The following is a 72,089-nucleotide window of genomic DNA, read 5'->3' on the forward strand; positions in this document are numbered from 1 at the left end:
TGAACAAAGCAGTGTTTGAACTAAGGAAGTTGACTCAAGGAGTAGCCATTTAATAGACAGGAGAATCTGAATACCTAATAGCTGTGCAGAGGGTTTCTGCATAACATAGCTACCATTTAGATGAGGTATATGGAAAGTAGCATTGCTGTGCTCAAGTTTAAGTACTATGGTGCAAGTGCATAAAGGGAATTGTTTGGGATTTTTTAATAATACATTGTTTTTGTGTAATTATAGCCATCACTTGGGCACTTTATATTCTCAATTCTGTAGATATATTCATATATTCAGAATAAAGATTTCATCAGAAATAGCCAATGCCTTGTACAGACATGTCTCTATTGTGGAATGAATGAGGCTCAGCCCAGAGATTCCCTGAGCTAACACTAATGTGGGCCTGGCAGTCCTCACTGCTGGCTCCATCTTGCACAGCTCAGCATCACCAACTCTTACTCAGGTTCAGTTGCTGCTGTCAAAATTCTCAAGGTGTTTCAAGTCAATGCATTGTGTGAGAGAACAGGACATAAATAAGCTGTTGTTTAATGCTCAGGGACCTTTGCTGCTTCTCATTTCTGCATGCAGACTTTCCAAGCCCTGGTTCATCCCTCCCCAAGATAAATGTATATTGGTATATTTCTGAGAGCCATCCTTACAGAATTTTCATTACTTTTGCATCCTACCTATTTAACATTTCCCTTTTTGTACTGTGAGGCCTTAAAGAAATTGCCTGCAGCTCTACTACTTTGTCTTACTTAAGCCTGCCTGCTGCCTCTCCATTCCCTAATTATACAGAGCTAGCAAAAGGAGGATTTAAAGATCACCCAAATTTTGGAGATAAGATCATCACTAACAGGTGTTTTATTTCCAGTACATTGGAAAATTCCCCAGCAGGGGAAAGTTTGTGTACATGGAAGCAGTGAATCCTCACTAATCTCAAAGTATGGAAAAAGCTCTTCAGAACGCTAAATTAAATCACTACTTACTGTTGTCTCCTTCAATTATGAGTTGTGTTTTCCTTTTTTCTAATGTTAATGTATAATTGTATGAATAGCTTAAAATGACACAAAATTGATTCAGAAGTTCCTAGATTTTTTTATTAATCAAATGGTGGGGCTTTTACACCAACACGAATAGAAAAATCATACCCTTACAATGCATTTTAGGAGAGTTCAAATGGTGAAGTGTGACAGTAATGACTAAAAATATTTCATGAAAACATTTGTAAGATGAAGGCTGTGAATCACAGAGCATCATTCAAATTCAGTATTTGGCCTATTTTTGGTGCCTACAGTTGTTATTTTTCATCCTGCCCTTGGAGAATGGTGTCAGTATAACTGGCACAAGGAGCTAAAAACCATGGGCTGTTCTGTTGTTTCTCAGCTCACAGGCTGGAGCTGCATTTGCACAAATTCAAAGTCAACCATAGCTACAAATAGTTTCCCATATGAGTTAGGACTATGTCTCCAGGAAAGTAGTTTTTTCAGAATTAGCTTTTATGGCTGTTTGGTTTTGTCCCTCAAGCTGTGGCTCCTGAACAAGGGTCAGAGGGCAGAGTATTTGTACTGCTTTATAAGCATCTGGAGTGAGCTTTTCCCTCTGCTGAAAGTGCAGCAAAAGACCCTGCACTTCAATTTGCAAGTTGTCAGGCCATAGGTACAGTGCTGTGTTTAAAATCATAGCATATTCAGACACCTTAAAAAAACTTTGAGAATTACTTATAATGTGTCTAGAAGGCAATTTTTAATATTTGTGTTAAAGCACAGTGTAACAAAGTAGTGTATGCTAAGTAGGTGTTGGCTTAATGTTAACTATAAGTTGTATTACACATAAAGATATTGTAAATGTGTAAAAACATAGTGACAGAAAATCCCTTGAAATTCTTTAGATCAATTCACCTGCATATTTTTTTCCCCATGGAAATGTTCAAGTGCTCTTTCTATGGCAGTGAAGCAAGAGTCATAGAGCAGATAAAAAATGTAAATATAATTGCCTACATTACAGCAGTTGTATTAGCTGGGTGAAAAAAAATCTAATAGTGGTACCTCAATTGCAGAGCAAAGGGGAGAAAGGAGGTGGCTGTAAATTGGCAATTGCTATGAAAGAACAAAGGAGAACACTGCTGATAGTGCTAAGCCTTGAAACGTAAGCACAGTTTAAAAGGACTTGGACATCTGAATTTAAAATAAAAACCAAAAAACTTTTTAAAATAAGTGTCTTAAACTATCTTAACAGTACAGAAAGATTCTCAGAAAAGAAAACTATGGAGCTAAGTGTGCACTATAGTGTGCACCAAGTCTGCAGATGGTTTCTGACTTGACAATCAGTCAGGATCTGGAAATGTGATGCAAACACTGCCCTTCATCCAGGCCCATGTGGCTCAGGGGACTGGCAGTGTCATACAGGAACTCCATAGGCCAAGAGGTGAAACTGGAGTAGATAAAAGGAAAATATTCTTCTGTGTGAGGGGGTGAGGCACAGGTTAGCCAGGGAAGCTGCGGCTGCCCCGTCCCTGGGAGTGTCCATGGCCAGGCTGGATGGGTTATCCTGGGCCACTGGAAGGTGTCCCTGCCTTGGGATTGGGAAGAGATGATCTTTAAGATCCCATCCAACCCAAACTGCTCTGTGATAATCATTAATGAGTGAGAATGGCTTAGCAAGAATTAACAGACTGATTTTGCTTGGTCCAAGACTCCAAAACTTTCCCCAGGGAAAGCCAAGGAATCTGAGGGCTCCCTGTGCTTGGGATGTGAACTGCCCTCAACCACAGCACCAAGAGCCTGTGTTCATTACCCTTTATTAATAGGAAAGCCAAAATAAATTAAAATTTGTGTATGAAGAGCAATTTCCTTGTCTCCCTTAATGCTTTATTATCATTCTACGAATTCTACTCTTCAAGCATCACAGGGGGACTCAGGATATGACAAATTTGGGAACCTGCAGTGAGTAGTATTATTTCTGAGTATCTGCATGGCAGCTGTTATTCCTATCAATATTCACATTGCTTTTCAGCTCTAAGACAAGTATGAATAATGGTGTCAGCAGCTTCAGCTCATAAGTAGTTTTTGTTTTCTCTATGAGTATTTATTTCAGTTAAAAATGTAAGTTTTTATTTTAAATTTGTTCTCCAAATAATGAACTCCTAGGTAATAAGCTGTCATAAAAGACAATGTACATTTTATCTTGTGTCTGTTGTTCTGCTTTCATAGTGGTGTGCATGCATTATCTGTCAAGTTAAACAAAGTCTTCAAAGCAGAAATGTACAATTTGATAGAATTCAAGAAAACAATGGTTGTGCTTTGTCAGTACTCCAGACTTTATTTGTTGATAGTATGTATGTTTTATTTCTCGTTAAATTCTAGTTTTAGTTAATTTTCTTTGCACGAGTGTTGTGTAATGCTACCAAACCTGATGTTAAAAATCCATGAGAATGAGCTCCATCTCCCAGACAGCCCCTCTGGAAAGGCAGGATCCAATTTATTGTCCTTCCCTGCTGCTCCCTGGGGAGAGTTCTTGCAAGCACTAATCTCTGACATGTCTGATGGTACAGAGAGAGCTGGAGGTTAAGGAGCAGGAGCAGGTCAGAGCTGGGAAATCACCCTTCCCTTTACTCTCAGTATTTAAAGATGGAGCTGTTTCTGTTGTTTGTACATTTGCCAGACCTCTCACCCCTTTGTGCCTCTCAGCCCTGGGCGCTCAGCTGGGCTGTGTGCCACAGAAGGGCTCAGGCATTGTTGTCACTGCACTTTGTCAGCCTGGCCATTCAGTGACAAGGCTGTGCTGCTACTCCTGCTCCTCTTCTGCTGCCCTAATTGCATCATCTATACACTGATGCCTTAAATCAGCAATATCTTACCAAAAAGACTAAGAACATCATGTGTTAAATGAGGTCCCTCTGCTATTGGGGAAACCCATGCTGATCACCAAAGGAATTGAGCTTCTGGAACAAATAAATGATAAATGATTGGCTAGAACATGCCTTTTTAACTTTCAGTTTTATAGGCTTCATATAGCCTCTAATCTCCCCGAAATTTAGACAATGCCATCCAGCAGATACGTTGTAATGGATGCTAGTAATCTTATATGAAAATTTTTGAATTAAAATCTTTGTGATTCTAATGTAAGAGTAATTCTTAAAATTAGGATTACAAAGCTGCTTTGTAATTTGCCTAATGTCCCAATTCACATTTCTTTTTCTTGCAGTCAATTTGAGCAGTTTCTATTATCTTCCAGTTTCAAATGAATCAATCAGCACCTGACACAGCCTTGTGGGTCCTCAGCCATGTTCGCCCAAGGCAATAAAACTGAAATCAAAAGCCACCTCTATGAGTAGGGGGTTATAACTCAACATAGAAAAATAATGTTCTACTCTGTTGAATACAATAAAATAAACCATGAATAAATTAGACTAGCTCCATTTTCTGCTGGTTGTGAATTGGGATTTTTAAACTTATGCAAGGATTTAATCTATCTAGTCCTTTAGGATCTGATTTTTGAAGATGCCTTCCATTCTGGTCTGAAGGGATGTTTGTCCCTTTCAGTTCTATAGCCTGAAGTTTATACTCTTAATTGAAATTTAATAGGTTCCCTCAGGTTATGATAACTCCTTATTACTGTTTCTGTGCACTAGCTTTGTTCATTTCTGAGGCCAAAAGCAAAATAAAAATCATCTTTCATTCTATTTCCTCCATTTGGAGGTAAACATTGTATACCACCTATGAACATTTTAGAAAATGCTAATGCTTTTTCAAGTGCCTTGTGTCCATAATACATTTTACATTTATTTACGGTCAAAATAATCAGTGACAACAGCTTCTGACCAGGGTATCTTGCTTGGTACCTGATTTGCCCTTGATTAAAACAAGTACTGAAAGGATGTATGTTTTGACCTAATTAAATAGAGGAAGGCAAAGGGGATTTAAGATTTAAGTCCTAGCTTCAGTGATAGTACTCTGGGGAATTACTGCCCAGGTTTTTGGGCTGTCAAGGAAAGCTAAAATGTTGAGAGCTTGCAGAATTGACTGATGGACAGGTTAACTTGCTGGAATAAAAATGGCAGGGCCTTCCTGAACAGGGGAAATAGAATGGGTCATAGAATGGTTTGGGTTGGGAAGGAGATCAGTTAGCTTGAAGATCAGCTAGCTCCAACATTGCTGCCATGGGCACACGTTGTTCAGAGCCTCATCCAACCTGGCCTTGAGCACTTGTAAGGATGGGACAGCCACAGCTCCTCTGAATTGGCAGTGTAAATGCTGGGGACTTTGTTTGGTGCAGGTGGCTCTGGGTGAAGCTGCAGTGGGAGCTGCAGGTTTAGCCTGGGGTGGCGAAAGCCCCAGAGAAGAGGCTGTGACCTGCTGACCTTTGCACAACAAAGGGCCCAGGGACCTGTGTGCTGTGCAGGTGAGGGACACCTGGAGGTGTAGGATTCATGGTAGGGTACAAGGATACAGACTCTGCCATGCTTAGACTGGGAGGGTATGAAAGCCCAGGGGTTCCTTTGTTCTGGGTCCCTCCTCAGAGGCACCGCCTTGAGCTGTTATTTTGTTGTTGCACCATGATGAAATGATTTTAAGGATCTGAGACTCTCTTATGGGACATGTGGTCTGAAACATGATCTGGGTGTGTGAGTGGGGCATGCAGGGAGGGGGAGCAGGGCATCTTTGGCCTCACTGGGGCTGCCCCTGCACAGGGCCCTCAAGCCCAGCTCAGGGGGTGTGGATGGGATGGCAGCAGCGGCTCCTGCATGGTCAGACAGGAAACTCCCCATAACATCAAAGGTAGCAGGCCTTGCATGGTTCATCAAAACACTCCTGTGATGCTGGAGGGAGCAGGGGGAGCAAGGGCCCTGCAGCAAAGTGCAGCAAAGTGCACTGGCTCAGCAGCAGAGCCACTGTGAGCTCTGTTAAACACAGCCCTGAGGGATAAAAATGTTCTGTGCCAGGATGTCACAGGCAGGAACAGGCAAGTCCAGCAGCAACTATCTTGGTAAAACTCCAAACCCAGGGCACCAAAGAGGGAAGTGCTGACAGTGACACTGTGGTATGTTTCTGTCCTTTTCAAGAATGTAAATTCTTAGTGGCGTTTGAACCACAGTCCTATTCGTACCCATGGTGCAGCTGAAATGGCAATGTGGAGTTTGCAAGGCTATTATCAATACTGCACCAGTAGTGGGAGTAGTGGAAAACCTGAATTAATTTAGGTTCTGAGCAAGGTGTGTAAAGAATGAAAGGTCTGATGATGTATGTGAAAACTTAAGTTTGTCTCAATTAACTTAAAAAGCCTCTCCAAGAGTCACACAAGGATGCAGCTGTTCCTTGGTGTCTAGGCAGAGCACATCTTTTGTTTAATATTATCGCTTTATAAGAGCTATAGTGCTAAGAAATCAGTAGTGAGACACATGCTATGCTTACAGCATAATCATTTAACAAGGCTTTCCTTTTACTGTGGCTACTTGACAGACAAGAAAAGCTGGTGGCTTATACCTGAGGGAACCCATGTTTTCTTCATTTCAAACATTTAATTCAAGACTTAAAGGGTAATACTGAAGATAGGCATGCTAACTTGACTTTCTTGTAGACTGGCTGTGTCTTTTTGTGAATAAACTGAAAAGAAATCTTCAGATTTAATTAGCATTTTAAATTCAGAAATACTTCAAAGCAGTGCAGAGTAATGGGATTCATTTGATAATATTAAATGAATTAATTTGTTATTTTCCTGAATATTTGAAAATGTGAGGAATATTCTGTGGGAAAAACCCTGCAGTGCAGTAATGGCAGCAATGAGGTTTCTAAATCCTGTGTTTCATTGCTTTTGAGTCTGTGCTGGAATGAGTAAAGCATCATCTGGGCCAGAAATGGAAGCTATGAGCTATATCCTAGCTAGAGTCTTTTTGGATCAGTTCTGGTGTTTCTGTAGTCAGAGTTAGAATGTCTGGTTTGAGGTTTTGTTCTCTTGGGGTGCTCTGGCTGGTGAAGAGCCCGGTCCTGTGTGAGCTGGCCCCCAGTGCCCTGCTGGGCTCTTGCCAGGCTAATCTCAGCCCCCAGGTTCTACCTTCCCCCAGTTCTGCCCCCATCCCACCAGGGAGGGAGGGAGTGGCTGCAGGGGTTAAACCTCAACACCCTGCTGAAATTCATGTCACAGGCAAATGGGAAGGTTCTACACGTTCTATCCTCTGTTCCTGATCACGTCCTTCAGAGATTAACCATATCAATTGATGCTCTTTCCTTAATATTTAGGGGCTGTGTGTTCTGCAGGTCCAATTACAAGTTTGTACATGGTTACAATAGTTAAATACCTTCTGTAAGAACAGGATGGGGGTGTGAAGTGAGGGAGATAAGCTGTCAGAAAGAGGTATTTTAGAGATGCTGTCAAACTTTGCACAGAGGGTATGACCAGGGTGCTGCTTCTTGTCATAAATCAGCAGTTGTCCGATGGCCATAACAGATTAAGGTCACTTAATGGTGGGTAAATATTTAAAGGACTGCTTTAGCTATTGTGTGCACTCACCAAGGAAATCAATCTTATAAATGGGAGGGAGATTCCACTGACTTGCTTGGTTGTATGTTTACTAAGATATATTTAATTCATATAAATTCTTTTTTTTCAGTCAACCAGAATTTTGATTTTTAATTTTAATTAAGTGCTCTATAACTTGAATGCATATTAAATTGCATCCCAAGGTATTGGTGACCTAGGCTTATAGTTTTACAATAAACTGAAATCAGATGCTAATTGGTAAAAGCGTACCAGACAGCATGGAACTGCAAGATTGATAAATGGCAGAATTGTTGATGGTTCACCAACCACTGCATTTCCTGCCCCTGCTTTGGAGGACATCTGGAATCTGCTCTGTATTCTGTTGTGTTTCAGAGGGTGTGCTGAGACAGGGTCTCTCCCTGTGCACTCTGCTGGGGCCCTGCCCTGTGCCAGCAGCAGCACAGCTGGGAACAAAGAGCTGGGGAAGCACAGCACTGAAATCCTTAGAAATATATTTCTGGGAGCAGTGCTGTCGTACTTGGTGGAGGATGGGCTACACAATCCTGCCGACTTATCCACCGTGCAAGTGACAAAAATGGGACCACTGTAAACATGACAGACAAAGAAAGCTGGTGGCAGGAACTGCTGAAAAGTTCAGCACCAATATTTTCTTTTCACCAAAGTTAGAAATAGTCAAAATCATAACAAAAACCAGTAGCCATCAAAAGCTACACCAACTCCTTTTGCAGCTGAGTGGTGGCTCATACAGCAATATGGGCTCTTTTAGCCCTGTTACCTCTCAAAGTTTGTTGTTCTTCAGGTTTTGGGTTGGTTCTTTTTAAACTTAAAAACTTACAGGATCTATGTACATTGAGATACAAGGTAGTTGACAAATAAAAAACCTGACAATTAGACCCCAAAACAAGTCAAGTGTCTTATGAGAATCAGAAAGTACTCTGCTGTAGCAAAACTACTTGTTTGTATGTGATACTGCCACAATACTTGGTGCATTTGACTTTTTTGAGAACATGTGCTTATACCATTTCCCTCTGTGCATCCACTCAGCCCCTGCCAGGCAACATTTTACCCTTTTTTCCTTTACAATTAGCAGAGGGGGTGTGCAGATGATGGTGGGAAAGGGGAACAAGTTGTCTCTTTATATAGCAAAACAATTTAGATTTTAAGCTGTTATGAACATTGAAAAGTTGAATTTTAAAAATTTCAAGAGAAAACATTTTTATCAAATCTGGAAGTCTTTTTTATTTTCCTTTTAAAAATATTTGCATAAGTTACATATGTAAAAGAGGATTAAAGGAGATTTTAATGCTAAATAAAATATCTTTTCTAAACCAGGATGAAATTCTTTTCAGTGTAGAGGAGTCATAAAACTTATTTGCTGTATTTGCTTTGTGTAAGCCTCCAAAATACCCTCCTTATATTTCATTGTCACTAAGTGTGTTGGAAGCTATTCATTTCGGACGAGAGGTAATTCCATGTCCCGTGAAACTGCTGCAATGGAAATAAATAGATCCCAATTTTAGAATGCTTATTTTGTCAATGCTTACATCAGTGAGTGCTGTCACTATTGCAGAGGCAGATTGGTGCCTGCTGTGTTATTCTGCCTTGGATAATGCACATCCTCAAAGCCAGCCTGGACACAATTTAGGGGAATGCACCAATGACCTTGGGGCACAACTTTGGCTTTGGAAGCCCTTGCCTATAAATGTGTCCCTTTGTGACTGATGTTTGCCTTCAGTAGTGTCCTAGTCTGACACAAGTTTTTGTTTGCTGTTGCTTTGTATTAGTATTTTTAGAAAATATTTTAGAAGTAAAAAAAATTAAACTTTGGCGTTGTGTTTTGAAATACTTATTTCATCAGTTAAGGGGTAACAGCAACCTCAGAGGAAGTCACTATAGGCAAGGACACAGCAGATATCTAGGGTTTGTACAGCCTATCCACATGTAGAGAGGATGAGTTTATCAAGCCAAGGCTGCTAACAGTGAACTCAGCTCTAGCAGAGGATGTCTAGTGAGACTATCCTTTACTAAAATGCTTGATCCTCCTGAATAGCAAGGATATTAACTTAACTAATGATCCTTTAAATGGGTATGTAAAATATAATTTAAGCTACTTGCAACATGCAAAAGAGGGGCATCATTTGTTACTGCCAAGCTCACTGGCATGTGGAAATCAGAAAATCATTAGCCTTGATAGAAATAGTTTAATACAGCAGGGAAGAGAACACATTATTTAGGGCAGTTAAATGACAATTGATGCAACTGCTGGCAAAACGCAGAAAAATGAATGTGATTTAGCAAATGATAAATACTGCACTTAAGACTTAGGCATGCATGCAAAACCTGAAAATCTTTCCTCATTATAACACCTATTTTACCTGGGAGACAAACTTCCCTTAAATGCAGCATTTACCCACCCTGATTTTTGCAACTTTATCTCTTGACACAAGCCTCATTCTTTTTGTCCATTGCATGCCATATATCTACATAAGCAGTAATGTACAGTTCCAGCTCTCATTCCATAACCACAGAAACACATCAAGAAAGGAGATTTTCACCCAGGTTTAACATTTACCAGGAGCAGCCTTCAGCCTTGTTCCAGGTGACATCAGCACGAGGCTCCCCCCTGAACACACCAGCCCTCCTTCTTACACATGTGAAAGGTATTTTAGCCATCTCTGGAAGACATTTTATGAAGACCATGAATGTAATTGCAGCTTTCTCAAAGGCCTCTTTTTACAGTGATGATAGTGAAAAGTGACATTAAGATAACTGAGGAGCAACTGGAGTCTGCTCCCCAGAGCAAAGCTGGGTATACTGCTCAGGGCAAGCTGAAGCAACAAACACTTTGTTCACCTTGGGGGAATGCAGCTGCATAGAAGTTGAGCTTAGAAAGGGAGAAATTACATCAGTATACACTCATCCCCTCTCTACCTATTTATCTTTCTGGAATTATAAAGGAAAAAGCATCCCCCTCAAGAAAGAAATAAACCCAGACCAGACCCCACACAGGCACACACAGAGCTACACATTTCTTAGCAGAACTCACCGTGTACTTGTCAAATGCACTTTTCTGTGTCACTGGATTTCCTCACAAAGGCAGGTGGTAATGTCAGCTTTGGTGATGTGCCTGTCTGCTTTGGAAGCTGTAATGGACATGGCTGTGTGGCTTTAGGGACATCCAGCTGACCTTGTAAGAGCTTTCTCTGCCCTCTTGGTTTGGAGTGGCATTCCTGCATCACCCTGGCACAGGGGACCAACACCTGGCCTGCTGCTTTCAATCTCTGCTTTTATCTTTAATTATGTAGTGATGAATTTTCTCACAACAAGAAAAAAAATATTATGAACATGTGAGTTTTTTCCTGGGTGTCTATAGAGATTTGTGCATTTTATGTCAGCTCTGATAGTGGATGAAATATGACAGTAGATTTTTGACTGGCAGGTTTGCACATCTAAAATCCCTCTCATATGTAATAGTTAGACTGTTTTATTGCACTAATACAGATGGTGACGTCAAATTGACACCAGATTTCCACTTGCTGGGATGGTGGTTTGCATCAATGATCAAAATATTGCTTATGGCTGAAAGTACCTTGCTCTCTCTGAAATCACTTGAAGGAAGATTGGTGAATATAAGCACAAGTTAATAAAGCCAATTAAAAACCTTTCATCAGTGAGTAATTTTTCTGGTCAGCTATACGCAATATCTTCTGAGTTGTTTGTTTGTTTTTATTTAGTCTTTTTTCCTCCCTCTTATTGCATGTATTTGTGATCTTGGAAATCCTCAGACAAAATAATTTGAAGTTTCTTTAGAGCTACTATGCAAGTGTGTAAGTGAGCCCAGTTTTTGCTCCACACCCCCTGTACCCTCTCCTTCTCTCTCAATTATTTTTTATAAGTATAATGAATAAATTTTTTTCACTTGTGGGGGTTTTGCAAGCAAGAGACCATGAAAAATCTGATTTTAAGGGTTTTGCTGGAAATCAAGGAACAGAAAAATCAATAGGAATAATGGACAAAAGCACTGTGCTGTTTCCTTGATATTTTGAGGCATTTAAGTAAATCCAAATCAAGCACATGTAAAGGATCCAATGATTTTCATATATGCAGAAGAATATATGGCTCATTCTAGATATGAAATCTGTTTAATGGATGGAATCAGAAAAGAGCAAAAAAGGCTCTTGATCTCTCCATATTTAACCTTTACATTCTTGCTATTGCAATGGGCTGCAGTTCTTAGGGTGTGCCAGTAAGATTTTTGTTCCTGTGTCTGCAGTTTAGTGGGTGTAACTGAGGTGCACATCATTGTGTTTGGACATCTGACTGCTCATCACAATTTGGAAGCTCTGGGTAAGAGCCCATAAATCAGGTGGCTCACACTCAAGATGTTTTTCTAAACACGTGAGTAGTTTGGACCTTAAGGATTACCAGCCAGAATTTTGTGCAGCCTCTGTGGTTTGGGATTGACAATATCCAGGACATGTGTCACTTTATGTTCTAAATTATCTGTCTGTCTAAGTTTTTGGAAAATGGAATGCTGGAAAAAAGAGCAGTGCTCTGGTTCAAAATGTGCTGATCATCAAGTGCTTGATCTGAGCAACCAAAGCAATATGAAACTGAACACATTTGTTTCAGGCACAGTAGAAGTAAAGATACACCAAGGTTTCAGAACTTTTTTTAGCAGTGAAATTACAGATGTAGAAATATATTTTCATTGCTCCAGTACATAGTGTCATTTACTTTTCAAGTCCAGCTTAAAAAAGCCTGAAGTATAAGGTTTTATGTGCATGTATATTCATCTGCAGAGACAGGGCTGTGCTGCTGAATTTGTCAGGATGTTGCCTGTAGCTTTCATCTAAATTGGATCAGACCAAAATAAAGTGAGGGTGATTGTACCAGAGTGTAAATCTGCGAGACAGAGCAGTATCCAGGAATCATAACACTCATGTTTTAATCTCTCCTCCTGTAAGTACTAGAGTTGATCACAGTGTTTTCAATATAAGTGCCTGAATGACTCCTGCTTCTTCTGTTTTTAAGCCCTCCCAGTAATTTGGAATTTGTTCTTGCAAACCTGAAAATAAATGCCAGCCAGGAGAAGTCTGTGTGCCAGAGTGGAGGGGAGACAGCATTTAAACCTTGCACATCAGCTGCCATTGGAACATCCCCAGCTGGGTGGCTCTGTCTTGGGTAATAATGATCAGGTGGTGTAGAGTGAAAAGAATGGATAAGGGGAAAGAGATGGGAAGAAAACTGCAAGAATGTGTGTGATCCTACAGTTCATGCTCATGCTTATTCTTATTCTTTTGTTTTCTTCTGTTCCTTGAAGGCTTTTTGTACCTCAGAAGGATTTTGACCCAGAGTTTGAAAAAAAAAAAATTGTCAAATGCTTTTATCATTATTACTCCTTTCTATTCATAACAGTGTTTTTATCAAAATATCCCTGCTAGAAGCTTGGAGTGCATTAATTCCCATTGTTGTACAGGAATGACATTGACATTTGAGTTTTTTTCTTTAAAATGGAATAGAGTGAAAATCATTTAGAAGTCATAACCAGTATAAACATTACAATTAAAACTATATTTACACTGAGGTTGTTTTGTTTGTCAGATTCTAGTACTGTCTCCCTTATTTTACTTTTCAAGTGTACAGCTGGAAAGTGTTAGAAAATGGCTAGAAAAGTGCTAGAGAAACCTGCACAGCTTATTTAAAATTGTTGCTTAATGGAAAATAATAAGTTAGGTTAATTCTAGGTTAATTTTTTTAATCCTCTCTTGTACTTTACTACAAAATGTGTCATATGTTGTTCCCATAAGTTCATGGTTAAGTTATATGAAGAGTCAAGTAGAACTTTTGAGTGTTTCTGTAGCAGCAGATAAAAGCATCAACAGATAATTCAGGCTAAAACAGAACTGCAGTAGCAGAGAGTTCTTGTGTTTAAGCACTTGTACTCTCCATTGTCATCTGGGTTTCTCTCACATCTAAACAAAAACTATGGGTTTTGTTATGGAAAAAAACATTTGTTTTTTCAACTTTCTTTTGACAATGGTAGTGAATGCTCAAAAAACTGGGTCCATTTTAGGAAAGTACATACTCTCATAACCACTACAAGGTTTTTAATAAATAAAAAAATAAGTATCTTGCTTTGAATAAAATTAAGGGTCTGTTGGTCTTTAAGTAAATCATAGGTATAATGGGCCTAAAAATACAGAAATTCAGTTCTCTTTTAATACAACAATTGATGGTTCAAAGTCTTTTGGGTGGGAAGGAAGCTGACTGTCTTTAGTTTCTGAGGAGCACGAGGGGAACTCTTGAGCTTGTCTTGGATTAGCTTCTGGCACAACATGGCACACCTTTGTGCAACAGGAGTGCATCCCATCAGAGCTGCTTGCTTGAAACAGGTTCATCCTGTTAGAACACTCTGAAGTTGAGTTGAAATGAATATTTTCCTGACCAGGCTGAGGAAGGTGACAGAGCACAGGGAGGGACGTGGTGGCTGTCAGGGAAGAATCCTTCTCTGGAAATAGGGCTTCACATTTTTTCATGGAAATATTTTAGGCACTCCAATTTCCCCTACAGTTAAGATAATTAGCAAGTGAATGCTGCTTTTAGCCTCTCCATTTCTGTGTAGGTTGCTGAATAATTGGAGACTGGACAAGACAATAACTGGAGAGATGATAAAAAGGAGAAGTACCTTGACACTTGATCTGTGTGGTAGATGGTCAGGCACAAGTACAGTTGCAGTGACAGCAGGCAATACCTGCTGGCTGTGAAAATGTAAGGATTTACTTTGGAATGTATCTAGTACTGGTTCCCAAAGTACCTATTCCATCCTCTGCAGAAGTACTGATGAGTCATTATTTACTTTTTAAGTAATATCCCTGCTTACTGTACAAAGAGTTCCTTGCAAAATATCATCTTTATAGGACCAGATTCTGAATACATGGAAGTCCTGGCTTTTCTACTTGTGTTGTCTTTTCCATTTCCATCTATTTTTATGTGAAGATGTTCATTTATTGCACCAACAATTGTGAGAAGTTACTACAATGGCAAAGAATAAGAACAGTTTCAGTGTGAGTACCTATAGTAATAGAATAATAATTTTTGTAGATAGTTGCAAGTCAAGTGAAGTTCTTTTTTTCCCCTACTTTCTCTCAGTTAGTTGTATATTTCACATTTCCTTTTCCATAAATTGCAGAGTGAACCAGCTTAGTGAATTCTCTTTCCTCTGAAGATAAATAGAATATACTTTCACATTACTTGCAATTAAAAAGACAAGTGAGGATGTTCTGTGTGGAAAAGTTTATTTAGATCATACACTATGACACACATTATCTACAAAATGGGTCTTTTTTCTTTCTGGTGCTCATGGAACTGTTCTTAAGAGTAGGCAATATGGGTTACTAAATCAAAGCATATTAGCTAATGGTGAATAAAGAACGATAAAGAGAATGGTGAAAAAATTGCATATGCTCAATCAAAAGAGAAAATTTAACTGCCAATGACACATGGTCTTAAAATATTATGTGTGTGATGCTTGAAACTTCATTAGGTTAGAAATTCCTGATTTTTATATTGTGTTTAAAAGTGCTTAGGATTTTTTTCTATTTCTGTGAGTACTGAAAGCATGTATTTGCATCAATCAAATCATGACTCATTAGAGTTTAAGGTATGGCACAGTACACATAAATTCTTTTAGTATCGTATAGAAAATTCTCTGAAGCAACTTTCCAAAAAATGCTACATAATTATCATAATAATTTTGTCATAAAAACCCGGTTGTGAAAGCTGAATTTTCCCAGGACAATAAAAATGAACCCCTCTAAATTTGTCAGAAGCACCTCACAGTGGGAAATTAAAGCATTTTGCTTCTTATGTAAGAAAGGAGAAAAATAAACTGTGATTCTTCTCATTTTCTCTTTCTTCTGATGCCTTAGAATATTTATTTTTTGTGGTCCTTCACTGGCATGAATAGGATTTGCCATAAAATATGAAAACTAAGTACAAAGTTCAAATATTTGCAGTAGTTAATAAACAATGCTGCTGTTTAAAAGTTTTGTTGGAAAACCATTTCCTGTCATGATGGCCATAAAAAAGCCCCGTTGGACTGACCCTGTGGTGAAATAAAAGCAGAAGTGTGGTTAAATTAATTTGAACTGCCGTGTCTGAAAGTCTGAATTCAATGAGCAACCCTCAAAAAAAAAAAGCAAAGGAAGTCTAGTTCAGAGTTGGAGAAAGGGTGAAAATAAGCAAACTGTTGGTAAAACTGGAGCTGCTGCTGCAGGGAGCTGTTCAGCTTTTCTGTTTCTGAGATTCCCAGTAGGATTCTGCCGACATCCAGCTGGAGACTGGAAGGCAACACAGGATGACAGTACAGGAATATAAAAAATTACCACTGAATTTCTCAGAACATCTTTAAACCACACAACCCATCTTAGGGTCTTGAGTTTTTGTTCCTTTTTTTTTTTTTTTTATTTTCATCAGTAGGTGACATTTTGTTTTATAGGAAAGGTTTGAAATATACTCGTCAGGTCAATTAAATTTTGAAGTGCCTTTTCACATGGGTAGTGTGAAATCTCAGCTCTCACAGCTGAAGAGCTGATCACATAGCTTTTGTGTAGGCAGGAAAATTAAAACAAAACATATTCCTATCACCCCAGCAGAGAGTTATTGTTTAGTTAAGGATTAAAAAACAGACACATTGAATCTGTCCCTGGAGTCTGGCTTTAGAAATCTGCAGTTGCTTTAGTGCCATTTTTATTCTAATCAAAATTGTCTGCTTTAAGGGAGATCAGTTAAGAGTCACCTTCCTCCGAGGGTCTGGAGGCAGTTTTTGTAAATTAATCAAGTTTGCAAATACTGCTGTGAAATAGGTAGAATAATACCTCTTTTACAAATGAGGGAAGTGACACACTTCAGTCACATGCCTAGCTCAAGGTCATGTAAATTGTTAAATTGGTGGCATAGCTCATTAAAAAAAAATTCCAATACCTTTTTACTGCATCCATTGGATTATAGTCTCCAACGAATTGCTCAGCACCTAGGCCAAGTCAAATATGCTTTATTTGAAGACTCTTCTTTTAGTAGGTGGCCAGTACTTCCAATAATGTCAGTAGCTCTGGTTTTTGACTGTTTTGGTGTTTCTCTGTTGACTCTTTGAGCCTGACTATTTGCTGTCTTAAAGTTCTGCTTTGAGAATTTCCCCAAGCACTCTCCCCAAGTTCTGGAAAACATTCTTTTCTTTGAATGACACCAAGTTAGTAACTTGCCTGTCAAATCTTTCAGAGGGTTTCCCCAGAAAACCAGTTCAAGTTAAAAGACCTCCTTGTCCTTTAAATATTCTTTTAAATTTTAATGCCTAACAATAGTCTGGCCATTGCATTTTCTCCTATAGAAGAGAGAATTCCAGGCCACACTTGTTTTCTGCTGCTGACAGTTAATGCTACCCTCATTTTGGCAGTATTTATTAGTGGTGCTTTTTTTGCTTTTCCTTATTTTTGTCATGCTTTGACCTCTTTGCTTGATGCTTTTTCAAAGCTGTGACACCCTGTCTCTGGCTGACAGGACAGGTGAGTTTGAGTCCTTGAGGAATTCTCCCTCCTGCCTCAACAGTGGAGCATGGATAGAAATGCCCCTCTGGAGAGACTGAACATTTCATGTCTGTGCCGTGCTTAGCCTTGGCTGCCAGACAGGCACCCAGGTGTGTGTGGGTGACAGTGCATTCCCTCTCTCAGCTCCCTTGTCCCTCTTCTGGAATAAGCACAGGTTTACTTCCATGTGTGACAAATCAGCAATCATCTCTTAGATGATTTTACTGCAAAATTTAATTATTTAAAATATCATTTGAGTTCCATTTGAGCAGTTTTTTTTTCTAAATTCCACAGTATCATCTATTGTAGCTGCAATTGTTGCATTAGGATTTATGGAGACCCAGCTCAGTCCCTGCCCGAGTGTACTTGCACTGGAGATTGATTGGCCATATTGTTATTTAGCATCTGACAGAGCACGGAAGAATATTAGGGATGAAACATTAATCAGGAAATTATGCATTGCTTTCACAATTAATGTGCAACTGGACTTTACTTTGTAATATTGTATTAGCTCTTAACATGCAAATTATTGTAGGTAATTACCTCATTTTTCAGTGGCCATTTGATGGATTGAAGTTTCATGCAGAATGTTCAATGTAATTTAATGCCTTGCAATGATTTCCTTCTTTACGTTTTTGTAAGAATCTTAGTTTTTCTTTATCATACATCAGGCATGAAGAGCCTACAGCACTGGAAAACCTAAATTATAAAGTTCAGTTTTTCAATCCTTTTAATTCTAGAGCTGGCAGTTTGGTCAAGTGTTCCAGTAAAAAAGCTTCTTGCTGCAGTGTGTTAAACAAAAAAATAATTGCATGTGTTTCTATTAATAACTTCACACAAGTGAAGCTGCCTTTGAACACCTGCTTAAAACAAGTGAAACAGTAGTGTACCAGATTATCCTTTTTATTCCCTAATATGTGAATGTATTGTATTCAATAATCTGTGAACAGTCAAGTAACAATGCTTCAAGAGGAATAATAGAATTATACAATTAATTGTTAAAATGCTTCAGCAGTTTTAAATGTAACAGTGCTGGTTGCTTGGTTTTTTTGTGTGTCTCTAAGGTGTATACAGTTTCACATTATATATCAGGAAGGCATTAGCATAACAAATAAAATCTATTAGGAGGTCCCTGGCCTATGGAAATACTTTCATGTATGTGAATAACTCTGAAAATTAAGGTAATTCTTTCTTCATGTTTTCAGATCTTACATGTCAAAGTCACAAGTATTTATTATGATCTTTTCAAAATCCTGCTTTAGTAAAACAGCTCCTCTATAAAAGTCAAGCAATATAAAGTTGAATGCTTATATTTAAATAGATTTTAACAGATAATAAAGCCCTTGAGATTAAAATGGTTTCATTCACCAAGACAGACAGTTTTCTCCGCAGTGTGCAATTTGTGTCACATTGTGTAAAATTCCAGGAAAAAAAAAAAGATTTAAAATAAAAGCACAAATAAAAAGTATCTTATAAAATGAAACCAGAGATGTGCTTTTAGTCCTGAGTCAAGTAGAGAATGAAAGCAGGATATGAGATCCTGTGGGTACACACTGAGTTTTTATGACTTGATTTGTGGTCTTTCCTGCCTATGTGGCTTTGAAACTTCAATTTCCAGCTGTACTATCAGAATTTCCTCTCCCTGACATCTTCTAATAGGTTTCTTCATTGTTTTGGGGCTTGTTTTTATTTTAATTTTAAGAAAAGACCTCAAGAGTTAGACTATGTCAAACATGAGAGAGCTGCTTTTGCACTTGTAGCTCACAGTTTGGTGTTGCAGAATATGGAGTTTACATCCCATAATTGGCTCACCAGCACACAGGTTTGTATCATGTCTCTTGTGATAAGAGCTACTGTCATTTTCTCAGAAAAGAATATTTAAATGGGTATGTGAAATAGTGCATCTGAAAAATGTATTTCTCCCATCTATTCCAATGTCAAACATTCTGTTACATGAAATTTAGTACCTAGAAAAGAGTTTTTGTACACAAGTTATGAGCTAGTGGACTGATGACAATAAAATTTCTTAATAAGTGATGATAGGAGAATAGATGAGTTGTGATCCCTGAATGCCACACTAATTAACAGTGCCTGGATGATCCTGGTTCATGCCTCTGTCAGGCAAGGCTGGTTGATTTTTGGAGATGGATGTACCTGGTTTGGAAGGCTTCTCTTTAGGATGATGTTTCTGAGAGAATTTGGCATGTATTTGCCAACTAGAACCATGTTTGTATTCTGAGAAGGGCAGGAGCACACTCCACGTGTCACTCTGTGCATGCTGCAGTGCAACTACTGAAAAAAAATTGAGAAAGTTCTCATTAAAGTCAACTTTTTCTCCCTCCCTGCTTTTCCCAGCCCAAAGGTACACTGTGTACAGATAATACTAATGGCATTGCACTCTTCACCTAAATAAAAATGGAATTAATTTTTAATAACAAAAGAGCAGCACCCATAAAGAAGTTCTGACTCTGTAGTCTCGAGGATGAGTTAAATATGTAGGTGGCCATTCAAAATACTGTGCTTTGCTCTCATTAACAATCCACTGCCATGTATGTGAGCTATTAATATTTCAGGCTTAAATGGAAAATGAGCGGTACAGAGCAGTAGGAATTGGTTTAAATATCTCTGCCAATCCCATCTGAAGGCTGGAAATGGAAGTGGGAAGTGAGTTGAGCTGTGCCATGCAGAGATGCATGACATTGCATATGCTGACATCCATGAACTCTGCTGTCAAGTGCCAGGGAGAGGCATTTTCTGGGTCCAGCAAGGGACACTGAGTGGTAATTCCTGCTGTTTCTCATCTGGGCAAACCTCCACAGCATTTGCTAGTGTGATGTAAGGTACCTTAAACACTGACTGAAATCAGCAAGAACTTATTCCAGTTTTTGCTTTTACTTTCTGCTTCAGGAATATGACTTGGTAATTTTGCTGTTCATATGCTCATGGTGGTAAGAGAGTGGTGCTGGAGTAAGGATGAAGATGGTGGCTGCATCACCAAGCACTGGCACCCTCAGAGGAGGCACGTGCATATTGGAACTCCTATTTAAATAATTAACTGGGAGCAACCACTGAGAGAAAATAGAAACTGAGCTCCTTGATGGGTGTTGGGCCTGCTTCTGCATTTTCTTCAGGTTGTTAGGAGGCATCTGCAACTTTAGGTAGCAGTGCTATGTTCTTCTTCCTGTTGGAAAATGATGTCATTATCAAATTGTGGAGGACCTGCCTGAGCTCTCTGTTGCTTTTTTTTTTTTCCTTTGGCTGCTTTTTTTCCTCTACTAAGTTCTTTTCTCCCTGGTCTTATATTGCATGGATGGTAAAACCATAAGTCATGTCCCCATGTTGGGGAAATGGTATTTTTACCAATTATTAGTTATCACCATAGATAATAGTTCAGGAACAAGCTCTGGGGAAAATAAGAAAAAAGGAAAAAACACATCTGACATAGATGTAAGAATAACCCATATGTTTTCTTTAAAAACTATGTGACTTAGTTGTTTTCCCTGCTCTGATCCCACAAGTTCTTTATGATATTTACTTCAGCTTTACTTTAGTTCTTATCCTGCTTTCTCTTTACTGCAAATAAAATTGCCATAATAATTGCTAAGTTTGTAAAAATTGTTTCACTCAGATTGTCTTTAATTTGTTTAAAAATAGAATTTTGGAATAAAATATGCTTTGAAGCTTTGATGTTGACTTGACGTAATTCCATGAATTCATGTACCAAACCAATTTCAGCCAATAGCTGTTCCATTTTGTCAATACTAGAAATCTTTTTCAACTCAGAATCATTCAAACCAACTTGAATTATTGCCTCTTGCTGAAGTCATTAAAGACCAAGTACATCAATTGTCGTATAGATGCCAATGATGCAATATTATTGCATAAATCTGTTTTCTATCAGATAGCAAAATAATCTACACAGATCCATGGAACACTGAAAGTCTAACAAAAAACAGATTTCACTCCAGCACGGTGCTAAAGTGTGTCTTCCAAAATATTACAGTAGATTGATATCACATGGATGTTAGAAGAGCAATACAGGGATTAACTGGGATTTAAAAGTTTGTCCCAGAACAATTACCATAGTCTCCATTGCAAGTAAAAGGTATCTACAACAGAAGTTATTGCGTTCAGTCACAGAGCAGTTTTTAGGATCATGGCAGTTTTTTACTTGTAGTATCAAAAATAATTCAATCAAGTTTTGGGTTGTTTGGTGAAGTAAGGAAGGTTATTATGCAACCTTCATTGTATCTTCTACCAAGCCACAATTTCTTTTTGGATTACTGACATTTCTCTATCTCCTGCAATGTTCAGAACTGCCAAAATCAAACAAAGTGATTGCTATAGCAATGCTGTGAGAGAATAGTTGAGTCTTTTATGCTCAGCAGGAGCTCTTCCCTGGAAAGGCTGTGTGAGATCATACAATACAACAGAGATGATATTGCAGTGAGGAAGGCCGACCCCATACTGTGCCACATTACCAAGAGTGCAGCCAGCAACTTCAGAGGAGTGATCTTCCCCCTCTATTTTGCACTTTTGAGATCCCAATTTGAGGGCTGTATCTACTTTGGGCTCCCTAGGACAAGGAAGACGTGGACACACTGGAGAGAAGAGAGCCTGTGGCAGGCTGGTGGGTAATTGGGCTGTAGCAGGGCTTCAGCGTGGATCTCCTCCATCCAGCCTAGTCAATTCAGAGAGGGGCAGACTGCTCAAGTGGATGCAAAGGATGGGTGGAAAACTGCCTGGGCCCACAGGGTTGTGATGAGAAGACTGGTGGCCAGCTGTGCCCAGTGATCCCAGTGTCATGCAGGGATCAATAATGTTAAATCTCTTTAATGTGAGCTGGAGCACACATAGGAGAGACTGAGAGAGCTGAGTTTAAGGCTGAAGAACTTAAAAGGGGAAGGGGAGATATTGATGATGTCTGTCGTGTTTGATGGGAGAACATGAAATTGTAGCCTTACAGTGAGAGCATGAGAGGCCATGGTCACAAGCTGCACCATGATTCTGGTTAGATCTAAGAAAGTTTTCCTCATGAGTGTGGTTAAAATTAGAAAATTTGTTCGACTGCATTGCAGTGTCTTCAAGCTTGCTGATTTTCAAAGCTTGGCTGGACTATGGCCTGGTCAATCTGATCTACTTGAGAGCAGAGAAGAAGGTACCTTTCAACCCAAATTAGTCTATGATTCTGTCAAATTAAATACAGTATCTTAATTTATAAAGATGGATTCAAATGCATTGTCAATATGAAATTCTTTAAATGCAAAATCATACAGAAATATTTCTATCTGTTTTTAAACAAAACATTGGAGAGCCTGCTGATCTCAGTGTATGGTCAGTGAAGCAGAATTCAATTCCTTCTGTTCAAAAGAGAAGAGCTAAAACATGCAAGTAACATCCTTCATTCAGACTCTATTAATTTTCTGCCAAATGAAAAAAAAAAAACCAAGAAAATTAAATCTAAAGGCAATTAACTGAATTTCTCTGCATCAGGATTCTTCACCCTCTGGTCTCCCTTATTGCTCTGCTTGACCCTCTGTCCAAGCCACTCTCATAACTGCCCAGGGGATTGCCAAATTTATTTGGTTCAAGTTAGTCGAGTTTAGTTCAAGTCTCCTGGCACCTTTCCCTCCTCACCAGGTGCCCCAGGGAGCTCTGCACTGCCAGGCAGGTGCCCAGGAGCACTGGGGACATGCAGAAGGATCTTAGCCCAACAGAAACATCTGTTCAAGTGACTTAAGTGATGACATGAGCAAGAGAATATTCTATGTTAAACCCCTACAGAAATATAAGTTTTTTGGTAGCTAATGTCAGGAGCTAAAGCAAGAAGGATGGTTCAACAAATTTGTAGAAGTCACTAAGGAAGAGAGTGAATGCAGGAGAGAATATAGTAGGAAGTTAAAAGAAATTATATAATCAATAAAGGATAATTAGAGTCTCTGTCTAAGGATCCATGAAATGGTATTACATTGCTGCATGTTTTTGAGCTGATACAAAATGAAATTCCATTTAAAGGAAACACAGAACTGGGAAGCAATTTTTACACTCTGTAAAAGTTTTCAAGATTTAGTTTTGTGTGTGATTATTCTAATTTAGGATAAAAAATCTCTGAAAAACACATGCTAACATGTTGGTAGCTAACAGTCAATATCTTTTGTTCCTATTGTAATTTTTTAAAATTGTAAATAGTGAATATTCAAATTCACTATATAATATTCAACATACACTGACTTCCCCACCAATCATGATGACAGCTCTCTTCTAGCACTTGTTGAATTTCCAACCAGGCACCTTCATGCACAGAAGATTTGCATTAGTATCAAAAAATACATTCTTTTAGAAAAATAGAGATAACCTAACTTTTCTGAGCTTTTGAAAGCTTGAGATTCAAGGCCATCTCTGAACAAAACTTTTCAATTTCAAATGCCCCAACTCAGTTCTCTCTTTTGTGCTCAGGGTTCTCTGGGTCATGGAAGAGAACTGTTCCATTTTTCTGCTCAAGTGTGCTGCTTACAGGAGTATTTCATGTACTTATGGTGATTGGTGCTCAGGTTCATAGTTTGAATTCTCTGATTGTTTTCTCTCTTTATCCAAGCTGCCTGCACTTGTTTTGACTTCTCTCCATGATGTCAGGGTTACATGGAGGATGTCAGTGAAATGAAGCACAGCAGCTCACACAGGGCTGTCAGCCTGAGTGCTGCCATTCCTTGCAGGTCCTGTGGTCCCTGTGTGGATAATAAATCTCTGCTTTTAGAGACTCCTGGATGCTGCTTTGCCATGCAACAGAGAGCTCAGGTAGATCTTCCACAATTTGATAATGAATTTTGCTTTACCTGTGAGCTGGGGGCACAGGCAATACCCCATGGAGTGCTGGCCAGTTATCCTAAAGTGTCACTGGCAGATGCCCCAGAAGTTATAGCAGTAAAATGGTGGTCTGGAAAAGCCAACTCTTAGGGATTATTTGTTTGAAAAATATTTTTTTATATTTTTGTTGGAGAAGAGATCAGCTTTAATTCATTAAGAAAGAGATCAGCTTTAATTCATTGGTCGGTGATATTCTCTCTAAACTGCTCAAAGCACTAAGTAGTCAACACTCATGTAAATGCTGGAATTATGAGTTTTGTGTTTCCTTAGAAAGGTTAAACTGGTTTCAAGTGACATACACAGTGCCCTATAAATACTGTTTATCCTGGAACAAGAGATGTTGCAGGTGCAGACTCTGAGCTTTCAGTGTGCAAATGTTTTTATGGATGTTACCCAGATCCTGTCTTTTGTTTTATTCTTTTAGTGTTTTATTTTGCTTATCCTGAATTAGCCTGAGAGATTTTTAAAATTCAAAAAGGGTTTTCTGAAAAATGCAGAGGGTTTTAAATATCCCCCTCAAGACCTTCAGCAGTATGAAATGCAGTACAAGGTCTTTTGTGTTAGCAATTATATTTCTGAAATAGACAATATTGAATATTTAATTTTCCCTGCAATTTAGGAAATAGATAAAAGTCACTATTGTTGAAATTACCCAAATAGTGTATCACAAATAATGTAAACAGTAATTTAGCATTTCTGTGAAATAAGCATAAACAGGACATTATTGTCTAAGATCATTAATTGATTTGGGATGGTTTGTAGCAAATTTTTTGATTCTCAGTGTATTTTCATTGTTGTCAAATAAGAATCCTAGTACTGATTATCAGGGTTTTTTAACAATGGTGTGTAAAGATGCTGCAGGTAGTCACACACAGGAATTAATACATTACATCAATGTGCAAGTATAAAGAGTTTCTGAATATAATAAAAACATTTAATCCTTTAAAAGTTTGTGGAAGTTTTACTAGTTTAATTTAGTTCTTTTCTTTTAATTAGCTAACTGTTAATGACCATTGTTATTAAGTCCAAAGTAACCTAGCCCAGTAAAACTTCAGGTGCAGGAACTATGACTGCAGCATTTGCATAACTGCAGCATTTCCTTTCTTCACATGCTATTGATTGTCCCAGGGCTCACATGGATTGTCAGTGAGGCTGGCAGCATCTCTCACCTGACTGGAGCCCATGAGCTCCTCTCCTGACAAAGTGAACTTGGGCACTTGGCCAGTGCAGTGCTGGGTGTGCCCTGAAGAAAATGTGGCAGAGGCAAGGAAAGGGATGTGCTGGAAATGTGGAGTGGATGGAAAAATGTCAGTACAACTCCAGATGACAAAAGTTCAGGCTCATTGCCAGAAGGAGGTTACTGCAGATGAGACAGCATTTGTTCCACCAGCCAAGTGTTTGCCTCTGGAAACTGCTGGAGAGTGATTCCAGAGTTCAGGGTTGAGCTCCTTGGGAGGTTGTGCTGTCCTTTCCTTCCCAGGTGCTCTCTGCAGGACTCTGTGCTTTGTGCTGGGCTTTCTGAGATAAGTGATCCTAAGTTCTTGCACAAAATCCATTCACAAAGGGAGCTTCTCAATCTGTAGACTGAAGTAGGGCCTAGTGGAAAATTTCTTTAGCACCCAGGAAACTTACCTTGGAACCGAGTGTTGTGTATTTTAAAGCAATGAGTAAAAATTTCATTGGAGATAGTGAGAATTTCCTATTCCATAATTATTTTACCATTGTAATCCTTATCTAGAGAACAGTGCCCTGCATTGCTTGTCTCATAATTTGGGACATTGCTCTTCCATTCATGGGCTGCTTCCAGAAATTAAATGCCCAGGGCTGTAACTATTTATTTAGTTGGGTTTGTGCCTAAGTCTTCCTGTCTACTCTTTAGAGAGAGAATTTTATTGTTACTGAATTAGGTTGGAAAATAAAGACTTCAGCCCAAATTATAATTATTTTTCTGCATCTGCTCCAACCATTTACATGGTTTATGCTTGTAAATTAGGTGTTAATGGAATCCAAGTGGGGTAACAGTGTGGAACATCAGAACTGCAATTGACTGGAGAAGTAGACAACATTCAAATATCTCTGAGGAGATCATTTGAGCAATAACTCTGGGGCGTTTGTGTGACATGCACGGCAACATCATTCTATTACAGAAATGATCTCAAATAGAAAGGGAATAGAAAAATCCACCTTACACAAGGAATTGTACTTTTGTTCTTTTCATACTTTTCAGAGAATGGGTGTTTTCCTTCTTGAAGTTGTTTGGTTTGTGTTGTTTTGTTGGGTTTTTCCTTGTAGCACAATTACTCAGCCTTTGCATTGCAGATAAGCAGCTGTTGCATGTATCAGAATATCTGCCCCTCTCACAAATGTTTTGTACTTTCCCCCCTGAAAGCACCAAATAGAAATCAGTCCTCCAGTGCTTCTCATTTTAGATATATTAGATATAAAGTAGTTTTCTTTTTTCTGTGACTACCTAATATGAGTGCTATAAACCACAAATACTCAAGTTCAAAATCTCAGAAAACAGAATCATTAAATGTTACTTGTAAAATTATAGAGAACCTTGACATGGTTTGAAATTTTTACACTCTTAACTTCTGTGTGGTATTTGCCTGAAACATGCAGGAGAATGCTACTGATTATTTGGTACTGTGTAAAATGAAGATCCTTGTCTCTGAGGCTATACATTTGTGGTACTCTAAATATAGCTGCCCTTTTATAATTATTTACTTGACAGGGGCATTCAAATTCTTAAGAGAATATTCATCAACTTAGAGTGATGAAAGAAGGAATTAGTGCTGATTTAGTATGTGGAAGATCTCTTGAGTGCAGGTATCTCCTTGAGTCACACTGTCACTCTGATATTCTCTCTAGACCTTAGTGATGGCCTTTTTCTGATTAGGAAAATGAAGGAGGAAAGAGGTGAACCAGACTGGAGTGTATTTAAAAGTTGATGTAGGCTGACAAATTGGATTTTTCATACTTCTCATGTAACAGATATAAGCAGCTTTACAAAGGAATCACAGTAAAATGTTTGAAATTAAGAGTTAGGAGTAAATGCAGAATAAAGTTATTTAAAATACAGACATTAATATTGTTAGGAAATTAATATATTTGGACTGAGTGTGTTAGTCTGTGAAGCTAAAACCAGATTTGGTTCCTTTGCTGACAGAATAGCAGCTGTCTTGTAAACTCTAACACCTGGGCAGATTGCACCAAAACCAAGCAGGACTGACTGCCTCATGCCCTAGCAAAGTGCAGGGCAAACAGTGAGTTGAAGACAGTCATGGTTTCTTCTTCACTTAAATCTGTGTCTGCAATTATGCAAGGTCATTAAACAGCCAAAGGAAATGTCTACCAGTATTGCTCTCACAGGATCTGATCATGCATGAGAGCACTTGGAGAAGGGCTGAATGCTGGGGTGGTACAGAAGAACAGGGAACAGGATTTTGAATTGGAGACTTGTATTGGCTGTAACTGTAAAATGTTTCTGCTTATATGTTGGGGTATTGCACCTCTAATCTGCATAATTACCGTCATTAATAAACTTGTGCAGGTCTAAGCTAGAGAAGTAAAGGCTCCCTGAAAAATAGCTTCTAAAATTGTTTGCTGAAAAGTGATTGCATTAGAACTGAGACCTCCAAATTTCTTTTTACATCCATTACCTGAAAACATCAATTTAGGTGACAAAACACTTAATCTTAAAGGAAAATTGTGAAATAAAAGGAAACAAATGAGGACAGAAATTGTAGAAAATTAATTCTAGTATCTCTAAGAGTTATGACTGTTATAGTGATGAGATCTCCAGTTTTTCTCTCCAGGGCTGCTCTGAAGGTGAGGGGAGCAGCAGCCCATGGCAGTAGCAGCCCACAGCAGCTGTAGCTGCCAGCAGCAGGTGCTTCAGGGTTTGCTGAGCCTCTCTTAGTGATCCTCCCTGCCTTTTATAGCTATCAATCTATCTCTTGGGCTTCAGAGCTCTGTCAACTTTGAGCATTTTGGGGCAGGGCCATGCATAGTGTGTGAGCTCCACTGTGCCTTCAAAAGGACTTAATGATCCCATAGTGATACTGACCTTTCTCATGTTTTCTTTTAACTTCCCTTGGAGAAAGTTGTCTCTTAGCTTTTTGTTTTTTGTCATTGTTGTTTGTTTTTTGGTGAGTTTTTCCTGCTTCAGTGGCCAGAATGCATTGCTGTTTTTCATTCTCTTGGTCAGTTTGTGCATGCTGCCTCTTGCTTCACACAGCTTCCCTCCCCAGCCTGGGCATGCTTATCACCTTTTAGTTTGCCAAGTCCTTCTGAAAGGTTGAATATGTCCAGTATTAAATTGCAGCAATTTTCCCCAAACTTTACTGTCCTCAGTAGTAAGGACTTGGATTTGAAGGCTTCCTTGGTTAATATTATCTCTCTATCATCAGTCCCAGGGGACAGGTCTGGTGTCTCTAGAGAACACAGAGGGAAAGGTTCATGTTGGGTAAAGTGGGCAGTTATAAATTAATCCACTCAATTAGAGGAAACTCAAGATTCTCACAGTGGCTGAAATCAAAACATTAACACCTGCAGATTATCATTACTTCATACAATTACTATTGTGTATGAAGTGACACAAAAGTTTATATGTGTTTGGGATTCTAGTGTTCGTAGAAATTCACAGTTGTCTCAGATATCTAACTCAGTACAAAATTCAAAGTATTTTTGCCAAGAGTAATATAATTTAGTAATAGCACATTGATTTCTATTATAGAAAAAGAAAAAATAAAATAAAGCAAAATGGGGAGGGTGAATTTAAATCCAAATATTTTATTTGGACCTGATTTAACTACTTTGAATTTTCATGTCAGAATGATATTTTGTGTTGGAATACAATTAGGTGCAATCAAAAGTAAAATTGCAATGAACTTAATTAAATACAGCCTTGTATTATAAATTAATGAAAAGCCCCAGACATTTGTGAATAAAAGAAAAATATTTCACTTTCTAAGTACCTCTGAGGATTGTTTGGCTTATGGTTTTTTAGGTTAGGCAGGAGAACAAACACAAATCAATCAATTATTCACTTTATGATACTGGGGTACTAAAATATTCAACTTGTTGATTTATTTGCAATGTTTCAGTATTGTTCTCTCTCTTGAATTCAAAGTTTTTGCTTGGCCACTAGAAAAAAACTATTTTCTACCAACTACATTAAGGAGACAATGAGACATTCTTTTCTTAGGATCTTGTGATACCTGAAAAATTCTTTTCCTCGATGAATGCTAGGAGAGAAAAATCAATGTTTTTCACTGTTTAGCCATTTTTGGCCTTTATATCACAGTGACATCTTCTGAAATGGAAATTTGAAATTCTAAAAATGGTACAAGTGTAACATGTTCTTCCAAAGTTGAAAAAAAAAAAACCAAACCAACAAACAAAAACAAACCACAAACAAATTTGGTTTGGGGGTCTTATGATTGAAATGCATATTTTTTGTTTGTCTTCAAGTCAAACTTTTTATCTGTAATCTTCTAAGAGTTTGGAAGAGAACTTGACAGTTTAGTGGACAATAGATGACTGAAGATCTGCATTCTGATTAATGTTGGGAAATGTGGATTCAATTGACACGAGTTGTATTTCTGTCACAAGGAATAACCATCCTGTTACTCTGTACAAACAGTTCTCATTGGGCATTTAAAGGACAGATTATTTTTTCAGTTTTTTCATTCTAATTTACTGAAATTAGGAGCACATTTTCCTTGAAGTAATTTTCTGATTTCTTGCACCACCTAACAAAGATGGTAGCAATGACTTTTCACACATGCTGAGGGATTTTAGAATCAGCCTGAGGAATGGGTCAGGTTTTCCAGAACACATAATCATGTCCCCTCCAAAAACAAGTCTGCTAATCCCCAGGTTGAGGGAAATGACATTAATAGGGGCTATTGGGAGGGGGTTGCTTTGTTTTTAAATCTACACCTATAGAACAAGTAGGAGAAATCAATTATCATATGCAAAACAAAAATGTTAAATGTGGAAGCTAATATTCTTGATCCTAATCTCTAACAATATCACTTATCACTCTGGACCATGTTGGAGAAAATACAACTTCAAGAATGTCTTCCTGAAGGTTGTTCCTTCAGAACTCAACAAAATTTATAGAAAACTTGGGAAAGGTTTATTACTTCACTTTGTAGGCAGAGGGGAAAAAAAAATCTGCTATATAACTTTTTTTGTTTTCTTTCCTCTCCTTAAGCATCTATTTTTGTACATAAGACTGTTTTTAAAACTCTAATGAGAACAATATATCAGTTATGGAGAATTCTACCTGAGATGGTGGAAATCTTATATTTCTGTGATTGTTTAATTTGTCAAACTGTTTGTGAAAAATTCAGCCTCAGAAATGTATCTCATACATCTTCTCTCTGCACATATCAGAGCAATGGAAGGTAATAAGGGATACATTACATTCATTTCTATTTTTTTCCCTCTTTAAAGCATATGCTATGACTGGTGCATAGGTCAAACAATCTTATTTTGGTTTCTTTCTGATCCTTTTCTCAGACTGGGAATATAAATCAGTTTTTGTTAGTTGACATAGATTACTTTTTGTTTATTCCCCTTTCCTCAGCAGCATGTTCTCTTCCCTTTATACACGCTCAAACCAAAACACTTGGTTTTATTTCTGTCTGCTTTCCTGTGAATATTAAACAGATTTATGAAGCATTTTGATTGGAATAAGTAGAGCATATCTTTCTATTCAAGAGCATTTTTCTACCACTTAAATGCTTCTTTGCCAAGCTCTTGTTTTAGACTCATTAATTTATAATTATTACTTGAGTGTTTTTGTTTGATTTGAGGTAGCAGTCTGGTTCATTTAAATATGAAGAATGATTTGATGTTGAAAAATAAAAAATTAGAGATGGGGGGAAGAGGAATTTTTTGGCCAAACATTAGATAGCATTTTTTCACTGTCCATGGTCATGTGCACTTTGAATTTGAATCCTTTTTAGACAGTGAATTAGACAGCAAATACATGTGGCAAAAATTATTTTCTTTCAGTAAATAGGAATGTGAGCAGGTATTTCTGGCAGCAGCATCTAAGTCAGGCTGGGGGAGCTTTGAAAGATGGGGAGCCAGTGGATGCAGTGTGATCTGGGGAAACCAAGTCACCAGACTGGTCTCTGTGCCTGAAGGGCACAGCTTAGGAAGTGTCCAAGCTCTCTTGGCAGTGCTGTTTTACAAACCAGATCTTTGGGTGAAAATAGGTGAACTATGCAAAATTTAACTGTGATGATTCAAAAAATTGTGATCCCCAAGTGCCTCTTCCCATTTGCCTGCAGTTATTCACCTTTGCTGTACTGTAGAATAAGACAGAGGGGCCTGATGCACCAGCACCTGTTTAAATCATGTTTGCATTCCAGGGCACTGCACATTTTCAACAGCCTTCAATGCTTATGAAATTTGGGTACTTTGGTGACCCTCTGAACAAATGCTGATATGTTAAGAGGGTTTACATCATTTCAGCCACGTTTGTTGCCATAAGACACTAAGGTTCATTATACTTGCCATTTGTTATTTTTTTGAAGAGTTCTGTAGTGTGGGCCTTTGCAGGAATGGGAACTATTGGTAGGATTGTGTTGGTTGCAGCCAATATCCCCTTTGTACTCTCAGCCTGAAGGGAGGAAGTTGCATTATTGTAACAGTCTCTGACTTCTCTGAGCTTTCTTTTTTAATATTGTTTCTAGTGTAATATAAAAACTCTTGCATATGTTCTCACCCTAGAAAAGCCCTTTTCTATCTCACTCTAGGTATAAAATTAGATCTAGATTAGGTCTCAGTCATATATGGATAAACATGACTCTGAAAATCCTCCTACTGCAAAATCTGCATCATGCAAGTGCAAGTGACAGGCAGAGGAAGAATTTTAAATGAAGTTTATTTAACCTGCTGACAGACAGTCCTGATACACACAGTGAAAATCATCATCCATGGTTTGGTATGAATTGTTAATCCTGGAAATATTTTTCAAAAGGAAACACACTTTCACTTGCTTCATTATGTTGCATATAAATGAAAAGTAGGCAGCAGATAAATATCTGTTGTAATTACAAAGGAAGCAGTGGTAGCATTTACAAGGAATTCTGATAACTTGTGTTTACTTTTTTATTATTGCTTGCACATCTCAAGCAGAGCAAAATTATTCATTGTGGATTATATCATTTGTTTCCATTAGCACATGAATCAAAGGAAGTTCAGCTCAGTGAAACAAAGGGAAAAAATGGATGTCAGTATATCTGTCCATGATTTATTTAAACAATAAGTTGTTGAGTGTCCAAAAATACATTTTAATGTTGAACATGAAGAGAGGTAATGAGTAATGCTGCTATCTTCAAACAGTGGCAATAGCTCTGAGATTGCTCATAGCACCAAATGAAAATGTTGCAGCTGTTTGAAAAGAGGTCAGGGTTTAAGTTCAGCGGGGGAAGGCAGGAAAAAATAATGCTACGTGATAAGGGCACATAAATGATTGATTCCAGTCATATGAAATCAGATGTCACAGGGATCAGCTCGTGTCTGTGGCAGAAAGGCTTCACCCATTGGTTTTACAATAATCAGTGGTAAAACAGAAACTGTTCAGAGGCATGTGCATTATCCAGCCTGCACTTGAACTGTGCTCTGGGTGTAGGGGAACCAGGGAGCACAGCCAGGCTTTGCCATGGCAGGGGTTATTAGCAGGGCTGGAAGCACTGTGACAATGCATCTGTCCACCTCCTTGAGCACAGTCACCTCTTGGACAAAGTGTCACTGCATTTCTCTTGTCCCCTGTGCAGACCAACACATCTTGGTACAAATCATAATTCTGGAAATCAATGACAAATCCAGACCTGTGCAAGGCACTGCAGGCTCACAAGTGCTGCACCCAGCTCCAGGCTCTGCCCATGGATCTGGGGGTAAATGCATATACTGTGCTGCCCCTGCACCTGGGTCTAATTGGAGACTTCTTCCTGCTTCTAAAGGAGCCCAGGTCCCCTCTTTGTTCAGGAAGAGGTAACTTCAACAAATTTCACAGTTCTTGAACAAGCAGGACTTTCTGTTGGCTTTCTTTCTCCTCTTGGGCTTTACATTTTTCAAACCCCAAACTTTGTTGTGGAAGAAAATAAATATTCAAGCCTCAGATAATTGTTAATTTAAATCCATTTCCTTCAACCTTATATATTTTGGGCCTGGTTTTAAGTTACCAGAAAAATCAAATTACTTAAATAGTAAATAGATTTAAAAAATGAAGCATTTGTAGGTGATTTCCTCATGACCTGGAAGTGAGTTCTGCATCCAGCTATGACTGAGCAGGAATTCCCTTAGCAAGGCACTGAAAGTGCCCTGTGCACATGGACTGCAAGACCTCTGGCCTTGGCACCACTGCAGGAGTGCCAGGAGTCGAGGGCAGTGGGATTTGTGTCAAGAGAATCCAAGCCTGCCCTGCTCACATGAGACTCTGGTGCCTCAGATCATTGATGTGGTTGTGCTGCCTCATGTCACAGGTCCCAGGCAGTGTCTGGTGGCACAGGGACAGCACAGGGGCTGCTCAGGACTGCTCAGCCCTTGCTGCAGTGGTTTCTCCTCTGCCCTGCAGGGCTGCCTGGGCTGAGCACACCCTGCAGGCTGCAGCCTGGCCTCCTGCAGTGGGATCAGGGCTTGGGAACTCCTCCAAGAGGATGTTCTGCTGCTCTCAGCTCCTGGGACACTGGGTCACCCTCCCGGGGGATCAGCTCAGCTCTGGGCAGAGTGCCTCCCTGAGGCAGAGCCATGAAACAGAGCCTCCAACAAGGGTGAATGCTGCTGAGGTTTGGCATTTGACACACTCACTGAGATGAGAGAACGGTCAGGAGGGTAAATAATTCCATATGGATGAGGATTCTGGAGAATGTACCTGCAGGGAACTGCAAGAGCCTAAACTGTGCCTGCCACCAGTAACCTGGGCTGAGGCTCCAAAACCAGCCCTGTGAGATGGATTGGCTGTTGTCCATTTCTGCAAGCTCTTAATGCTTGCATATACACACTTATATGTACATATATGCATTTCTGGATTGTATCTATTCTCTCTGTAGCTTTAATAAAATGAAATAATGGTACAGTTTTAGATGGTTTTTTCACCTGTAGCCACACAACAATATAACTATTTGCAGTGCTGAACTCAAAAGGGAAGTAGACTTTATTTTAATTTGGGTCTGTTGCATTAGTTTTTAATATTTAGGATAGTCCAAGGTCAAAATATGTCCAAGTTGCCCTGGTGAAACAACTGTCAGATTGTTTCAGTGTTCTGCTGAGGTGAGTGAGTAGGATGCAAACCTCTGGAAGTCTGTACAGAGAAAGGCTCATTACCTGCTGAGGTCAGTCTTGCTGCTCTTTTCATAAAAGAATCCTGGGCCTCAGTCCTTTGTGCTCTGCATCTTGTGTGGTTGGTTTTTAGCAGTGATAAATAAATGTGGCATGTTACTAAATCATTATGATAGAATATTCTGTTTAACTGTGCTATAGGGTGTAATTTTCAAATACAGAGTTTTAAACAGAATCATTTACATCCTTTCACCTACTCCAAAATAAAATTCTGTATCAAAATATTTTTACAAGCTTTGAAATGAAAAATAACAATGTACAAAATTGTGCTTTTGTAAATTCTGGTGCACCTGCTGGCAAAATTGATGGGGAGGTAAGCTTTAGGTTTCATTAGCTTTGAATTCCACCCTAGAGAAGGAATCTTCTGCCATCCCTATTTCTGTAGCCTTTGGCTGTGATCTTATCTCTCTCCATCCTGTGCAGTGATGTTGTCCTTGGCACTGTGGGGTGTAAACATAACAAAAGAAACAATTTCTGCCATTGTAATTGATGCTGGGATTACCCATCCCATTGCAGTCTATCCTGTGCAAATGTGTGCTACTCTTAAGAACATTAAGGTTTACAGGGTCAAGTACTCAAATATTTACAGGAAAAATAGGCCAAGACCAAAGCAGTCATCACTCTGGTCCTTTCTATACAATATTTATGAAGGCTTTTAATTAGATGAAAATTGAGTCCCTTTCTTAGCTCTTTGCTCTGCCCTTCCAGAGGGATGTTTAGTCGAAAAAGACAATAATTATTCCCAAAACATCAGTGGCCATAAATAAACACTGAAATATTCACTGTGCTTTCTCCTGTTCTTTTTATCAATAGTAATCTAAATATTGTCCTTAGAAAGTACCAAATACTCCAATGGTAGCTTGGCTTCCTGACTGACTTTTCATTGAAGTAGGAACTGCTGGATATAGCAGGGAATCAACAGAGCCATTGCCACCAGAGGAATTTAACCGAGGAAATCTGAGAATGAAATTAAAAAGTTGTCCTCAGTTCCTTTAAGGATATTTTTTTCTGTCTGGAAATGGAATGTGCTGTTGCAGGAAAAGGAATAGTTTGGATATTTCCCAGCACACACACTTGCATTGTTGGTTGTCTTTATTAATGGAACAGGTTATCTCCAGAAGCTGCAGGAGGGAGGACAAGCAATGCATTTCACATTTAGTCACATTTTCTTTTGTTTATTCTTTTTTGGGACTTCATAAGTGTTTGAGTTAAATGCTCTTCTAGTTTATTGCTGGATGTCTAGTGAGTGTTGAGGGACTATAACATTTCTAGGTGGGTAATCAGATATTTAGCAAAGTTTCCAGAAGAAACCAGCTGTCTTTATCAACTTCATAAAGAACCATTTCTTTTGACATGAGATTAATTACATATTTTTATTTAAAAGAAGGTAACATTTTTTTTTATCCAGAGAGGTTTAAAATCTTTAATATTGCACTTTTAGATGGCAAAAACAAAAGGTTTTAAGCATTGCCTGGAGATGAAACTGTCTCTGATGATTTTTAAGGACCATTGCAGTGCCCTTTCACTTCTAGAAAACCTCAGTGAATGGAAACTGGCTTTAGATTCTCTAAATACCTAAATTAATATCAGTAAAGGTGTGTATGCTTTGATAAATTCAGGATTCCATCTGGACAGTGATAAGAGGTTTTAGTCTTTTCAGTAGAGATTTAACTAAACATTATGCAAATATTTATCTCAGATGGTGGCTGGAAATCTCGTGTATTTATTCCCACAGTTGTATTTAAACTGCTGTGGTTATTTTACAATGTGATCAAGAGAAAGCAGAGAAGTGCAAGGATGTTAGCTAAATTTGTTATGCAGAAAACATAATACAGAATAATCCTTGAAAACAGTTGGATGTAAAATTCAAAAACCCTGCCTAAGCTTAGGAAACCGTAAATGTTTTGAAATTCATGAATTTCCAGCAATGGTGTTCTGTAACTTGGAAACAAGCAGCAGTACCAGTATAGCAATCAAGAAAAACAAAATGCTCACGAGGTACACAAAAGAGAAACACTCTGCTGTGCCATTTATAACCATGACTTGGATTTTTTTGAATCAGCCCTCAAATTACTGTAGCAAATTAAGGGATGGTTTTCTACACATAGTTCACTTTGAACAGTAGTCATCCTCCAACTCTAAACTAAGTTTGTTTACATATATATATTTGAAATCCCGAAATGGAAACATTTACCCATATGTATGTACAGCCAAGCCAAATAGATTGTGCAGTGTAGAATTTAGAGTGGGTGAACACTTGTTAATGATGCCAAGTTCTGCTGAACTTAGGTGTTGCCTTTCTTAGCTTGTAGTGCATCTTTGAGAAGTGAAGGACGTGTGAAATTTGAAAAATAATTAATCCAGATTCTATATGACTGCACAGGTGTGCTTTGTTTACATGATGTGGCCCCTCTTTAATAAATCCATGGAATCTATCAGGTCTTTTCTTACAGAAGTAATGTTGTGATGAAAGAAAAACACCTACAATTGGCCTGGTCTCCTTCTCCCCTTTTGGTACAGGTGACAGCAGCATTTCAGCCTGGGCTGTGGACAGCCTTTTTGAGCCTGTGAGCCTTTTTGAGCCTGTGAGCCTTTTTGAGCCTGTGAGCCTTTTTGAGTCCCTGTGCAATGAGCTCCTGGAGAGAGGCTCCAGTGAGCCCTGGGGGAGCAGTGCAAGCCACTCACTCTGCACCAAGGGGGCTGAACTCAGGGGTTTTGTTGTGAGATATTTCTAGCAGTGCCTTTCTTTGCACTTGGATAGACCAGCTTTAGTCAGAGAAGTTAATTAGTCATAAAATGCCATCTCTTATTTGATAGCTTTCATGGTAAGATTTCTTTGCATCCTTGGCATTCCATATGCTTTTCTATTTCTTTTTTAATGCACAGTGCAAAACTGAGTTCTTCAAGTCTTGCTGGCATTTCAGACGAATTTCCACTCTCTTTTTACACTTTATTTTCACATATTCTGTGTTTTCTATAAAGTCTACAAGAAACTGCGCTACCTTCTTTATTAAAAAGTAACTTCTGCAGATGAAGAGAAGCTTTAACCCATCACCACTTCCCTGAATTATACATTCTCCATCCTTTTGCCCTCTTTTTATTAAATTAAATTGGTAAATATATGAGTCAAAGGACAGTTCAAACCTTCTGTTCTTTTCTTGAAATGTGGGAATGTCATCTCCTATTCTCTTTTAGGCCTAGAAATCTTTTCTCATTTCTGCAACTGACCTCTTCCAGTTTGTATTATCTAAGCTGAACAAGAGAATCATTTAAAGTCCATGAGCTAAAGCACTGAGAGAATTATGTCACTGTTCTCTTGGCTAACAATGCTGTATCAGAACATTTTAGAAAAATGTGAAAAATGGTCACAAGACACTTGAGTTTTTGAGTTTTTATCTGCTACCAACCTCCTGCATGTATGGCAAGGTGAATGCAGTGTGCAGCATATTTGCTAAAAGCATCAGTACAAAACTACTGATCCTAGGAGGACTGAGATCATTCAAACTTAGAAAATACTGGAAACCAGAGATTCTAAAAGATCTTTTGTAAACTGACCACATGGGAAGATGGAGTGCTAGTAATTTTTTCTATGAATTTTTGATAAAATTCAAAGGTTATTTCTACTGTGCCTTATTTATACTTCTGTCTAAAGTCTAAATTGAAAACTATATTTGAAGTTAGATAATATATTAGTCAATTTTTCCTACTACATTTACATTGTAAAATAGACGATCAGATTTTTCTTTGTCCAGATTGTAGAGAATTATTAGGATCAGAGCAAGGTTACATCAATGTTGATATATAATGTAAACTGCCACCTCAGAGCAAAGAAATGCACACATGGTGATGGTTTTGCTTTCTGCATTGAAACTCTACTTTTTAGTACAAAGGACTTGCGTGTTACAGGTCAAGATCAGACTGTAGAAACACTGCAATAATTCCATTCCTCATTTGAAAAAGAAATGGAATTTTTTTCCTTTTAGCTTGCCACAGTCACTAGACTTTTTTTCCTTAGAGTTTCACAAATGCAATTTTTGGTGTCAATATAACCACTCTGTAATATTATATTGATGCTAATTTATAAAAGTACTTACTGTGGGCTTAGTTTAAATGCAGTGTATAATTTTGTGGCAAACCTTTTAGCGGGTCCGTAAATTGACATATCCTGCAATCAGCAGCTCAGAAACAATAGTTTTCAATCAATCAGTGGAAAACCCACTCTTGTAATACATATACAGTCCCCAGAGAATGGCTGAGCTTCATAATTCAAACATGCACTTTTCCCTTGTGAGTCATAATAGAGCAGCAACCATTTGGAGCCCTTTAAAATGGCAAAATAAAAGGAGTTCAACACTGAAAAGAAAAAACTGCCAGTTAAAAGCTGGAAACAATTTCACAATGATGCTTTTTCCATGCAATAAATACTCAAAATTCAGCTTAGACCTTTCTATTAAGCAGATGTTGTTATTGGCAAGGCTTGCTACCCTCTAAAAGAATTGGTGCACTTTCAACAAGATTTGTACCTTGTAACTACAATAAGTGCATTAGTAGGAAAAGATGGCAGAATTCATCATGGCCAAAAATAATGCCCTACATTTGTATAACCATTACAGGAAGATTTGCTCCAAAGTCAGTGTTGTTTCTGTACTTGAATTTCTCTGCTGGTTTGTTTTTGTCCTCTGCATCGTTCCTCAGCAGCAGTGCCAGTTTCATATTTTAAACATTACTTTAGGAAGAGGAGTTTAATATAAGATTAATGAGATAATGCATAATCAGGCAAAAAGAAATATTCTTTTTCACCCTCGAACTTTTATGTCTGTATTTAATTTCTGTAAAGATATTCTCCAGACACCACACACTAACAATTAGCTGTGCAATAGTTCAAGCAGAAATTACTGCCTTTCCATCCCTTCTTGACATTCAATAGTCTATTAGTACCAAAGTTACTAAGATTTATGCTATTGCTCAAGGAAGGGATATGCCCAAAACACCATCTATATGTTTAGATGGACTTCCATTACATGTAGAAGTTTCATTTTTTAATCTGTTTCACTGACAATTGCAATAATTTTTGTCAAATGTCAGAGTAGAACAGTCTGTGTTTGGAGTAAATGATGGTTTGCTGACAATAATTTCTCCTTATAATACCTGTTAACAACTACCTTGAATTTGCACTAAGCACTCTTGGACATTGCACAAACACTTTAGGAGAAGTTAGACTTTTTTATTTTGTCAGAAACAAGGAATATTTTAAAGCTGCAAGACAATCCCAGTGTCTTTAAAATCTGGCCCTAACCATTAAAAAAAACAAATTTTCTATCTCCTTTTTTATTCCAGGAATGCTCAGCTGCTCAGGGCTCTAGGTGGGAGAGAGGAATGCTCTTGTTGTACACTTAGGCTATTCAAGTCGATGAAAAGGCATTTATTACCCTTAGAAGCCTTTTGTGAGTTACATTGTAATGATCTCTCAACCTTGGTACAGCATGATGAGTCAAGCTGCTCAGGCAAAGGCAGTGAAAAGCAGTGTTCAACCTCTGCCATGGCAGCACCAAAGGAATAAATAGAAAGTCAATGAGGTGAGAAGTAAATATTTATAGATTTGAACTCTTGGCTTGTCTTGGTAGAATTAATTGTGCAAATATTGGTGCACAGTGATCCGCACCAAGTGCTAAGATTGTGTCCTCTATCAGAACACAGTAAAACCACCCAGGGGTTTGGGTGGGCTATCAGGGCTGTCATCACACCTTTTTTCCTTTCACCTGGGCCTGAGCAGCAACATCCCCTGCAATCCAGCCCAGGGGTGTGGGTGAGCTGCTGGTGTTTGGCACTGGACATTCCGAGGGTGTTTTACTGAAATCCTGGTGTTGGGGGACACAGCCCAGCAGCATCCCCCGGAGCTGCCCCAGCTGCTCTGCTCTGCAGGCACTGCACAGCTCTGTGCTCAGAGGGTTTTATTGGCACTCCTTCGGCTATAAACCCATGTGTTTCCCTTTATGACACCATACTAGGGGGTTTTGCAATAATTTCTAGCTGTTTATGATTGTTTACACCTGGCATCATATATATATATTTTTGTTGCCGATAATAAAATGGGTGCCCCTGCAGGTTCAAAATACTTTGAGACTTCTCGTTCATCTTTTGCAGTGTGAATACTTTCATTAAGAACCTTTAAAACTTGCATTAAGAGCCTTTAAAACTTGCATTAAGAGCCTTTAATACCTGCATTAAGAGCAATTTAATTTTAACTAATTATTTATACTTTGGTTCAAGTAGAAGTTACTCTAATCCATCTTGAGTTTCCAGAATGTTGAAAGCCAAATGTTAAAGACTCAAAAAAGAGATGACCAAAAAAACCCCTATTATTTTTTGCAGACATCACAATTTAGAGTAACTTGAATTTGAAATGCATTTTACTTCAAAAGTTTTTGGTGAGACAGCTAATGAGTCCACACACTCAGCTCAGCTGAGCAGGATTTTTCAGAATGGTAGCAAATGATTAATAGTCTGACTTGTAAAAATGTTATTCATTTACTGCCAGACTCTCTATAGCCAGATATGTATTTTGAAACAAGAGGATCTGTGTGGCAAAATTGACCTTTCACTTCGGTTTGCAAGTGCCTCAGTGAGGGACATGGCTAACAAGACACCTATTTAAAACAAATCTGGGGAGGAACTAAGTCTGATTTCTTTAAAAACTTCTCATTTTGGAGCCCCTATTTTTGTATTGTGTGCTAGATGAACCTTCTTTTACAGTGCCCTTTATTTTCCTTTCACTTACCTGATGGGAGAATAAACATTTGAAGGCACATGTCCTGCAGAGTTCTCTGGAGTAACAAACTACTCCAGTTTGTAGGAGTTACAAGCTGCTCTGAGTTCTGCAGTGTCCTGGTGTCAGAGTTGTGCTGACCCACTAGGATAAGGAGGCTGATGACACCTTACTGTCCTTACACTGCCTTAACATGCTGTGGGTAGGATTTCTTCATTTTGGTTCCTGTTCCTACTACAGCAGCATAATTTGAAGCTTATTTGGTCATCTATTTATTAACCTCTAACTGATTTTTTTTGTTTTTTTAAGAATTATAAACAAGGCAGAGCTCTGTGTCCTCACTGCCCCGAGAGCAGTTGCATAGCCAGAGGTCTGCCAGAGGAATCAGTTATGATTTGGGAAATCATAACTGCAAATAGATTGGGCAGTTTGCTTTTTCTGACATGTGCAATTTTAAATTACAAAAAATAGGGGGGGTTTTCCTCAGTTTTTTTGTGTTTTTTTTTTTGCAACAGCAGGTGACATGTTGACATTAGAAATAACAGGCCATGTGATGCTTAGGACAATGCTCTGGAGCACAAGCCAAACTCTTATTCACCAGCAACAAAAAGGTCCAGTATGTAAGATTATATATTTGAACAAATGCTTCCTTATAATACTATTTTTATAGTGTCATATTTTCATATAAATATCATGTTCATATTTTTTCTAGAATTTTCTAGCAGTTTTTAAAAGCATTTATCATGAGTGTATCAATAGTGAGACAGTGTTATAAATTATTCCATCAATTTATGCAAAGCAAAATTTCTGTTTCTGTAAAACTGGATACCCTACATTTAGATATGAAAAATTTCAAAAATTTCTGCCTGTGCCTATTTTTTCTTTTTCTTTCTTTTTTTTTTGTTTTTTTTTCCACAGTAGTCTAGATGAATGGTTGGTTAATAAATTCTCTGTTTGGAATATAAACACAGCAAAAGGGTCTGAGTAGTGCACTGGGCTGAAGAGTTGGTTAAACTAATTTAATAAATTAGCTGAGACTTGTGAGAGAGACAAAGACAAAAGTCACACGAGTGTGTGTGGAGCCCTGGGGGCTGGAAATGCTGGAACCCACCCTTTGGCAAACAGCTGAACTTGAAAGGGAGCAAAGAGAATAAAGGAGTACCTGCTCTGCAGAGCCTGGGAGTGAGCTCCCCATGTGCTCTGTGAATTCTGGAGCAGGGAATTCACACCTGCTGTAAATGCTGTGTGAGCTGTCCCTGCTCAGCCAGGGCAGAGCCCGCAGTGCCCCTATGCTGGCAGAAGGGCTGCATTTGGAGAGGGACTGCTCCTCTTGGGTTTGGCCCTTGTGGGCTGATTGAAAATAACAGGCAAAACCATGATCACGTGGAACACTTGGTTTGGGGTTCCCCGTTCCTTTCCCCGTTCCTTTCCCCGTTCCTTTCCCCGTTCCTTTCCCCGTTCCTTTCCCCGTTCCTTTCCCCTTTCCTTTCCCCTTTCCTTTCCCCTTTCCTTTCCCCTTTCCTTTCCCTTTTCCTTTCCCCATTTGCTGTTTTGAGTCCCAAGCAAGTGCTTTTTAAAGAAGATAATTTGTACACTCTTAATTATGTGACATTTGCTTTAAGCAATCTCCTGCAGGAGCCTGCCAAGATAAAAACAACAAAATGATCTTAAGACTCAGCAAATGCTCCTTTGCTTTCCAATTGGCACAGTTCGAGTTTTAGAGCAATTATATAAATGACAGCAATTTTGTTTAGAAACAATAGTTGTATGAACAATGATTTCTAAGTTTATGGTCTATTGAACATTCCTCAGCCCTAACCATTTAGTTTGAAGGAAATAGCTTCTTAACAGATATAAATTTACAGATGGGAAATGGTAATAAAACTGCTGATAAAATTTTGGGGTTCTAAGCTGGGAAGCTTATAAAACAATGTAGTCAGGATTCTTTGCTTTAAAGAACTTAAATGTTAATTTCATTAATACCATTTTGATGACTAGGAAATTTTGAGCTTGTAATGTTAATCAAATTATTTTCTGTGGTATCTTGAGTGCTTTAGCATTTTTAAGTTTAAAATGAAGTTTGAAAGAACCTGAAGGGTTTTTACCTCTGCATTACAACGGAGCAGTCTTTCCTCATAGATTTTCATCCTGTCCTTTACCTGTCAAGGCTTTAGAGCTACTTAATCAGCTCCACCATGTGTTTCTAATATCTGACCTGGATCCCCCATTCCCCCTCACTCAAAGTGTGACAACATGTTGCTTTATGTGCTGCATTTTGTTGCATGCAAGTCTGATGTAATTCATAAATAGTTTTACTAAATATTTTGGTGGTAGTTAGAATTGGAGCATAATGCCTGTTCCCTGGTAGTTTGTAAACAAAGTAATTTTTTTCTATACTGTTAATTATCTTTTGTTTTTTGGTGAATGATTTCATGCATATGAAGTTCATTTTGCTCAGAAATATTTGAGTGTCTGAAGTTGTCAGGAGTGATGTTCCAAACCATTTGAGGAAGTACAGAGGTACATCTTGTGGCCTGCTGGTCTTTGCTGATGGCAGTACTGGTTCATTTGCTGTTTTCTGTGACCCATGAGGAATTATTTGAGAATCCAAAAAAGTACAGTTGAGTGTCCTGAATGTGCCTTCAAATCTTCAGGAACCTTTTCTCCCTGTATGTATAAAAAATTCAACGTAAGTTTACAAGGGTAATATTAAAAAAAAAAAAAAACCCTAGACAATTTGGATGTATAAATTTCACAGCCAGCAAATTTAAGTTGTGGAATATAGCATAGCTGATTTTTTTGATTTACCTTTCTAAGGAAAGAGAACTTATATACTCCTATTTTCACACTGCAGCACAAGTGTCCAGCTCAATAAATATATTGCAGTGTGAAAAGAAACTGGAATTGTATTTTATTACAATGGATTTTTGAAAGATGCAGATGAAGTGCTCAGAAACCAACCAGAATCATCAGTAACAGTACAATGGTCTCTATTACTCTTAATTTCAAAAATCTGATCACTCCTACCCAGTTCCAGGAAGGTGAATTTATTTGCAAAGAAAATTCTTATGTTTTAGCTCTGGGCCATGTGAGATCTCATTTGTTCTCGAAGCAAGGCTTCTGCTTCTGGAGTACCTAAAATTGCTCTGTTTCATTAATGGTGAAAATAGAAACCACCCTGTTGTTATTAACCATTAGCTATGCCACAGACAGAATTTGGCAAACTCCAGATATCTTCGTGTGGCCTCTGGAACAGTCCTTACCTGAGACTGGTCATACAGGGGAATGCTGCCATCAGCCTCCAATCAAGGCTCTCACTTGCTGTCTCCAGTGAAGCTTGCCATAATTGTGAATAAGTCTTTTATTCTTTTTCTATTCTCCCTTGGTATATAGACATTCTCCCTGCCTGTCTCTTCTATATTTCTATCAAGTGGTAGAAAATGAACTGTGTTAGAAAACAACTGGAGGCTGACAGATAGCAGATGAATGCCAGACAAGTACCCTATTTTTGCATTATAGCTGAGCTTCAAAACCCATCAGGATTGTGCCAGTCGGTTCTGGGAATGAAGCATTAACTAGTTTAGAAGTTTAGACATAGTTGTATGGGCACAACTGCACTCACAAATGCTTACAGGCTATTACTAGATTTAAGAATTTCCAAGTTGGAAATACAGGTGAAATATTATGTAACTGCAGGGTAGCTGGGAACTGTCTGATGAAGTTTTTTCCAGCACATTTCTGGTATCAAACCAGTGTGCAATGACAATGATTGTTATCAGTAGAAGACCTTCCCTGATATTGTCTCCTTTGATTTGCATTGAATGCTAAGTTCTAACAGTAACTACTTCATCCCTAACTGATCTGATCTTTGAAACCTAATTATGAAACAGGATTATTAAAAAGTTTGAAGGGCTGTAAAAGGAGAACTACAACTCACAGCTTAGTTTTAACTTGCAGTGCAATGGAAAATGTCATTAACAGTCACCTGCTGGGGCTCACATGCCACCACAGCCCAGTCTCTGGGTTCTTCAAAATGAACCCAAACTTTGACAAATTTTCTTGTCAAAGGCTGGGCCATCACCATTTCCAGGGCTCTGCAGCATCCAGGATCAAACAGGCAATTTGCTGGTTCAGACCAGGAACAGCGCTGGGTTTTCTGGAGAGAGAAAATAATGCAGAGTGGAGGCATTTGCTGTTAGTGAGCATACAGAATGAGGCAGTGGAGAAGCAAGCCAGGACATCTGTTATTACAGGCAGTCTAGGTAGTAATTGGATCAAATCTCAAATAAATACTCTCAAGCTGAGTATTGCTGCAGAAGCTCACGTCTGCTCTGACAGTAATGGTGATGATTTGTGTATATAAAGTTGAGTATAAGTAACTAAACTAGAAGAGAAATCTTGATGAATGGCTTTTGACACTGATTTTTAAATTATAATGAAGAGATTTCCTCTCCAAAATGGCTAATGGAACAGCATCTTAATCAGATAGAGTCCCTGTGTGCAGTTTTCACTGTGAGAGCCTGGATCACTGCTAGAGGCTGTTTCTCCTCTGTTCTCAAGTCATTGCTAAGGACATTAGGAGTAACATCCCAATAATATTATTTTATTAATATAATTTTTTCATTAAAAAGGCCAGATTAAAAATTGAGAAAGTTAATAGACATAAGAGGTGCAGCAGTGGTTTTAACAGCTAAGTACACTTGACATCTACAGTTCAAGTAGAGCTAAAACCAGATGCTGCTGTATTTTTCTTGGGATATAATTACACTTCTTCTATTCTAAAATATACTTAAAATATCAGAGAAATTTTGTTCAAAAGTATCAGTCAATTCTATGACTTATGTTGTTAGAAAAAGGAGGTGAAAAAATTCTGAAAAAGAAATGCACGTGTTCCTAAAAGATTTAAAAAAATAATATCTTTCACGTCCAAAAATTTTTTTTTCTGAATTGTTTTTCTCTGTGTGATTTTGTCAGAATCATCCTTTCCATGGGCATTTGCTTTGGACAAATAGCTGTTTTCCAAGAGAAGAATGTCTGCACTTCATCCATATCACTTTAAGTGCTTTTTCCTGTTTTAAAGATGTTTGAGTTCAGTGCTTACTGAAAGGTGGGGAGGGTTTCTCTTTGCTCTGCTTGCCCTGCTGAGTATTTGCCTTTTTTCAGCAACCAGCACAGCTCAGAGTAAAAGCCAGAATATTGGCCTCCATGGACAGCTGGCTCATTTGGTGCCTCAGTTTTGTGCAGATGTTTTTAAAGGCTGAGGTTTACTTGGGAAGGCTTCACTAAGCTCATTCCAGTGAGGTTTTTAGTAGATATTGCAGAGATTTCAAGGCAAAAATCACTGTGTCCTCTATGATTCTACATAGCAATTGTTTCACAATCTAACCTATATACCAGTAGAATGATTTATCATAGAGTGTATGGAGCCCTATTATTTTTTTTCACTTTGAAATGAAATCTCTGCTCATGGGTGGAGGTTGATGATGATGGTAAGAGTGTTTGCATTTTAAGGCATCATGGCAGGAAGGGTTTCACTGAGAGACAGATTTTGCACAATTTACAGAAAATAATTACACTTTAATTTACTAGAAAACTGTTCTTTAACTGTATCCTCTGGATAAAGAATCCCTCCCCACAGTTCTTTAGCCATTTTGGATCTTCCTTATCACATAATCTCTATTATGGTGTTACACAATTTAAGATTTGTTTCTGATCAATCTGGGTTTCATTTTTGAGCTGATTTCAGTGTCTGAATCAAGCTTGTGACTGGTATGAGTAACTCAAGCTCTAGGGGAAAAATGTAAATATGTTCTTAGTGCAACCTAATCCTGCATGGAGAAGGAAGAGATACACTCATTACTAACAGGTGCTGTGCCTTTTGTCTGGGTTGAGCAAACAGCTTAAAGCCTAGAGATAGGACCATTCTTGTATAAAGAAAGCAAATAAAACTGAATAGAATTTTTTTTATTTTATTTTTTTTAAGTGGATGGTTAGTACTCAATCAGACTTTTTCATTTATAATACCTATTTAAAATGTGCATTTATATTATATTTAATTTATCTCCTGCTAGCACACACATAATGATCTGGTACTTAGTAACAGCCTGTGGTGGCTGACCCTGGCTGGATACCAGGTGCTCACCAAGACTCTTCTACTCCTCCCCACCTTATTCATCTACACAGGGGAGCAAATATGCAAAAGGTTCCTGGGCTGAGGTAAGGACAGGGAGAGATCACTCCTTGCCATCACAGGCAAAACAGTTGACTTGAGGACAAATGGATTTTATTATTACCAATCACATCAGAGGAGGATAATGAGAATAAAATCAAATCTTAAAACACCTTCTCCCTACCCTTTCCCTCTTGCTGGGCTCAGCTTTAATCCCAGCTTTCCCTCCCTGCTCCTCCCCATGAGCACAGGGGAATAGGGAACAGTCAATTCCCCAGTCCATCCCCTGCTGTTCCTGCTGCTCCTCAGGGCCAGGGCTCCTCACACCCTTCCCCTGCTCCACTGGGATTAAAGCTGAGCCAGCAAGAGGGGAAGGGGAAGGTGTTTTAAGATTTGATTTTATTCTCATTATCTTTCTCTGATGTGATTGGTAATAACTTAAATTCATTTGTCCTCAAGTCAGCTGTTTTGCCTGTGATGGTGAGGAGTGATTTCTCCCTGTCCTTCCCATGGGACACAGCCCTTCATGGACTTCTCCCACATGGCTCCTTCCACTGTGAGAATTCCATTGTTTGAACCACCATAAGAATGGCAGCAGTGTAGCTTTAGGGCTCAGAAAAGCTTTTGCAAGAGGTGTTCCAGATGTTCCACAAATTAGGCTCTAAGTGGTTGCTAATATTAGATTTTCAGTTGTCAGGTGGCTTGGATTGCTCAGTGGGAGGGGTAAAACATCCACCAATAATCATATAAGTGTTCTCAAGGAGTTTTATAATTTTCTTTTGTTCTAGAGAGATTTGCTGTGTCACTTCCACTGCCTGGCATTGTTCTGGAACCATGAACCACAGCAAATGAGCAAAATTATTGTTTTATTAAGGACTAGTAAATAGGAATGCTTTTATGATTGCTTATACTTACTGACAACTGTACTTTTAGTATAATTGCCTGTGTAGCTAACTGCAAAATAAAAAAAAAATCCCAAACTATTCCTACAGATGGTCTAATTCTCCTTTCATTAACAGACTTCTTTGAAGGTGAGCAGCAGTATTATGTGACTGGGTGTGAGAGCCCAACAGGAATTTAATCATTGGAGTTTAGGGTTGTACAGATCTAACCATTGCAAAAGAGATCTTGCATGATGTCCCCTAAAACTGTGTCAATGAAATGGCAAATGCTGCTGAGCTGAGGTTGCAATAAAGGATTTAACAAAGTTAAGAACCTCAATATCTTCTGTTTTACATCTCATTGATCTGGAAGAGTCTTTGCTGTAGCATGATGTGCTTAGGGGCATGAGACTAAGCATGTGGCATCATCATTGCAGTAATTACTCATTAGTAATGAACATAATTTAGACATTCAAGCTTTTTTCCTCAGTAGTGTCACTGAATTGCTTCACATTAATACCTCATCTCTCTGTGTTTGTGTATCTCCCCCTTTTATAATGTAATTACATTTTATAACAAAATCTTCTGAGGTCCTTTGAAAATGTATGTAATTTTTCCTTTGTACAATTATGTGTAAGGTGCAAAGTGCTACTGCAGTGCTTAGTAAACTGGATCTGCAGCAAACAGTATGAAATACGCCTTGGAGAATCCTAATTAATTTAGAACCACAGTAAACAAATGGCTTGTCACTTTCAGTTTATATAAGTATAAAAAAAAGTGGAGGTTGGGGTTAGAAACACTTGCAAGAACATATGCTTAACAAACCACAGTAAGCAGAACAAACCAGAGAAAGTCTAAGCAGCAGCAGAGATAACCCTGGCACCATCAGCAGATTGTATGGCTACGATCCAGAATGCAAACACAAGATTGTTCAAACAAGTCATTCATATATTTAATTAACTATGGCACAGTGTTCCAATCAAGAGAGGTTATTTTAATATTGTGCAAATGCCATACTAACCACATGCTCACCCCTGCTCTTCTGAGATAACAGCAAAACTCCCACTGCCTAAAACAGGAGCAAGACAGGACATTGAATATTGAAAATTGGGGGTTATAGTGGGTGCCATTAAATCTTCAAATCTGTGAAAACAGCAGACTGAAGAGAGCAGAATATGTGCTGTTTAAATAGAAAATCATAGTAGTTTATTACCTTTTTATACCCTGAACTCCTAATAAAAACATTTGGGTAACTGTTGGAATTTATTTGCCATCCTTAGGGGTGTGTGTCTATTTCTAGAGAATATAATGAGGTGTGTGTGCACAGACACAATTGTGTGTGCACAAACACAAATTGTGTGTGCACAAGCACAAATTGTGAGTGCTGAGAGGAAGGTCAGCACTGTTTGTCCCTCATTCTGGCCATCAGGAACATCTGGGGATGGCACAGCCCCCGCAGGGCTCTGCTGCTTCTCGTGCCCTTGCAGAGGGAACAGGAGGAGGCCTGCTGGGGCTTTGTGTGTCAGTTTTTCTGTGAAGGACTGAGAGGAGGGACAGCTCTTTGTGGTGCCTCAGTGGAAGGAACGGATCCAGCAAAGTGAGCAGGAGATGGGCTGGCACAGGGGCAGAGGGTGCTGCAATACAGGGGAGAGAAGGGGATCAGAGCAAGCCAGACCTGCTTAGTCCAGGGTGCAGTTTTGCAACCCAATAGACTTAGTCTGTGGATCAGCACCAGTAAGACTGAAAACTAAACCAACCCTAAAAAATTAATTTTGAGCCCTGTAAGTGAAACCAGCTGGGTGAGAGAAATTAAAGGGCTCAAAACTAACTTGGAGTACAGGGAGAGAGCAGCACAGGAGAGCAGGGCCATGCTTTGGGGGCTGTGTGGCTTCCATCAGTGACAAAGCCATGGTGGCAGCTCTGCAGCACTGCCAGAGCCAGCCTGGGAGCAGGCAGGAGATGCTGATGAGATGGAGAGGAGAAGGGAATGGTGGCAGGCCAGGGGTTGGGCAAATAAAGTGAAGTGCTGAATCTGGTTGTAGGGGGATAGAATGTAAGAAAATATAGTGTAGAAAGTAATCTCACCCCTAAGGAGTTGCAGCTGGGCCAATTATCAAAGATTAGGAGCAGGCCTGACTTTACCAGGCCACAGCTGTAAGCAATGAGCAGAAGATGCTATAAAAGAGTGGGGGGGCTGGGTGAGAGGGGAACTGGAGTCAGTGGCTGCTTTGTGAAGAGGAAAGAGTCAGTGCTCTGAGGAGCTGCCCATGGGAAACACCAAGAAGGTTTGGAACTTTTGTGATAAGGAGACAACAGCGTGGAACCCCTGCAATGAGATGACATCTGGTGATTGTGAAATCTAAAACAAAAGTACAATTGCCAAAAGGTTGGAAAGAGTTCTGATCTATACAGCTCCATTGGATCATTAGGCTCAAGGTCAAATCTTTTACTTAATCCTGAGGGCAAGAAGAATTCTGAGATAGATTTGAAAGTCTCAGTCCTGCTTAAGAGTTTTGTGCCATTTCTCCATTTGCAAGTAAAGTATACAATTGCCTAATTTAATATACTTAAACTTGTCAGCTGTGGTAAAACCTTATTTAAATGAGAAAGGTGTTGTCATAATCCCTTTTATTCTGAAAAAAAATTTACTGTCAGACTTTTTTCCTCAATTGGAAAGTAGATTGTTTGAAGAGTGGTTTAAATTTCTAGTTTTTCAAGGTGAAAGAGAAGATTTATACTCCTGTCTTAGTTTAAGTGCAAAACTGTGTGAAATGTATGAATATGTCACTATTTTGAAATAATTGGATTGATAAGCCTACCTTTCAAGATTTGTATGCTTGAGATAGTCACCCACCAGAAGCAAGAAAAAATATATCTATGTTGGTGTACATATATATGCGTCTATAAATTAAGCATTAGTAGTATTTTTCAGATGTATACATAATTAGACATGACATATGTGTAAATTTGACAAAGAAAAACAGTGATTTTTATCATTCTGAGGCACAATTTTCAGTCTCTGACTCAGCTAGGGAATGGACCTTAACTTTTGTCTCAGCTTGGTGAAATTTTGAGGCTGCAGGCTCCCTCACTGCTGGGGGGGAGTGCAAGTACAGGTGTTCCCCTTGCAGAAACACAGGTTTGTCAGGAAGGAATGAGAGGGAAACTGCTCCCCCAAATTACAGAGGCTGATTTAGATGTCAGGGAGGGGACCTGAGTCCCCAGTGTCATCATGTGTCAAAAGAAGAGTTTGTGACTCTTGAGCCATGCTGAAGGCAGTGTTCAGCCCAGCAGAAATGTTGTGTTTGGGAGGCTCTCTTGGGGTGCAGGACATAAGTGTCAAAGCAAGAAGGGAATTAGAGCAGATGATGTTAGTAAAGATGAGTTTATTGTTAACAGAAACATGGATTAATTCCTTCTGCTCTTTTGGAAGGTAACAAATTATTCTATGTTGTAGAGGCAAACTCGGGCAGGAAGCATTTCTGCTTGGATTTCCTTATGTATTTTGGCTTAGGCACCAAACCAGAAAAGCAATTATTTGTACAACATCAGTCACCACCTTTATGGGAATAAAGGTACACCCAAACATAGGTATGGCACATTTTCTAAGAAACAGATAATATTTTCTGGTTCTTCACAACAGAGAGGCAGAAAGAAAGCAGTTACCTGCAGGTGCTCAGAGGTCAGCAATGCTGCAACAATTACAGGCACAAGTAAATCCCAGGCAGAGGATGGGGGACTGGAGAAATGCCCAAGTGGGTTATTAGAATGACCTGAGGAGTGGGGAGCTTTGGTGCCACAGCAAACTGGATGAACTTGCCTTGCCTAAATAGCATAAGGGGGTTGAGATGGAGAGTGATTTTCTGTCTGTAAATGTATCAAGGGCATAAACACAGTGAAAGGGAAGGAACTCTTCAGGCAGAAGGGTGGTAATGGCAGAGTGGTAAATAACTATCATCAGACTTGAACAAAAGCAGGGCAGGAATTAGAGGATTTCTTACCATAACAATGGTGGCTTCTGGAATAGTCTTTCAGGTGAAGGAAACATTATGTGATGAACCTTAAAAAATTTGTGAATGGTCTTATGTAATGGGAATGTCTGTGACAGTCTGGAATTGGACTTGATGACCAAGATTCCTCCTCATTCCTTTCTTTTTGCATCAGGCATTTGAATTTATGCAAAATAAATGAAAATGTAATGAGCAGTTTATCACCTAACCTTGTGACTGCTTCCTAGCTTTGATGGAAAATAGTCAGTGAACCAGTGTTAATCAACAGATCAAAAGGCATCCAGATATTGTTTGTTTTTATTCCAGTGGTTTAATTTTAGTTACTTAAAATCTTATTGCTATTATATTTGAATATGTATATATCCACACTTTTACATTACCATATTTTAAAGCACTGCAATCCTACACTATTTTCTGTAAATCAGTCACTTTACTGTATTTTCCCAGAGCAAATACTGTCACTTAGACATCTCTTCAAAAATTTTTAGCTGCAGCTATTTAAAATACTACATTTTTTCTCAGACTTTGGTATCCCCAACCTCATATAGCTCTTCCAAATGATTATGATAGAAATGAATGCAAACTGTTATCTTCCCCAGGCATAACAAATGCTTGATGGGAGTGAGAAGGATTCATCCTACAGAAGGCATCAGCATGTTATCTGAAGATAGAGAAGTGTAGATTGCCTCAAAATCAGTATCTGTATATACATTTAAGGATGAAAATAATCCAGATATCCTAAATTAGTCACAGCTTGATAAACAGTGATAAGCACAAGAGATTTTCATGGTCATTGGAGGGGTGAGTGCTACAGACACAGAATCTATTACAGCTCCTACATGAGTGACCGTGGGTATCAGAGATAGTGAGAGCATGACTGATGGATTTCTAACCCCAGGCCAAGTTTCAGGGCCAAATCTAGAATGCTTCCCTGCAATTTCATTTTTGCTCATTAACTTTGTCAACCAATCAGAGCTTCTGGGATTGGTTTTCCTCTGTAAACAGAGGTGGAGGGAGGCTGTGTAAAATCATGGGTTTGTGTGTGCATATTGACATTTCCTTCTGTAAATTCTGTTGATCTAGATTGGAATTATAGTTATCTGGTGCTTGAACCACATCAATAATCAAAATTCTGACTACCTCCCTTTGCCATGATAACTAAGTAGACCTTTAGGAAGCTTTATTTCTGTGTTTGAAGCAACCCATTAACTTTGCATGGGCAGGCATGCTGCTTCCTGTACCACAGGCAGAACTGTTGGACAGTATCTTTGTGAAGAGAACAGCAGAGCTCAGTGTGTGAGGACACATTGTTTATATGTATTTAAAGGTTATCACATCCCATTCACTATATGAATAGCCCCAGCTGACATTTTCTGTCTCCTCTCAAGCGATGCATGTCTTGCTCATTGTGCTATGCCGAGTCAGCTGTCAGGCACTGCATCAGGGGACCAAAAGCTATTTTCTTTCACTGTTTTGTTTGCACTTCAGCTAAAAAGCTTTGGATCTTATGATTTCTTAGCAATACAAAAAAAAATATACAGCCAGGGGTAGCAACTTTTAGCAGATGAAGAAATTCCACAGCACTTTATTTCACGTTTCAGCCATGCCATACAGAAGATTAAACATGGAAGAAAAGCTAGATTTGGAAAAAGGCAATTATTTCAAAATGCTTTTTGTTAACAAACAACATCAAATTTATTTGACTCTTTAACCTCAATTAAAATTATCAAGAAATCTATAAAGGAAGGAGATGAAATAATGTTTGTGTTCTGCTTATATTGTTGCTATACAAGACCTGTCCAAGTCAGTCTTGCTGGGCCAAGTGTCAAGTCCTGCTGTGTGCAGGTTGCTGACTTGGGATGGCAGCAGCACCCAGCAGTCCCTGTGGCAATTAGGAACCATGCAATGAGCAAAATTTCAAGGAATATGGCAATGGGAAGAGGAGCTACACCTTAACCATGTGATATAGGAATTCCTCTACAGAGCAAAACCTTCAGTGTTTCAGTCAGTGCCAATCAGGAAAAACTGAAGTCTCCTACTTATCTATGAGATATCTGTTCAACAGCTCATGAATGCTAATTTAATTAAAATGCCTAATATCTCTAATGTAGGGAAATTATGATTCTGTTAGGTAAAGTAGATGTTAGAAAGCTTTATTATAAACAATTTTCAGAACAAATACACTTTTTTTTCAAACTTACATTGATTTTTATAATTAGTACTCATTTTGTACTATCAAAACACATAGTAAAGCTATTTCCATACTCTTCTTTCCCAAATGCACTTGTTTGGCTTAGAAAAGTGATGTAAGCATTATTAGTAATGCCAAAAACATTAATGGCATTAATCCAGCTTTTCTTAGTCTAGGTTAAAAGTGGACAGTAAAGTTTAAAGGCTTTTTGCTTTTCTCAGACCTGGAACTAAAGGAATATCTTCTTCCCTTTCTTTTCCTAGCCAGAGTTGAGCTCTGCATGTGTAGCTGTGAACACACAGAATATTCTGTTTCAGATAGAGATCCTAATGTAGTGGCTGAATTCTTAATGCCTTTCCTTGTTTCTGTACCTTTAGTTCCAAATCCTGCAGAATTTTATCTATCCAGCAGCTTGACAGCTTTTAACTCTTTGTCTAATGAGTACATCAAGAGCAGGCACTGTATATCAGATGAAGCAGCTATAAAATAACTGCCTTGTTCAAAAGGTGAATTTTATCTAGCCATTTTTATAGCATTTCTCTTCTAACAGAAAGGGAGTGATAGGAATTTCCAGTTTTAATGAATAGGAAGGAGAAGTAAGGTGACTTAAAAAAGATGGTACTGCAAAGGAACTTTGGCAAAAATCCCCCAAACCTTTTATCATAATAAGATGTGTTGCATTCTGTGCCATCACAAGTATTGTATGATTTTCAGTTGATTTTGTAAAGTTCTGTTTGGGACAATATACAGTAAACAAGCATGTTATCAGCTGAGTAAAAATCAAAGTTCTTTGCTGCAAATGGGGTGCCTCATTCACAACATAATTCATTGTCTTTATATTTAACCTGTAAAAAAAAAGCTCAGAAGGTTTAAACTTTTTTTTTTTCTTTTTTAAGGATGCTTCTTTCCAACATTTGATTGCATGAATGCTGAGAATTTCTAATCATACCTAAACTAATCACATGAGACAGGGAGGTCACCTCAGCCCTTGAAGGTTCTTGCAAGGGGGGAGCTTCCTATCATTGTTTTCACTGAGTGAGGGATAAAGAAACTGCCTGAAACATTTATGAGAATTTTCTCATAAGAAGTTACAGAATTACAGCATGTTGCTATTAGTTTGATGTTTTTGAACAAAAAGTACTCCCATCATGTGATTCAGCTTAAGTTTGGAAAAGATGCCTGCTCATTTTTACTTCTGCAATGATTATAGACAAAGGAAATTCTCTGGATTATGCTATTCATGCAATACAGACACTCATGTACTTTGAGTTATCGTGTCATAAAAGTATAAATCTTCAGACAGTGTAAAAATATAGATCTTTAGACAGAATCCTTCCCTGAGATATAAAACTGAAATGCAGAATAAGGATTATTGTTCTGGAGACTGAAAGGAAGAGGCAACCTGATGGGTCTGATTAAGCACCCTTTTGAATTGCCTTTTTCTAATGAGGGTGATGAAAGCACATTTTGTTTAGAGTTTTGTTTCTATTCAGTCTGCCATGAAACTGTTTGAATTTAGGATTATGCCCACATTATTCATATTGCCAAAAACATCAAAACAGGAACAAAGGGAAAGCTAACCTTGAATTTTCAGCATGTATTTCAGTCCCTGTAAACAAGTTACCATGGAGATAGAACCCATGTGAACTACAGCCTTCCTCCTAACTGCTGTAGACTTCGGACCAGCAAGAAAATGTGATATGGCATTGGTGCCATTTCTGACAAAAAAGAAAACTTATTTCAAATGCTACACTTAAGCATTTCTTTGCAACACTACCAAGTGAAAGCTAAAAATTGCTTAAAAGCATTGAATTACTTAAAAAATAGCCAAGAAAAGTGAGAGGCAAAGCTTTAGCAGTTTCACTTTTCCAAATTAAATAATATTCTATCAGAAAAGAAGATGCAAGGTCACTGCCTATCTTGCTAGCAAGATGAGTCTGCAAAGACAGATTGCAGTTTTAAATAGTTTTCACTAGGAAATTGTTTCAAAGAAGCTGAAGTTGTGACACAAAAAGAGTTCTTAAAAAGGAACAAAAATATCCTTGTCATTGATTTTGTTGTTGCCGTTCAAATGTTTTTGAATAGAGCTGCAATTGTCATGTCAGAAATAAAAATCAGCCATCATACTTACTGGCTTACTTATCTTCCATGGACAGAAAAGGATAAATACAAAGAAATTTGTAGCTTTTACTCATCCTTCAGATTTCCAGATTTTGTTCAAGAAAGTCCTTTGTTTGCTAGCTCAGTAGATGTATTGTTAAAACTATGAATTCTGATCATCATCATCAGTAATCCTCTGTCTACACAGCTACTAATTGCAAAAATCACATTATTCCTTCATATCCTGAAGATAAAAAGGAAAAACATATCCAGCTCTAGAACAATGGCTGGCACATGCTTGTGAGGAAAACCATCCTGCAGGTGTCAAAAATGGGGTGGATTCTAATACTGTAGTCATTAGTGCAAATGAACAGTGGTAACATAAAAGCTGTGGTCTAATCTCAAATTTTCCTTTTGTTACTCCAGTTTGAAGTCATTGTTTCCTTTCACAGCTTTGAAGACTAGAAATTAAAACTGCTATGATATGCCCTGGCTTTCTGCTGTTTAGCCTGATAAAAGATATGCTCGAGGAGGGGAATTCTCTTTTTGTCTCATACTTTTGTGTTAGTTTTCTTTCATTTTGCAAATATTTTTGAACAATGCAATTATCCAGTGTTCTTCCTCTGAATTTTATTCAGCTTCTTCTGATTTAACTCTTTTAATTCCTTTCTTTCCCCTTTGGTCCCTTTATATGTCTCTCCTTTATTATTATTTTTTTTCATAGACGTCATCTTTTTTAATTAGTTTGTTTCTTACCTCCTGCCATAAGTCCTGATCCTAAAGCCACAAAATCCATGGCAACCTTTTCTGATTACAGTAACAGTTGGCCCTTATTTCTTTTATTGATGGCACTTTCAGAAGTCATCAGTTCTGCTTGAAGAGTTTAAGCAGTGTAACCAAATTGTCACTATAAGATGAACGAGTAGGAAAATATTCAGTTACAAATGCTCAGAGTTTATAGACTCAAGTAGACATAGAGGAAGCAAATAGTCTGGGTCAAAGTAGTTTCTTAGAAAATAAAAAAAATGGACCTTAAAATAAAATGTCTTTATATAGCCTATTCAATGATAAAATGTGTATTTCTATTAAAAAATTTGATAAAACCAGCCATTATATGAAATACTGTTAATAATTCTAGGTAATTTGCTTGTAAGGTCCTGAGAATCTTGCTGCCAAAAAAACTGTCTGGCTATGTTTACTGACAGCTCCCCTGTGTTTATAATGCAAGCAATATTTTTCCTACCCAAAACAAAGCGGTTAAAATTATCTTTTCCCAAGCTGTATGGAAATACACTAATTTGTAACTTTCTAAAGCTAACACATTTATGCTTCAGAGATACATAATTTAGTAACAAACAGCAGACTGAATTTTGATCAGGTTTAAAAAATGTGTACAATAGCCTTCAGACTTCAAATGAGCTGAAAAGGCTCCCTTGGTATTTTCTTCCATCTGAAATTTAAGGGGTAACTTTTTTCTTGAAGATTTCTTTAAAAGGTGATGAACAATTGAAGAAAGGCTGTTTATTCTTGCTGCTACTCAGATACCTTGTTAATGAAGCTTGCTCTGTCAGCCAAGCTCTGGCTTCCATAATGCTCTCTTGCATTAAGTGATGCAAACTGTTCCACTTACACTGCTCTCCTTTACATCATGGAGGGCTTGTGTAAATTAGAAACATGCCTCAATCAAGTATTCTATAAGAGTCTATCAGCTTCTTGGTTAGAAAATCACTGTAGCATTTTCAGGACTTGGAGGAATGAGAAAGGTACAACTCAAAAAATTAAGGAGTTTTTGCATTAATGGATTAGAGGCTAAACAAAGCAGGCAATTGCCTAAATGTCAGCCTGATGTCTACATTTGAGACAATATGTTTTATATTTGTAAAGGTTCTGAATCATGAGGTACTTCTACATATAAAAGCTCAGATGCAGTGAATCCTGAACTTTGTTAGCTGTAACATAAAAAAAGGGATTAGTATGTATTGTGTGCTAAACAAGGTGTATTGTGGGAACTGCTCTTCAGACAAGAAATCCTTAGGGTAGCAAGTGTGGCCAAACTGTGTCACTTTTTGTGGGTCAAATCTTAACTTCAGAGGCTCTAAGCCAAATATCCTTGAGTTGGCAAGGCAGGTATTTACTAATATAAGCAATGTCATGTTCAGTCCTGTCAGTGCTAATGCAGATGTTACAGAGGTGCGAACACAGAGCCCTTGTTCTGCTCAGGTTGGACTAGAGAAAGTTTGATCCCCTTTCCAGCCTCCCCAGATTGTGGAATTCTGGCCTGTCTTCTCTCCTGTATAGGTAAATTTTTTATCCAAATCAAGTCATTAATAATGAATGTGCACGTGCTTCTGTTGCTTTGCATGCCTGATAACCCCAGGAGGTTCAGGAATTTGGAATTTGTTGTGCAATTGTGTAGTCAGTGCTGGGACATGCATGTCATGAGGGAAGCACAGAAATGACAGCTCACAGTAGCTGTTCAAATTACTGTATTACTGTCTCTGTGATTTCAGTAGCTAAGTCTTTAAATTAAATTTAAATTTATTTTATAAAGATTTTGTTGTTGTTGTTGGTTTGGTTTGGTTTTTCGTTTTGTTTGTTTGTGCTTTGTTTGGGTTTTTTTAAATGCTGTTGACTCATCCCTTAACATTAAATAGCTACATTGGTGCCAAAATGAGTTCTTTCTGACTGTACTTAAGGAGAAGTATTTGGTTTATAAATGGTTATGTCTCAGCACATGCAGCTAGCAGGGCAGTTAAATGCAGAGCAGTTAAGTGGTTGGAATTCAGGCAATATTTATTCCACATGAAGCATGCAGTCTCATTCCAGCTTTAAACTGCTGGCTGTAGCTATTTCTCTCACAGAAAATACCTGTAAGCTTATGAGGAGTCAGGGAACAGGGTTTGAACTGAATGGGTCATCAGCATTTACCCTCAAGTTCACACCTAAGACATGCCTTGGGTTATCCAGACAGTATCCCCCAATAACTTTTGGACCTATTTTGGTCCACATTTCTTTCTAATGTCCCTCAGTTAGAACAAGGGCAAGGGAAAGGACAATATTCTGAATATTGTGGAGAATGGTTCTTACAGGACAAGCCTGCATCCAAGCAAGCAGCCTGAAAGTTAACCCTAACAATCAGCACCCAGTCCTGCTGCTGAAGGCACATGACAATTTTTGAGCTGCCTGTGGACACTAAGGAGCATTTTTGTCTGCCTTGCTGCTAGAAGCAGCACTTGGCAACACTGCCATCTATGACTGTTGGCACCTGACAGATCAATAAAAACAGGAACAACAGCTGGTCAGGGAAGCAGCTCTGAAAATGGTGCTTTGTGGACACTTTCTGTCAGATATGAGTTCAGTTATGATTTTCAAAAGAATATAGCAGAACTGAAAACTTAGAGATGATTAGAAACATGAATTTGGTGTGCTGGAGAGTTTACCTCTGTTTTAGGCATTGCAGTCACAGCTATTTGGTTTATAGTCTCATGACAGGAAGGGCAGGGACTGATCCTTTGGAGATCTTCAGAGAGTTTGGTGCTTTTTCCTTGATTCTGTGAAAGTCTCATTTACTGCCTGTGAGTTTTTTTACAGCTGCTATTCTAAATAGTATTGAGATCTTACTAATAGAACATCGTTTCTTCACATATTTACTAATTTTTCCTAAGATTCAAGTTCTCATGCTGCAGTATTCACTATTTTCTCACAGAAGTCACAAGTCTAGATCATACAGCACATCTAGGGTTCAGTATTTGAAATCTGAGTATATAATTACAAAGTCAGAGCAATTTTTCATTCTTTCTAGTCACATTGCATGAATGAGTCTGTATTTCCTAGTAATTCAAATGTTCCTACATTAAATAACAAATAGAATTCAAAGAAAATAATTTACTTTTACCCTTCCACTGACCAAGAATGTCAGACCCACCACACAACCTTGCAGCAAATGCAGGACAATGGCCAAAGAACCTCCCAGCGTGAGCTCAGGTACAGCTTCACATTTCTGACTCCTTAATACCATTATTCCCTTTTTATTAGTTATAATGAGAGGAAAACTGCCTGTTTTAAATCTGAGAATGGACATTTCAAATGTTTTCAGCATCCATATTTTAACAATGAACAGGTTGAAAATTCCAAACTTAAGACTTCTTTGAAAGTAAAACTGGAATATTGCAGGTCTCCTTTTTACCACTAATGGAGGTTGAAATCCTATCTTTGCAAAACCTTTAGAAATAATTTAATAAACCAGATGCAGTTTTGTTTTTAACAGGATGTTATGGTACCTGCATGCAGCAAGAGAGAGGGCTGACATAACTCAGAGGCTGAATCTGGAATATTGTCTGTCTTCTAGCAGTAAATACTAAACTACAGTGTGTTTTATGGTCAGATATATTCACACATATCTGACCATAAATCAGTGCCTCGAGCTTCCTCAAGGAAAGTTGAAAGAGTGCATCTCACAAGAGAGAAAAATGCATTTAAAATTACTGCAGCTATAAAACAAACTGACATAACCCAAAGCAACAAATATGGGGAAGGAAATCTTCTGAGGCCACATCAGTACTCTGAGATGATTTCCACTTTTTGGTTTTATTTCTGATCAGTGATCCAGTGTGGTTTACAAGTGGAATAAAATCTATTCATTATTTCCCCTAATATTCAAACAGCTGCATCCCTTCTTTGGAGTTGTTCTTGTATAGAAGCAGCAAAACACAGAGTTGTAAGAAAATGCTAAATGATTGCTTTCCTTGAGGATTTTCTCTGTTATAATCAGAAGTGTGTCCCATTCTGTTTGCTGTAGGTGCACTCTCATTTGAAGGTGTTTCACAAATTTTTGGGGCATGAAGGAAGAAGGTGGAGAAGCTAGAATAGTTGTACTACAGAGTAAAATGGGATTCAATTCCTCATTTCAGGTAAAAGTGAGCAAGTTTTATCTACATCCTGTTAGAAATCTCTCCCAGCACCATTTTCTCATTTGGCTTCATCCTCCAAGGTTTGTGCTGCTCAAATGACATTATTATACAGCTTATTTCATTACAGCTGCATTTAATTGATGGTACTCACTTAAGGTTTTATCTCTTCTACTGATTCACAGTGGTTTTGAGAGAAGGCTGGGCAATTTGGATGTAATTCAGGTTTTTAATACATGTTTTAGGCCCATTTATCACTTATTGCTGTTACCAAGATGGTGGTGTAACTGTAGAAGACTAAATCATGAACAAAGTACTACTTTGAATTTATGCTGAAATTAAAAAGAAAATACATTCTGAAGTCACTTGATGTTAACTGATGGCCATACTTAATACCTTAATGTGATTTTTTTCTATCATCACTGCATTTTGAACTTTAGCAATTGGCTTTCTGTCTTGAAAATATTGCTTCTAATAGGACCAATTCTGAGCTAAAACATTCTAGTAGGAGTTAAAAAAGAAGCAGAAGTTTTGTAAAGAAATTATCCTGAAAGCCAAGTTATTTAGTAGTACTCAGAAAAGTTAGATACATAGTTGATAGTAAGAATTTAAAATACCTCAAATAATTAAAATCTTGTCACATTATGTTCCTGGTTGTTGAAGAAGATTATGACAAAACTGTACATTTTATCTAGGCTTATATAACTCTTATATGTTATCTTATTGTGTCTTAAAACCCATCTCTGAAGCAGAGATATTTTAGACCTTGATGAGCCACTGTCACCAAGGTGTTCATGTTTACGTGCCCAGAGGAGGAGGAACCTCACTGGGATAAGAGGCAGAGCTGCTCTGTGGCACTGGTTCCTTTTCTGCTGATTTGGGTTGTGTTGGTTGTTTTTCTGATTCAGATATTCTGCTTGTTCTGATCACTTCTGTGACACCTGGCTCCCTCTTCCACCTGAAACCTGAACTTAGGATTTCTGCTTTGTTTTCTAAATAGAAGAGCTCTTTCCTACCAGGCATCTTCTCATATGAGTGAGTTTAACTTAAGGAAGCACCACTCACTTTTCTTGTTCATAGTTTGGGTATATTATGGAACATCAATTATTTCTAAAATTTTTCATTTTTCCTCCCCATTTCAAACGTGGGGTTCTTTATTAATCCAATAGTGAAAAAAAAAGAAATATTTCAGGTCTGTGATTTTGAGTAAAGGCTACTCACAGAAATACATCTATTAATGAGGTTTATTGATGCTTTTGATGCACATTGTTGCATTTTCAGAAAACACAGATACGAAACAAGTTTTGTCTCTCCCAGTTTTCTCTCTTCACTCTTTGTGAACCTTGATGAGCTCCAAGGCTCTGTGATTGTTAAGTCATGTTGTGTGCCCAGGAGAAGGCAAGGAAGGAAAAAAAACCATCTGAAGCCAAAGCTTCATTCCTGTGTTATCTCTGTGCATGCACCACTGCCATCTGACCCTCCTGACAGTCCAACTCACAGCTGGCCGTGGCGTTTATTGGCATTCGGACAACATGGGCGCTGCTGAGAGAATCCATCCAGCATCTCCTGAAAATACCAGTGCGTGCACTCACACTAGGCTTGGTGAAGACATTAGAGCTCAATAATGTTTTTCATTTCCATGACAGGCTAGTTTATATAAGATTAAGTTCATCTCTATCTGTTAAAATTCTGTCCAAAATGGAGCGGCCCTCATTGATTTTTCTATTCATCCATTACTGTTGTTTCTAACTTCTGTCTATCTTAATTGTCATTTTTCAAAATTGGTCATGACTTCAGCAACTCCTAAGTCTTCCTGAGGTATTTTCTTGCTACATTTAATAGCAGGTTGTTAGGAGTGTAATGGCTTTGAATTGTGACTGAGTTACTCATCAATGAATGGAGATAAAATATGCAGAAAAATCACAAGAATTGCCAGTAAAAGCTGGACTCAGAGTGCTTCTTTCTTTTTCCAAAATTTAATGAAGCCCTTCAGCGTTTTGAGAAGTGTGTGTATGGCACTGACCTGCATAAGGCAGAGCATAAACACATGATCTATAAACTTGCTTGACTGAAAATCTACTGAAACCTTTGCAGTCCTTTGAGAGTTGCATTATGCTTCCAGTTCTTCAAATAAATGCAGAAACACCACATACATTTTTGTGTAGGGTTTTAAGGATCTTTGGTAGCTGTGTTCTGTTTATCTTTTTTCACTTGATCCGAAACTGTTTTTCCAAATTGGGAGTTCTGTGCAGCACATAATTTCCTGCTACTCAAGTATGGTCCCATGAGATATTCAGCAGTGGTTTTGAATACCAAATTCCCCCCCCAAAAGTGTTTTAAAGGTTGAGTTTACTCTCTTGGATGCAGACTGCCTTTGAAACTAGAACTTGATAAAAACAGGGAAAATATTCTGTTACTTCCATGGTAGTTTTACTCAGTGAGCATGGCTGGCTCAGAGGATGGAACTGCCAGACCCAGCAAAGGCCTTGGCAAAAGGGATGAAACTTGGCCAATAAGATAGTAGGAGATGAAAAAGACTTGCTCTGAGCAGGCAGCAGAGATGAGAAGGATTGAAAAATTGATTGTGGCTCGAAGAGACATTAAGTTGGGAGTTTAGAGGAAAAGAAGGGTTTGTTGGAGAAGCAGGTATGGAAGAAATGCAGCTCAGGTATGGCAAAGTTTGAAAGATTTAACTTAAATGATCATGTTCCCACAACCTAGGGGCATATCTTAGGAGCTTTGTGTTCAAGATGGAACAACTTGAAATCATTGTACACAGAAATCACTGACTGTAGGCTTTTGTGCTCACTCAAGGTTAGAGCCACAGTGCTGGTCTGTGAGGCAGAAAAGAAATAATTTTTAAAGTTAATTCAAAGCCTAAGAAAAGTTAACATCTTCAGGTCAGGAGATGTTTAACCTGAGCTGGACTGGTATAGGAGAGCAATGAAAAATATTTATATAGTTCTTTGAAAGGTCATAGGATTTTTTTGTTGGAATTTTCAGTTATTGAAAGATAGGAGTTCTTATAAAGGCATTTTATTTTTTTCTCTTTCATTAGGACAGTCCTTTTGGGTCCAAAATAAAATCTGTGATCAAATTTGATCATTTCTTGGTCCAGGTCCATTACTGGATTATTCCAAGAGGAAGAGGTGTAAGTGGGGCTGGGATAGGGGATTATGCTTCTCTATCTGACCAAATTGCAAGGAACTATTAAAAGCTTTGGAGGTATTAACCAAAATTTAGATTCTGCCTAGGGCTGCTCAGGAAGGTGATTTATATGAGCACAGAGGCTTTGTTATTTCAGGAGATGTTTCTTACATGAGGGGCACACAGGGAAGGCAGTAAGGATGTGTCAGAACACTGGCATTATGGCCCCAAGGAACAAAATCAGAGAACCTAAAACTCTGAAGAAAGGAAAAAAAATAATCTGTTTCCTGAATGGTTTTACAGGACATGGAATATTTTTTTTTTAAAGAAGGTTGCTGGTGTCAAATCATTATTGTTTGAGAATTGTATTGATCCCAACAGACTTGGAATCCTGAATTTTGGCTGTTTGGGGTGAACTAGCACAGGAGTACCTAGGAGGGGAAAGGGATTGATCTCTGCCAGACCTGCCAGTTTGCAGCTCTGCCCTGGACCCCTCAGACCTCAGCAGAATTCCCCCAATGTCCCCAGCACACTGACCAATGAATCAGTGTGCCAATAATCCAGTGTAGCATTGACTCCTCCAAAACCCCTGTCTGCCACCACAGCTCTGCTTTGGACTCTGCCTCCTGCCTGTCAGCCACTGAAACTGGGGAGCAGTAACACAGTGAAACAAAACACCAAGAGCAATAATTCCCAGTCCAAAGCATTTAAGTTGTTTTCACTGATTAATTTTTTATGAGGATTTTTTGGAGATAAAATGTCATCTATGCATGTCACTAATGTTATCTTGGATTAAGTTTTGTCTTCTGTAGGATTTGAATTATTTCCACACTCTTTCCACTCCCTGAAGATTTTTCTCTAGTGTACTCTTGCCTTCAGAAAGCTGTTGAAAATCCTTCTCTGAACTGCTACTTCATTATTGCTCATTCATCCTCATTTTTTGGTCCCTTATGAATAATAAGTTTTCTGGTGTCACTTTCAAAGGAGTGAGTTTTCTAAGAGGCACTAAAAATAGATATTCTTTGTTTAAGTTTAAGCTTATGATCTACTTGAAAATTTGGAGAACAATTTGCTTTTATGTTGCTAATTTCAGGTTGTCATTTCATGATTCTTGTTCAGATCTAATTTATTAGATCACTTTGTGCAGACTTCTTCTCTCAGTCTAAGTCAGTACCTGTAATTAAAGCTGTCTGTAACTAATAATGACTGATTTATTGGGCAAAAATGTTTCTTTAAAAAAAAAAACAACAAAACCTCAAAACTTAAAATATGCATGGTGAAGATTTCTAAGCTTCAAAAGTGCTTGTGGCTTAATCATGTATGGACTCATGCAAGGACTCGTGATGTCCAAAAAAAGGTGTTGGTTTTGATGGCACATGAGTCAATTAAGCAAACAGTGCTTTGTCTGCTGCTCATGGGGTACTGAGGTGCAGAGTTCATTACTGCCAATGATAATCAGTTAAGAAGGCCAAGTGTCCTTTAGGAAGAAAAGAAAATTAATTAATTGCTCAAATCTCTCCCTGGAATGAAATTGTAACAATTTATTTCCTGCAGAAATTTCATTTCACTTGAATTAATAATAATTTGGGAATTTCAATGGTAGCACACATGTAAAAGATAATACAAAAGGTGACCAAAATTATGATCCCATTATTAAGCCCATTCTCCTAAGTGAGCATTTGTTCAAAGCATGTGTCCAAAAGCTCATCATATGTACAGTGTGATGTTGGATTTCTTAATTTATATGGTAGTATCAGGAAGATCTTCCAATGTTCACTAAACTGTTTATTTGCAGCCTTTTAGAAATCCTACTGCCTTTCCTAGGTGTCTTCTATTGGAAGGAATGTTGGCTGAAGGAAGAGAGGGATACTGGGAAAGGAAAGATGAAAATTGATTGAAGACTAAAAAGCAATAATCTGGAATAAATACTGAGAGGGAAGTAACCACTCAGTAAATTTGTTAGTACAAAGGAGAGAGAGAATTTATGAGGAGAGCAAGACATCAGGAGAATTTTGTTCTGTGCTTGGACCAAAGGCAGTGCATTTTCAGAACTGCCAGAACTGGCACAAGTGAATTGGAATTTTGAAAGAAATTGAAACAGGTATCATATGTTCTACTGAAGCTGAAGTCTGTTGATCTTTAAAGCTTTATTTGTTTAAGTAAATTTCATTTTCCTCTGTCCTTAAACAATTACAATACAGGTAAAACATTATTGCTTCCCTGTAATTTGTACACACATTTTCTCCTTCAAGTATTTATGGTATTAACTTATTAGGTGATACATTTTTGTACTGTTGACTTTCCAACTCAACAAAGTAAAATGAACAAACTTAGAAAATGGACAAAAAAAAAAGTTGTTAGCTAACAGAGAATTCTATTAATTCTTTGAATTATTGTTCTTGAATACCTGTATTCAATATTTGCTTAGTTCTGGCTATAGAATCCATTTGCTTTCATAAGGGGCATGGGTGTGTGTATTATGCAAGATTTATGAAAAAGGTGAATTTGATTTTTGTAATAGTTGACTGGATAGAATAAACATAGCATCTGCTTCCACAGGACATAAAGCTTGAATATTTATAATTTAGCAATAAGTTTATGGGAAAAGGCCAACATTTTTCCCTCTTTGAATGAATGTTAAGGTGTATTGTTGTTTAGAATACAGAACCCTCCACCTCTTGCATGCTGTGTTACAATTTTAACTGTAAATACAACATAGCATCCTATTTATGAATTCTAATCTCAGAAGCTAATTTAATTGGTGCATTCCAACTACTATTGCTTATTTCACACTTCAATAGGTAAAGATGCATTAATAATCAAAGTTTCAAACTGTAATTAACGTTAGCTTTAGGCTCCTGACAATGAAATGATTACATTTTTATGTATGTCTTCATACACAGAGTTAATCTTACCTGTGATTGAATAATGAAAGAAACACATATTTGGTCTCTAAAGCAAATCACTGCTTGTAATTATGTGTTCCCTTCAACTGTCAGAAAGGAGAAAAGTAAGATGCTGTAAAATCGGTGTGGATGTCCCTCATTCATCTCCTCCACTCTGCAGTGATTTCAGGGAGCTCTGGTTTGTGTGGTTCATCCCATTTGTTTCCACACTCTCCCTTACAGAGCAGAACCAGTGGTTCATGCACTGGGCTTTGGCTAAAGGGTGACAGGGTGTCTGTCTAACAGGGAAAGGCAGCATTTTCCATGGTGCCATGCAAGTTTACTACACAAAGCCCTAGCACTTCCCCTTCAGCAAAAGAGTCTTTTATAATCCATTTTCTTACCTTTCCCTGGAGGCTGCAGAACAGTCTCTCAATTACTGTTATGAATCTGGAAGTTGTCAGCTCACTGTACTTGAATACAGGCCAGGGACCAAGCAGCTGGAAATCAGCAGCAAGCAGGACCTGAACCCAGCACAGTGAGGTCACTGGATCAGCAGTTCTGTGCTTTGCTGTGGGCTGGTGTTGATTAAACCAAGCTAAACATTAATAACAGATTTTATTGCCCGTTATGGTCATTACAAGTAACAAGAGAGCTAAAAGCAAAATACTGCCCTAATGCACTTTGCCTGCATTAAGTGTTTGTAATAAAAATATGGTGATGTTTATAAGCAGAAGTTTTCAGCAATAAACCTCAAGGAGGTGGAAGTGAAGGAGCAGAGCTGTGCCTGGCTGGGCTGTGGGCTGGGATCAGCCCTGCTGAAGGCGGCTGCAAGAACTCCCAGGGCCAGCAAAGCTCCCCTCTCCTCCTGCTCCCAACACCACTCTGTTTGCATTTGAAAGTGAATATGCTGCAAAGCAGCTGAATATGTTTTTCAATGAGAAATGCATTTATTGTAAGCAAATATAACTGAAAAAGATTCAGATTAATTGTTGAAAGAGCTATTTATCTACTTTTTAATGAAAGCTGGAAACAGGGTTTGACTCTTTCAGTAGGAAGTGGGGGAAAAGTAGTTTGAGGAGCTCCATATTCTGTGGAAAGGGCATGTATGTATAGGAGGGCAGTTAATATTTATTCTTTCATGCTTTGTCTTTGTTCTTCTCAGTTCCTGCCTGTTTTCATCTATATTCCCACTGATACCTTTTGTCCTCCCTTTAACTCCTCAATCTTTGTACTCCCACAGACTTTCTCCCTTAACATTTTTTCTGTAGGGAGCAGTGGACACAAATGCTTTCATTTAGAAATTCCATCTGGGACCTTCTCAGTTCATGACAGGAAGAAAAGGAAAAAATAACGGGTAAGTCAGGCAGGATAATAAGCTGGGAAATTAGCATATCTCCTGTGCTTCTAAATTCTCTTCACAAATCAAGTGGTGCCTGCCTGAGATAGTAAAATATAGCTCATAAAAATGCTGAGGAGATATTCAAAATAAGTTGCTGCTGATGTTTTGGATTTGGCTCCTTTTAAGTGAAACAGCACTGGATAGACTGGTTTGGGTCACAGGTATAATTGATATATACTTTTTAATCCAGGCTCTCCTAACTAAATTAGTAGCTGATTCACAGAAGTCCTTAAAGAATGGGTTTTGAGTGCCACAGTCATGCAGAGAAGTTTGGTGGAGAAATGTGCTCTGGGTGTGATGGATGAAGAAGCTCCCAGCAGGGAGAAGCTGGTCCCACTCTCTAGGGAGTGGCTTGGGGAGCTCCTTCCAACTTGGGTTCTGCCTTGTCCTTGTCACAGTCTGTTTCTTGGGAACCCACTCTCAGAATTTGGCTCCTTTTATTAAATCCTCAGTAGCTATGAATATAGGACATAAAAGCAGTTTTGAGTGCCTTATGTGGAGGTGGCCAAGTTTTTGTGCTGAACTGGACAAAGTCCAAAAGGTCCCTAAAGCAATGAAGTCATCCTGTGCATTTATTGCACCAGAGAGTGGGATGGGGAGATGTCACAGACATCTTTTATGAAAAATCCTTCCTTAGGATTTTTTCCTCCTGAGAAGCTGAGAGGCCTTAGGAAAAAAATGTAAACATTGATTATCTGCTGCTGTGGAATGCAACAGGTGGATCTTGGATTGGCCCATGTTGGTTGTTTCTAATTAGTGGCCAATCACAGTGAGCTGGCTCAGACAGAGAGCCAAGCCACAAGCCTTTGTTATCATTCCTTCCTATTCTATTCTTAGCCATCCTTCTGATGAAATCCTTTCTTCTATTCTTTTAGTATAGTTTTAATATAATATATATCATAAAATAATAATTCAAGCCTTCTGAAACATGGAGTCAGATCCTCATCTCTTCCCTCATCCTCAGGCCCCTGTGAACACGGTCACAGGGAGAGGGCAGAGCTCTGGGAACAGATTGCTGAGGAGGGCTGGTGCTCTTCCAAGGATGCTGTGTCCTACCTCAGTGTGCAGCTGAGTCTGGGAAGCTTGTGAAAGAAATCCATGGGATCTTGTGTGTAGTTTGCAGCAGCCAGGACTCAGTGGAAAGCCCCAGGCTCCAGCAGCACAGTTCTGTGGCAGCCACAGGACACAGCCCTGGCACCAGAGCTGCTGCTGGGTTTCTTGAGAGCCACAGGAAATTCAAGACAGGGCCCCCTGAGCTATTGTATGAACAGATCAATACCCTGACATTTGTTTAACTGGTGGGAATCTAGATAGATGGTACTTGGTAGCATGCATCACTTTATCTCTCATTATTTACATTTTCAGCTAAAACTCCATTTCACCCTGTTTTGCAGGTTTTCAATTACATCTAATTCAAAACTGTAGTACTTTAAATAGGATAGATTAACTGATGTTCGTAGAAAAGAGAAACCTCTTTTCCCTGGGTTGGCAGGGTATGGGAGGACTGATTCTCTGATGGGTTGTGATAATATGCAAATATATACTTCCATTATAGCCCAAGCAGAGTCAAAGTTAGATTGGGGAAATGCACCTGCAGCACTGAAATGGATGCTGCTGACAATGTTATGTCCATTTGTAATTTCATTTTCTCCTTTTTTCTGTGCTTTGAAGAATAAGCAAAAAAAAAAGAAATTAAAGCAAATATTTCCATTTATGCCCTGCAGATTCTCAGTAGGTGGCATCACACCCTGGAGAGAGATTTTTTTTCTGTGTCCCATACAAATATAAATCTGGTATCAATTCATCCATCATTTTTTGTTTCCTATTTTAAAAGGACTTTATTTTTCTCACAAACCCTATGGACTGAAGGTTTTTAATTCTAGTGAAAGGTGTTGAGCAGAAAAAAATGTACATATAAAAGGCAAAACCCCCCTCAAGTTTACTGCTTCTGATAGACCAGGGTAGAATTTATTACTTATGCTGTAATAAGTATTGAGGATCACTCCTTATATATTATGTCTTAAGGTATAGATATATTAAGATGTGATATTTAAGGTTATTCTAAGTGATATTTTCTTCTTGTGTTACTTATCTCTTCAAAATGAAGGAGATTTCTTCTTCAGTAGCAATTTGGGGAAGCATGTGATCATTTCCACAGTGGAACTAGTCCCAGCTGCCTGTGTGTGGGAGACTTGTTGTGTCTTAGGGGGATCAATCATACAGAAAATCCCCCCATTTTCCCAAGACTATCATGGTTTGCAAATTACTGATTTCTGCCCACTTTGTAGAAAAATGACCTGGCTTGTGACAAAACCCAGTGCTGTATTTCATTAAAATGAGGGGTGAGCTTGGGATGGGCAAAAAATAAATGTTTCTATCCATGTATTTTCACATCCTATCTGCAAATAGATGGTCCAGAGAAATAACAGTAATTATAACTGTCATTCTGATTTTACTTATTTTGCATTTGAATAAACAAGAAAAGGTTTTTACAAATTGATTCTAGTTCTGTCAGTGTGACCTGAGTCACTTTTGACCAAAAATAGATAAATACAATTAATATGTCTCTCCTTCAGCTGTTGACCTGGTCATGGACTTGGATAATGTAAGGCCCATTTGTAGAAATTTTGATGGAAATTAAATTAATACTGAAAAATTCAAAATGGGTTTTGAATTATAGTAAAACTTAATGGGAAAGGAGGTATGTGCATCTCAAAATGATGCTTTTTTCAAATATGGTGATGTTTAAAAGGAAAAATAGAAGAGTTATAGAAACTAAGCCAAATATGGTTTTTCCTCCCCTTTTCTGCCATTTTTTCCAGAAAAGAAATGGAGTAATAATTGCCTGGTTAATTGCTGCAGATGTAAAACATTTTATTTCCTGACAGTTTATGTCTCCAAATTTTCGTCCAGATCTGACAAATGACAGATATTCCATGCCTCATTTGTACATTGAGATCTTGTTTTCTAAGCATGAGATTGCCTTAAAATACAAATATGGAAATCAATATACAGATGCTTTTTACAAAGAGAGCATTGTCAAGTGTCTGCTGAATTAGCTTCCATGGAATCATCTGTCACATTGCTGACAGCCCAGCTTTTAACCATGATGGTATAATCCAAAGTGTTCACTCTAAAGTTGAGTAAGATTTATAATGCTTTAATTGTGATCTACTTTGTTATATTTTGAATGAATCAGACCAGATGGTATAAGGAATATATTAATTGAATTAGGGGGCTAGAAAGGTACATGAGCTCTTTGCAATTTTAGAAAGGCTGAGCAGAACTTTCTATTCTTTCCTTTATGTTTAATCTTTCCAAATGTCA

This window comes from Agelaius phoeniceus, chromosome 15 (genome assembly GCF_051311805.1).
Source record: "Agelaius phoeniceus isolate bAgePho1 chromosome 15, bAgePho1.hap1, whole genome shotgun sequence".
Taxonomy (NCBI): domain Eukaryota; kingdom Metazoa; phylum Chordata; class Aves; order Passeriformes; family Icteridae; genus Agelaius; species Agelaius phoeniceus.